The sequence below is a fragment of the Apteryx rowi genome, unplaced genomic scaffold (genome assembly GCF_003343035.1).
Source record: "Apteryx rowi isolate R43461 unplaced genomic scaffold, aptRow1 scaffold_442, whole genome shotgun sequence".
Lineage (NCBI taxonomy): Eukaryota > Metazoa > Chordata > Aves > Apterygiformes > Apterygidae > Apteryx > Apteryx rowi.
This window is the reverse complement of record NW_020450697.1, coordinates 3,622-75,710: the sequence shown is the minus strand read 5'-3', so window position 1 is coordinate 75,710 and position 72,089 is coordinate 3,622. Positions and strand designations below refer to the sequence as shown.

The window sequence follows — 72,089 nt, the reverse complement described above, 5'->3', positions numbered from 1 at the left end:
AGGCTATGTAAAGTGGCTCTCCCACTTGCCTCTCCCCCCACCCAAAAGCTGAGTCAATTAGTTGGATGGGAGTAGCCRGTATGATAACCATTGTGGTTTGTAAAGATATGTCTTGGGGTTAAGTGGCTTGTCTGCTCTTTTTGATGAAAATTRCTTTCTGCAGAGTACAGAGATGATATTCTCTTTATTGCTAGTTCATAGGCTATTCATTGTACAAATATAGCAAGAATGACTTCACACTCCCTTTCTCATCTCCTGTCCRCCTTGCAGTAACAGGGATATGCTAAACTACGGGACATTCTGTTGATGGAGGAACTACCCTGTCAGACTGCTAGCAAAGCTCTAAAAGAGGAATACCTACTTTTAAAATAAGAATTTAATCCGAGGCTGATGCTGTGAACAGAAAGCTTATTGCTTAATAAGCCTGAGCCCCTAGCCAATTTTTTTATTTCATTTTTATACAGATCATTAGAGAATATCTATCTAATTTCAATTATATGGAATTCCAGTAAGTTCAGCTTAGGAACTAAAGGTTTTTAAACAAGCATGTGCTCTCTGGTTCTTAACACATTCTATTTTATAAAGTTGTGTAGTCCAAATTATATAGTCTAAATACTGAGGATTTGAAGAGTGAGATTTAATTCACATTTCTAAGCCCAAGAACTTACTTATTCTAGTAAAAAAATATATATATATAAAAGAATATAGTAGGTATATAAGTAAATCCTAATGAAAAATTCTTTTGGCTTGATTCTTGGGACAGTCTAATATTGAAGTTCGTTGTGTAACTTTTGAACTATGATCTCACAGCCAATTATAAAACTTTCTTACAGGACCTGAAATATCACTTGATAGCTTACTTTTCTTCCTTTTGAACATGTAACTAAACTTCTAAAAAGCAAGAGCTTGGACAGTTCTCTTTGTCAAAATTGGGTATGGCTGTTAAATGTTTTGAAGTGCTTAGGACTGTCATGCAAAATAGAGAGCATACTTCTTAATATATGTTCATTGGGAAAATATGCGTCTGCCTAAACATGAGGATATTTGTTCTCATTGTCTCTCTTGTTGTGTGGATATAAGCACACGTGTCTTCTCAGTCACACCCTTGTATGCCCTGAAAAAGAAGCTGAGAGACCTTCAGTTGTTAGGAAAACAACAAAAGAAATGCAAGAGCRGAAGAGTTTGAAGGACGATGTCTTCGGGACTCTGAGGAGCTGGGATTGCAGGCAGAAAGCTGCAAGATGCTGTTGAGCTGTCACAGCACTTCAAAGTAGCAGTCTGCTTTTAGATGGAGTGACAGATTTACGATAGCTATCATGGTGTTTGGTATTGTATCTTTGTCTTTCCTCATCAGTCTTGGCGGCTATGGGAAAATTCTCTTCCCCCAGCTCAAATGCTTCTTTTTGGGCTCTTGCTCTTCAGAGGGATTCAGGCACTAGCAGTATCTCCAATTCAGGCTTACTTCAAACAACACGGGCCGGATCACTCGCGCTTGAATTTGTTCATTGGTAGTGAACATGAATGTTTCATTAAGCTCCAAAGCTTTGGGAGTGTTTTTGGTACCAGAAATATGATGCATTTTAATATGACCTTCCTGTTTCATTAAATATCAAACAAGATCACTTCTGAGGAAGCCAGTAGCAGTTTTGTCTGGGACTAGTGTCTTTGTGACACATTTTGCTAGCAATGAGTGGAGGAAGAAGCCTGAAAAGTCAGTGGAGTTAACTAATGGGAAATACCTTAAACTGGTCTAGAAATGTTTTTTCATTACTGAAACTCTAAAAATTGTTTGGTAAGCAYTTGGATTAATAAAGCTTGCCATTKTATGGGTTTGTGCTATGGGTATCTRTATTCCTTAATCTTACACTTCAATATCTCTGATTTCCTGTTTTAAAGCCCCAACTTCCCGGAAGGAAATGGCCTACAATGTGCTGGTCTGGAATTAAGTGTGTGCTGACTGTTGGCTGTCCACATAGAAAAATGGGGTTTGCTTTCCTTTCCCTCAGAGGGAATGCTTCCCTGCACTCTTCCTCTCCCTGCTCCCATCTCTACCTGAATACCAGCTTCCACAAAACTCATATAAAGAAATTTTCTCAAGACTTTTAAAAAAAATTTGGTTGTCGTTGGACACAAGTTCAAAAGCTACTCAAAGGCAAAACAAAAAAAAAAAAAGGCACACAGCAAACTTACCTGTAATTACATCTAATAAGGTTTACAAATAAATTACAATGAAAAGTTGTCCTGCTGTCTTCCAGATTAGAATAAATCTGGTGTTATGTTTTAGATTTACTTTTTCAACAAAGCAATTAGAGTAGCCTTTCTAATTTGAACTTGAGCAATAGTTTATGSTGACTATCTTCAAAAATCAGTCTATATAAAGATAATTTAGTTAAATGACTGTTGTCTCTGTTCTGTCCCCTTCTCTCACGCTGTGTTCGTGCATGTGTATCTATAATACATGCATATCTGTTCTTCTGTTGTTCCTCTGTGAATGTCAGATACCTTCCCCAACAGTTAATTAGAAAAATATGTAGTGGATTTTCTGTGATTTGAAGTTTGTTCAAGATTATATCTAYGCAGGGGAGCTGTGTACCAGTATATACTACTGGTTTGATGGTTTGAAGGGTTTTGTATGTGACAAGATATATTAGTTAAGTGTTATCTGCGATGGCTGAGAATCATCAGTTCACAAACCTAACTATCTAACTTTTCTAGCAGAATTTGTTAAAGTAGAATAGTTTTTGGTTTTTTTCTAGAATAAATTACTGCACTTAATTAAGAATCTTTTGATATAGGAGTCACTTAAGAATTTAATGACAAGAGTTATGTAGGAAGTTRCTGGCCTTTAAGACTTGGAACTCTGTAAATATAAACTGTTTGCTAAAGTATGTTTTCATGAAGCTTCAGAGATTCATTTTGCCACCTGATGGTGAAGCTGTCTCTTTTCAGAATGTAAGTCGCTTGCATAAGTAACATGTCTTTTACCAAAAGGAAAGGTGGACTTTCAAGCAGTCTGATTCTTCCAGAGAGTAATTRATGAAAGATGGTGGAAATATCTGGAGCAAGTTAAACATTACTTATTTTTTTTTCTTTAAAAAGTATGACCACAAAGGTTAGTTGGATATAGCATTTAAGGGAAATCTTTACTCCAAAAAAAGCTTCTTTTTTTTTGCAAATAAATAGAAGAGAGTGAATCCAACATTAATATATAGATATGTTTTTTTTGTGTATAACACTTGTTAATTCACTTTTTTTCTCTTAACAGGGAAAACCAGACTTAAATACAACTTTGCCAATCAGACAAACAGCATCGATTTTCAAACAACCAGTCACCAAAGTTACCAATCATCCTAGTAACAAAGTGAGATCTGACCCACAGCGAGTAACAGAGCAGCCACGGCAGGTAAGAATTACTGTACTTCCATTGTTACTGCTCAGAAAGTTGAAACAAGCTGAAAATCTGCTTGGTTTTGGCCGTGCTTCAATTACAAATGAAAATTTCTATCTTGAAGMTAACTTCTAGAAATGTGTTGTAATAAGTACATATTTTTTAAAAATACAGAAGTAACAGTCTGTTCATATGGAGATTATTTTTTTTTTAATCCRAAACTTCATTCAGATTTGATTATCACATTCCTACTGAAACACACCCATATGCTCTACTRTCACAATTGGACATCAAATATAAGATTTTTTTATGTGCAGCTTCTTCATAGAAGTTTCTGTAAAATACATAGTTCGCATCAAGAAATAATATATCTCTTTTAAATACTTACATAGAAGAGCTTTGTGTGAATACATTTTTTTTATTTTAAATCCCTCTTTTTTACTATACTACCACTATAAATACAAAACACAGTATTGTAAACTCATCTTATACAAGATCTCCTTTAGATGCTTCTCTTCCTATRTCAATGACAGATCACCTCTACACACTGTGCTTTTTGGTTTTGTTTTATATGAGGAGGAGGGAACAGAGAAGAAAAGGAAATTTAGTGAATGAAGGAATGCTATACTACATAATGTAGTGTATATTGGATTGAGGCATTGTTTTTAAGTCTAACTTGTATCTTTGAATCATTATAGTGTTACTACCATCACACTGAAATACCTTATTTTCCTAGGAATGCAGGAGTGAGAAGAAAATACAGAAGCATGTTCATAGTTTTATACACTCATATGTCACTAACTTTTAACAACATTTCCTTTGAAACCCAGGCTGTCTCTAATATTGCACTTTCAAACATCTTGAATGCTGTTCTTGTAAGAAATAACATAAGGAATTTAGACTCTGCATCCTCTAAATTCAGGTGAGAAAGAAAAAGAAGAAATATCGAGCCATATTGGATCATCTTGTTGAGATGTCTTTTAGCAAGATTTGAAGGCCTCAGCTAACCTCACTGTTGGTCCCATGAAGTTCAACAGGGGCCATGTAAGTGTATCACATTCAGATCTAAAAGATGCATAATTGCGTGTGTCTGTTGATTCTCTTCACATTCTTTTGGTTTTTCCTTTTAAACTACTACACTTTGTATGTCAGGGATTTCCTTTCAGTCATGTCTGCTGAACCAGTAATAATCACTAAACCATATGAAAGTTATGGCACCTTTGTGACAAGGGAAATGGATGTCTGGCAATTCATATCTTGATGGATTCCAAACCCTTTCTTGCTTGACTATTTCCTCCCCCTTGTCTTTCCTCTAGAATCTTTTCTTCAAATACCTAGTGAATAAAATCTTCTGGAATGCATCCCTTGTCTTTTGAGAATGGACTGTTCCAGTTGCATAAAGACTTGTAGAATAGGCAGTTTTCAAATCCACCTGAGTTAAGTCCTTTCCTCATTAAGATAGGTTCTAATAGATCAAGCTATAGCAAGTTCTTAAAGTAATCATCATCTGCTGATCRCTGCTTCAGCATTCTTTTTCGATCAAATTCCATTCTCCTCATTTGCATCAGCACATCTTTGGAAGAGGACACTTAAAACACTGATCTTATTCTGTGTTGACATACTTCATTTGGAAGAGAAGGTACCTCTGTTTGCTTTGAATGTAGAAAAATTCATTATATATCTAATAGCAAAGCAAACCTTGGTGTGTCTTATTCTGTTGCTTTCCTCCAGGTTAGAGTGCTGCTTTGAGCTGTTTGAGCAAGTCTATGATAGTTTTGAGTAGTGATGATCAGCTTGGTGGRAGACTTGGGGAAGGGGGTGAAGAGTTGGTTACAGCTGTTTTTATATAAACTTCTTGTGAATTTTCAGTAAAATTTCCATTAAAAACCTGTAACAGAGCAATTTAAGGTACATAGCATGCTCTCAGTTACTGCAGCAAATCTTAAGCATTGACAGATTTCTTAAATTGATAGATTTCTTAAACTACTTCAAATGATCTTGCATCTTTACACACAAATTTCCATTGTACAATTATAGATATTTCTTGTAAAAGTATGGAGGGAACTTAAATCATTAATCATGTGTGCAGCCTTTATACACATGCAAACACACATGTACATCTTGTTTGAGCATAGCATGAAGTTCATTCAGACATTTTTCTCACTATCTGGAATGTCTGAGTTATCAACATCTATGGTCTTTGCTTGCTTTTCAGAAAGTCAGGATTCTTTTCTTATTGTGATCTGCTGAGATAAAATAAAGCAGCAGGGGTGAGGACTGAAGGTGCTGGAAAACTCCTCTTTTTTCTTTATAAAGCCTGCATCACGTAAAACACTTACCACTTGAGGTACAATTGTCAGCCAATACAGCCTTGCAAATATATTTGAATTCTCTTCCCTTCCAGATAAAAACTATGTTTTCCTTACACACATAATCCCTATATRCATCACTGCTTCCTCCTTCTGTCCTATTCAGGTGCATGCCTTCCCTGTACAGACACTGTAAATGTAATATCAACACTGGCTGTTCAAATGAATACAGAAACACTGACTATAGAGCCTGTCTGTATATAGAGCTTATTCAGTTACTGCTTCCAGTTTCATTCCTTCCTGTTTCTTCGATCCTTGGCCCAAATCCCTGAAGGGATTCTTGCTTCTGGTTTTCTAGATACCCACCTCTAAAAGCTTTCTCCACTTTTATCTGTTGTATCTCCCTTTTCAAGAGACAGTCTAACCAGAATTCACTGAAAACTCTCTTTGGCCTGTCTCCTTTTACAGAGATCAAAATAAACCAATACTGTAATTCCCTTGGCAAATAAACCAAGACTGTAATTCCCATGGCAGTCAGTAACTTTTTCATGATCTGAGAGTGAGAAGACATGCTTATTGGTGCTGACAGGGAGACATTTGGCAGCAGCTCTTTTTTAAGCGGTAAATCCTGTGGTAGTTCTTGGAAAGATAAACTAATAACAGTTTGCTTATGATCTGAGTATAGGTGAATCTGGCAACTAGAGCAACAGATCTTTGTGGCAGCTGCTGGTTCCATATTTTCAGCATGAGGTTAGTTGCACACAAGAAGCATCATGAGGTTGCCTAAGCTTTTTTCAAACAACGGCTCTACAAGACAGAATCTTCAAAGCTTTCAGAGCCTTTCTTAAAGGTTTTGTAGATTACTGATTACCAGAGTGGAGATCTGCATCCAGGAAAGAATGAAAATGTTTTGGGGAATCCTGAAACTAGGTAGCGTCGGAGCTTGAGCGCTGTATGTGAGCACGCGTACTCTAAGGAGTCTTCTGGTACACACTAGATTTCTCTCCTCTTAATTATCAAACTTAATCTTCTTCCTCCAAGTAGCTTCTGTTTAATAAATCCACAGAGATTTGTCAAACTCTTTATATCTAAATCACATGATATGAATATCTGCAAGTTCCTAAATAGCAAATCTGTCTCAATTACAATGTTCCCTGAAGTACATTCATGTTCCCTTGGAAGTGTTACCCTGTTCAAAATATGCTGGCTCTCCATAAGCTCATTTATGACAGGTTTTCTTACTATTTCTGTGGTTTTGTCCTTTCTTTCCTTGCAGGTTCCACTAAAAAGCCATTATAAGAGAAGAAACCCTTCAATTGGGTTTTGTCTAATAGGGATTATTAATGGACCTTGGAAGGAAAAACAAAAAACAAACAAACAAAACCCCCCCAAACAAACGTCTTGCTTTAGCCCTCTCTCCACTATTAAACTTATTGCTTCCAAATAAGGTTTGATAAAGTATGATACATTTTTGATAAACTTAAGAGCAACATGGTTTGGCTTGAAAAAAAGTCAAATTAGCACTGCTGAAACTGGACTTAATGATGAATGCAGAAAACAGGCAGCTATATCTCTGGCATCCTCCTCATTGGGGATGGTGAGTACTGTCTTAAAATCACATTGTTCCCCCACCCCTCCTATTTAGCAAAGAGGATACTGGATGTAGCAGTGTTTAGGGGACAGTAACGCTCCACTTCCACATTTCGGTTTGAACATTCCGCCATGGGAAGAAGGAATGTAAGGCAGGGGAAGTCCTGTAACTATTTTAAGCAGTAAATGGTTATGTAATTGCTTAAATTTGTGTTACTTGCTTGTCAGATATTCTGTATCTAACTGGATCAAATGGAATGATGTTGCAAATCAAACTCCTTTCTTGTGGATCACTGCCCTTCGTGTATATGTACTCACTTTGTGTCTCCAAAAGGTCCAGGTCTGTGTCCTCTGTAGAATACTTATCCTCTTTTTTTGTGTGTTCAGGCTTCTTAGTTCAAACTGCACCATGCTCCTTGACCTTTTTCAGGGTAAACTACAAAGCTCACTCATTCTCCCCTTGTCCCCCCGCAACCCTATGGTACCTGAGAGCTCTGACTCCTGAGGACTTGATTAATCAMTAGTTAATTCTGTTGTATACTATTGATTATGGGGTTAGGGATCATCTGAAATCACACTGGTAAAAAAGATGTTTATGTAGGTGATAATCGTAATACTGAATTTACAAAAGGTTTAACTCAGTATCTCCCTGATGTATTTGGCTAAAAACATTCCCAGAAAATGCCTTCACTATTTAAAAGAAGGCCAACCTCCTCTTTGAAGCTCATTTTGAGGAAATCAGGTAATCAGTCATCAGTTATGTCACCTGGTTCTTCCAATTCTGTTTCAGACAACTTTTTTAACCACCTTAGGATAAACCTGAGCAACATCATCCATCTGCAGGCCAAAAGTACTCTTTAAAATTGGTTTAAAAGTCTGTTACAGTTACTGTCATATATGTTTGTAGTGGATTTGTATTGTAATTGATGATTAAATAGGAAGATACATCACAAACCAGAGCTGACCACAGTCGTTTTTGGCATAAGATATATGCAATCTAAAAAGCCTAATTTACAAGAAAAATTACAGGATGTCATTTTATGCATGTCTTCTTGTTAACAGTTCTTAACAAGGAAGAAGAATTTAGCTATCAGCACTTCATACTTTGTCAAATAGATGCAATTTTATTTCCTGTGGATCAAATTTTATGGGCCTGGAGTCTATGATTAGATTGGGTTGGAACACTTTAGAGAAAGCTCTTTGGTTAATATATATTAGAATTATCAAAAAGAGAAGTGGAAGGAACCTGATGAAATTATTAAGTTCCATCTCCCTCTCCCAGGCAAGTTCAGGAATAGTGGAATTTTTATTGGCAATTATGAATTCAGCAGAGCTGAGCAATTCATTGGATGTAAAAAGAGGAAAGAAATTTTCCAGTTTCACAGAGAAATTCTTGTTCACTTTAAAATCATCCATGGACACTTTGGAAAGACCTCTGTTTAATCATATTTCCTGATTTAACTGCCTGCAATATTGAACGCTTGAGTAGTTTCTCAAACGATAACTTCGGGCGTTCTGGTCTCACTTAGCCTTTATAGTAGATTTTAAAACATAACAAAATCCGAGGCTGCCTGTGTCTATAGTATAATCCAGATATGTTGACTGTATTTTGTGTAGACATGATTAAGTTTTAATCATCTTGCATACCAGGCTATAATGCATCTGCAAGCAGCATGGAAATCAATATGGTACCAGGGAGCTGGGAAGATACCAAGGCCGCTACCTGGAATTGTGACTGTGCTGTTAAACTTGCTATTTCTATCGTAATCTGAATTAGATAGTAGCCTTTTCTGACTACCAGTGTAAAATAAGAGTAGATATCTGTAACTCTTGAGTAGAAGGAGTTTGTGTCTAGTCAAGTACCTCATTGTGTTGACATTTAGAGTATTTTCAATATTCTGTAAATAGAATTTTGCAAATATCTGAGGTTCTTTATTGATTGATTTACATATAAATCAGTCACTTAACAAGAATGATTGAACGTTAAGAACATATGTGCATTTCTTTTAAAAATAGTAGAATTGGAATGTCCCTTTTCAGCAAAATTTTCCTGAAGGCTTCCATTGCTTGAGCAACTGCAAAATAGACTTTATTTCTCTGAAGAAAAGGTGCAGCACCTACTCTGCTTGTATTTGGTGTCTCTTGCAATAGAGAGGCTAATCTATCATTTCTTTGTTTTCTGAATGAAAAATAATAGTTGCTTAGGAGACTGTGTTTTTACAGAGATTACGGTTTCGATTATAGCTGACCATTTGTCAYGAATAGCTTTTCTTGGACAAAAAACAATTATGGAGGAAGCAATATTTTATAATTCTCCAAACAAAGAACTTCAGAAGTACAGCTGTAGTAGAGCTTTGCCATTATAGAATTTCAGAACAACAAGGAAGTGAAAATTCTGCTCCACCCTGCTGACCTTGACACTGCTTTCCCATGCTGCCTTTTCTGTCACAGGAAAAAAAAAAAAAACAGAGTTGCCCTAAAGTATTAGGTTTGAGTGATAAGGGATATATTTCTTGCTCCGCAAGAGATTATTGCATAACAGGTCACCTTTGGCATAAAGCATATTGATTAATTTCCTAGGATAATGGGGCACTTGGCTACTGAGTCTTTCTGAACCTAGAACGTTCAAGCATCAATAAATGAAGGATCGATGTTTTAGGCTGTTTTCAGTTTGCATTCCCTAACCGCTAGTCTTCAAACAAAGCTGAAATGGGGCTATTTTTCATTCTGCAATAGGATGAACACTCCTAATCTGCTGATGAATACTCAGAATGGTTATTCATTTTGCATTAGTAATGAAATATCACATCATAACAATGGTGAATCTTGAAATCTGGTTCCTCTCTCATTCCTTCCTATCCCAGTCCCGTCAGGATTCTCATTCCTGGGTAACAGGGTCATATTTGCTACCACTTCTTTCCTGGAGACGTGAACCTTGCTATTCTGGCTGTACTGGTACAGTCTCAGTGAGACTGGGCTGTATCAGCTGGCCCTRCACTTCAGGGGTTAAGGTACTCTCCAGGGAACTCAAGCTGAGATAGGTCCAGAATCTGGACGGCTCACTTCATTCTACAAGGAAATCTCTAGTTGTGAGATGATGTAAGGTTATTATGCAGAAGGTATCACACAGAATCAGAGAATGGTTGAGGTTGGAAGGGACCTCTGGAGATCATCTAGTCCAACCCCCCTGCTCAAGCAGGGTCACCCACAGCACATTGCACAGGATCGTGTCCAAGTGGGTTTTGAATATCGCCAAGGAAGGAGATTCCACAACCTCTCTGGGCAACCTGCTCCAGTGCTCAGTCACCTTCACAGGAAAGAAGTTTTTCCTCATGTTCAGACAGATCTTCCTGTGTTTCAGTTTGTGCCCATTGCATCTCGTCCTGTCACTGGGAACCACTGAAAAGAGTCTGGCCCTGTCCTCTTGACACCCTCCCTTCAGATACTTATACACATTGATAAGATCCCCTCTCAGCCTTCCCTTCTCTGGGCTGAACAGGCCCTGCTCTCTCAACCTTTCCTCATAGGAGAGAGGCTCCAGTCCCTTGATCATCTTCGTAGCCCTTTGCTGGACTCGCTTCAGTGGCTCCATGTCTCTCTTGTCCTGGGGAGCCCAGAACTGGACACTGCACTCCAGATGTGGCCTCACCAGGGCTGAATAGAGGGGGAGGATCACCTCCCTTGACCTGCTGGCAACACTCTTCCTGATGCACCCCAGSATACCATTGGCCTTCTTGGCCACAAGGGCACATTGCTGCCTCATGTTCAACATGTTTTCCACCAGCATTCCCAGGTCCTTCTCTGCAGAGCTGCTCTCCAGCAGGTTGACCCCCAACCTGTACTGGTGCATGGGGTTATTCCTCCCCATGTGCAGGACCCTGCACTTGCCTTTGTTGAACTTCATGAGGTTCCTCTCTGCCCACCTCTCCAGCCTGCCAGGTCCCTCTGAGTGGCAGCACAGCCTTCTGGTGTATCAGCCACTCCTCCCAGTTTTGGATCCTCTGCACTCTGTCCCATCTTCCAGGTCACTGATGAATAACTTGAACAGAATTGGACCCAGTACTGTCCCCTGGGGGACACTGCTAGCTACAGACCTGCAGCTAGACTTTGCACCACTGATCACAACCCTCCGAGCTCTGCCATTCGACCCACCTCACTGCCTGCTCATCTAGCCCACGCTTCCTGAGCTTGCCTACAAGGTGTTATGGGAGACAGTGTCAAAAGTCTTGCTGAAGTCAAGGGAGACAACATCCACTGCTGTCCCCTCATCTACCCAGCCAGTCATTCCATCAGAGAAGGCTATCAGGTTGGTTAAGCATGATTTCCCCTTGGTGGATCCATGCTGACTACTCCTGATCACCTTCTTATCCTTCATATGCTTGGAAAAGGTATCCAGGATGAGCTGATCCATCACTTTTTGAGGGACTGAGGTGAGGTTGACTGGACTATAGTTCCCTGGGTCCTCCTTCTTGCCCTTTTGGAAAGGCAGTTGCCCAGGTCAGGCAGCCTCTGCTGTTGGCAGTGGTTTCTTGAATAAGAGTGGTTGTGACTGCAGAAGCTTGCACTCTGTAAGGGACTGCTGCTTACTTTGTGAATTCCAGGTGGCTTTGGGCAGGAGATGAATGCCAAGGGCAGTCTGTGAGGGCCAYGATCTGTGGATACTGGTGCCTAACTGGTTAGCTAGCTGGGATTTTTGTGAATTGTTCTTAATATAGGTCTCTACTTTCCTGTTTAGTGTGCAAGTGAGCTTTGTTTTTGCTGTTTCTATTCTCTCTCTCAGTAACGCTGGGAGAGTTGCAAATAAAGTACTGTAAGCTAGTTTTAGGGCTGTAGCCACAGAGGCGGAGTGCGTTTGTCAAGACTTTCAGGACCCCTTTCAGTATGTTTAGCATGTATTTCCATTGGTGTAAAATGGTTGCATATTGGTCATATAAATGAAGTAATATAAAAGCTTTCTGAATTTGTATTAGCACCCTCTTTCCCTCTCTTATCCCTGAATAGCAATTCCTGGTGCAGCTGCCACAGAAATATTTGTCCAGATCTGATATTCAGCATCTTCAGTAAAATCCGGGAAAAGATACAGGGGTTCAGAGAAGACTCGTGAGAACCCCTGAAGGACTGGAGAACAAACTTTGTAATAAAACTCTAGGAATGTGATTCGTTTCTCACGAACAGCAGTGAAGTGTTAAGGATAACTTGTGCAGTCTTGGCAGAGATCTGGGGATAGGGAAATCTGGAGGAAAATCAGTGTAGTAAGATAATACTTAACAACGATGCTGGAAGCTGATGCTGGAAGCTTTGTGCTACGAATACACTATAAAATTAAAGGGGGAGCTATTAACCATTGAAATGGTTCACTTGAATTGGCTGTTGCATTTTGGGGTTTGGGTTTTTTTGCCTTACCAACTTTCCAGTTTGGGTTTTTTTGCCTTACCAACTTTCCACCTCTTTTTTTTTTTTTTTTTTAATTGAGTGGTGGCTTTATATTTAAAAATGTTCTGTAGTTCAAACTGAGAGCTTTTGAACTTGAACAGGGAGAGCTATAACCCATTTCAAGATTAGACCAGAAGCTTCTGGGCTTGGTAAGAATTTATAAAATCTTCGTTTGACACTCTCATCCATATCATTGCACAATAATTTTTCTCCATTAAAAAAAAAAAACAGGAAAGATCAGCCCACAAAAGAGCTATTTGAAAACTTGATGACAAGAATTATATTCCTGAATCTTTGTTTCTCTGGTCTCATATAGTTTATATATTTTTGCTTCAATCTTATTTAAGCATTTGTGACTAAATGCTAAGTGCTTTTCTATGTTGCATTGACCACAAAGTCAGTCAGAGTGCTGATAACTGAAGAGACTCTTTGGTGCATTGAAAATTAAGGCTTGAAGAGCTGAGTGAATACTGGTATTGGAAGAGCCCTCYGATCGGTATTGTGCTCCACTTTGCAAATCTTCTAGGCTTTCATATATCTGAGTTATCCTTCTTAAAGTACCCATCTCTCTCCCAAACGCATTTGCATTCCTGTGCACTCCCTAACCTTTCTCCTGATCCCTCATTCCCTCAGTGATGTGCGCAGTGATGGTTTGAGTAGGCAACCGAAGGATCAAAAACCAGTAATACCTGACTGTATTCAGTGATACCTTTGCTGCTGCTGCTGTAGATCAATTAATTTTACCCTAAGTATTCTTGTGTCCTGTAGCATATAAAAATAGAGCTATGATTTGGAGTTGGTGAGCCTTTTGTTTAGCTCTAAAAAACTATGAAATGAAGGGTAAAAGGGGAATGAAGGGTAAATTCTTTAAACACTTAAAAAAAAAAAAATTGGTAATGACTTTATCAAGGTGGGAAGTTAATCCAATGRTGAAATACTGAATTAATAGGATTTTACTTTAACTTCATTTTTGTGAGTCTTAATACTCCTTTTAGAGTTTAGCCGGTGAGTTGCTCTTCATGCTTTTGTAACCAAGGATTTCTTTAGAGGTCCAGACAGCCTAAAGGCACTGTCGCTTCGTCCATGGAGCAGTAATGACTTACAGTGCATCTAGAGTGCTGCCTGGGAATGGTATCTTAGTGATATTGGTAAAAAGTAGAAATGAATGACTGGAGGTACTAAATATTTAACATTTTAAAACAAGATGAAGGAGATGCCTGGATGTTCAACTAACAATGTAACCAAAACCTGGGTTGGAATGGTGAAAACGAATTCTAGCTATGAGTGAGGAATAAGTTTACAGAAAGTGTTTTAAGTTTAAGTGGTTCCAGTAAAATGAGACATGAGTGGCAACATCTATTTTCAGAAAGCTCTCAGAGTCATGGAGAAGTCAAGAATGTGTCAAACGATGTAGTCAGAGTTCTGCAAAAAGTTGAAGAGCTTGAATGATCTTATGTGGGTTTTCTAAGCCACATGGATTTAGACTTGGCTACAAATGTGTCCTACAAATGTGTCCAGATAAGAGCACTTAAATAAGTAGTTCTCTATAAAAAGACGTAGTAATCTATCAGCGAACACAACCATCATTCACCCTACTGATTTATTAAGCTGTACAGACGTGTTGTAGAGATTATTGCATTTTTCTTACCATAACTACCGGCCTTATTTCCGGTCAGTAGTACTCTTAATGCTGAAGTACACATTCTTTGTTGCTTTTTCCTGGCCTTTACTACCTCTGTCACTGAAAAGAAAGTTTTTTCCGAAAAAGAATCGTTGATGTGGAGTGGTTCAGTTTTAATGAGGTGTGACTGGTGATACAGGCCCCACAAAGGATGAAAGAGGAAACTCTAGTYGTCTCACTTCCAGTTTTAGAACAGAATGTGACATTTGGAAGCCCTGTCCTAAACTAAGTCTTTTGAGTTCCCAACTGCAACAAGGAATTTCCTAGGAATTAGTATAGCTGCTTGCCTAGGGTGGGTTGTTTTTTTATTTTTCAGGTTTTGGAAGCATGAAAAGAAAGAGTTTTTTTTTCCTCCCGCACATCCTGCAGAGAAGTCRAACTATTTCAGAATACCCTTTCCACAGGAAATTGCATAGCTACATTCTCGCTTCTCTCCTTACTAAGATTATTTCTTAAATGTAGCTTCCTGTGGAATGGGAATCAACTTTTTAACTAGCTTTCATTACTATCTTGCTAGCTGAAAAAGATCCATTTTAAAAAACAGGAGTTGCCAATCTGCAGCAGAACTTCAGGATGAATCTTTAGACCAGTGAAGAGGGAATTCTGCACTGTTAAAYAAAAATCTCTTAGGTCATGTTTCCAGCTACTAAATCAAGAAATAGAAAGTAAAGTGAATGTGAATTTAGTTCACACATCTTTTTGAAAGTGGCAAGATTTGATCTTATTTCCAGATAAGTTTAGAGATACCTACACAGCTTAGTAAGGGGCCAGATCGTTGAGCCCGGGTAGGTTTTGAAGTGGTTTAGCTCCTGACTAGCATTAGTGTTGGTGCAGCTGTACCACTGTAACATTCAGAGCTGGCTCCCGTATCTCAACATACACTGCACAGTGCCCACGCAAGCGTGTTCCCGACGACTGAAACGCCAGCAGCAGATAGCGTATTACCTTTTCGGTAGCGTGTATGACTGTTAGGTTGATTGTTTTGTAAGCAGCTGGGCACTGTCTGTCCACTTGATTATTCTGATGCTGCTTTGATCATGAATTTTGTTAACCACCATGAGCTGATTATTTTTCTCTTCCAATTAACCAACTTGKTTTTTATTTTTCAGCTTTTCTGGGAGAAGAGGCTACAAGGCCTCAGTGCATCTGATGTCAGTGAACAAATCATAAAATCCATGGAGCTACCTAAAGGTCTTCAAGGTATTGTATTCATTTACTGCARTTACCTCAGATCTACAAAGTAGTTTGTGCTTAAAAAGGACAGACTTTTTGATGCTTTTGAAAAGCTTTAAGTTTACAATCAGATTTGGTAAACTCCAAATTCTGAATGTGTTTGCTGACAGAATGCCTCAATTTCCAAAACCATTTATTTTTAATTCATTTATGTAGTTAACAGAAACCATACTTTGGAACTGTGCTCTTATTGGTGAAAGTTGATCTAAAATATCATCAAGTTGTAGYTGAGAATTAACAATTTTGTTCTGCTGCTTTGGAGATTGTCACGGGAATTTGAGTGTTGTAAAAACCTTCACTGTTTACTTTCCAGAATTAATTTAATACCTTTAAAGCATTAAARCAAAGACTATTGAAATATTGGTATAGATTAACATCATGAAGTTGCTAAGAAATTATTTCAATATGTGACTGATAAATTTATGATCTGGTCATCTTTATTAAAAAATTGAGGMTATTGTAATTGCTAGTGTAAGTTAAAGAAACTAGCCAGTTTTAGAAATAGGATGATTTGTGAAATGCTAATTTATACTGAAATGAGAACTATGCTATTACAAAGCCATTTTTCAAKARCTTGTTTTTAACTGTTTAGATTATATTGTCAYACATCCAGTGGCAATAATATCATCAATATATATAACTTTAGSTACTGGGAAGAGCTCTGACACTGCAAGTTGTGTGTGAAATGTGAATGTTAACTGTTCCGTTATCCTTATTTTAGGAGTTGGCCCAGGTAACAATGACGACACCCTGCTATCAGCTGTTGCTAGTGCTTTGCACACCAGTTCTGCACCTATCACGGGACAGCTCTCCGCAGCTGTAGAAAAGAACCCAGCTGTTTGGCTTAATACATCTCAACCCCTCTGCAAAGCTTTCATAGTCACAGATGATGACATTAGGTAAGTTTTATAGTCTTCAATAAAACGACAAGCAAGTTCAACTGAAGTATATTCCTTCCTGGCTCAGTGCAATCCTGGAGATAAGGGAAGAGAAGTGTGAACATGTTTCTTGAACATACTGATTGGTTCAGTAACTTGAAAAATGAAAATCTGGGTTTTCTCTTTTTGATAAATATATTAATATAAAATATTCCATAAGACATAAGTCATAACCCACATTTTCTTTCTCAAGGGAGTGCCCAACCAGTAAGCTAATGCTGTGATCAGTATTGGCTTTCTCCCTTCCCCCTTCTGTTTTTTGTCAGGTTAATTTGTTGATCCCAACTTTAAAGTAGAGTTTCAGCAAGGGAGAATAAGAGTATTCATCTATAGCATATAGATTTGTGGATAATTCACTCTCTTGAAATGGGAGATTGGGATATAATAGGAAGAGCACAGATAGCTCTGCCTATATGGACAATGTTTTTGTTTTTTGTTTCTTTGTTTTTCTAGCTGCACTGTTAATTTTCTTTTCAATGAAAGACTGGTCCTTTGTTTGGTTTCTGAAAGCAGAGGCTCCAGCGYTTCACTCGAGGATTAGGACTGAGTGAAGAGAGTTTTCCTGCTGCATTGACTAATTGCTGGAATGTGACAATACRTAGTACACAATCCTGTCTTCCAGTTTTTTTTTTTACTCTTGCTTGGCTTGAATAAACATGTGGGATGAACTTTTAGCACATTTTCAGTTAATTAATTCTAGGTTGCGTAGAGAATTTGAGGACCGAACTTGGATCTTGCCACTTAATGGAATTCACTAGGCACCAAAGTCAACTACTAATCCCATTCTTTTCTAAGCGTTAGATGACTTGCTGAATCTTTTGCAGAGTATAAGATTATCTGATTTCCAGTCCTGTGCTTAGGGATTTACTTTGCTTTATTTTCTTAAACATCAACTTGAACTGCTTTCAAAAGTTAAACTCTTCTGGCTTCATTTCTGAAAGTTATGGAGCAGGATGAAGAGTGTTCTTCTTGTGTTTGACAACATGTATTAATTATGGATAGCAGAATTCTTTTTTTGTCTTATAAGTCTTTGAGTCTCTGAACTTGATATCAGAGAGTTAGCACTGGCAGCTCAGGAAAGACACAGATTCTGAACTGAAACAGCTCTACCTCTATGAATAAACTGCAAGCTGGGTGTCTCTTCTGGCTCATGGCTGTATAGACAGCTTGCTATGAAAGGATTAAATATTCTTAAAAGATACCCTTACATACTGTTTGTGTGAACCTCTTTCGTTTTAAGGCCATCCAGAAAACACACTGCATGAAAAAGTAGAATCAGAATATGRCACCTGTTATCACTAAGGAAAGCAGTACAATTGCTTCCTGGACTTAGGTAATGGTAAGGAAAAGCTCACCGTTGGGCATATCTGGTCAGGTGCAAGCGTGTATTCTTTTGTGCTATAAATTCCTCAGGGGAGATTGTGGCAGCTAATAAAATAATAAAATAGCTCTCAGCTTGAGTCATGCTTAACTTAAAAGTATTCCTGGTCATGTAATGATAGTAAATCTCTTTCATAATCAGAATAAAATGGAAATTGTTCTCTTTTGGTTCAGCAAATTCCCTGAAAAAATATTAAATATCCTCCTATAAATGCATGATGAAAAAGAAACCACATTTCCTTATCACTAGGAACAACCACCTGGGKTTTTTTTTCAGTTCTGAGATGCATCTTCTCAGTAGTTTTGGGCTTCTTAATGCTAGTCCTGTGAAAGATAGGTATGTAAAATGGGTRTGGTGTGGTTCCCAGTGGTCTTTACATCCAAATCTTGGTCTCTTAGGAATGCTTTTGGAATTCCCTATTAACTGAATCTGTCAGATTATTTATCTTGAGACTGCTGCTTTGCAGCTTCTGTTTGTAGCTTCTTTTCTGACCAACCATCTAGTCATGTTCTTCTCTGGAACTGCCCTGCCGAGTTGCCTCTCCATTTCTGTAGAAGGCTACGTTTGACATCCTTTGTCTCTCTGCTGGATAAATGCTCTAATCCGTTTCTCTCATCTCTTTTGGGATGAACTGTGTAACGGTATCTTTTGAAAATGATGAATAGTGGATTTTATTTTTTCTGGTTGTGCTTAGGTGGATGAAGTTTTTCAATCCATTATGAAATTGATTTTTGACTCACAGCTCTGCTCTGCTTCATAGCCTAGTCTATTATTTGTTTTTAAATGTCTTCTCTTTAGTGGGATTTTCTAAAGCTTATAGTTTTCAGGGTGATTTCTTTTCCTAAAGCGTGTAAGTCCTTTCTGAAAATCATAGCTTTTAGTTTTCAACAGCTCTTTCTCTTGCTCAGTCTAGGTTCTTTGCTGACTCCTTAGTGTTACCCAGTGGGTTTTGTTCCTGAACTTTCTCATTTGTCTTGACAATTGCCCTTTTGAAATAGCTTGGTAATGGGACTTCTGGTTTTTCTTAGAAGCAGCTAAACCTATTAGATTTACTAAAGCATAACAATTAATGTAGTATGTCTGACAATGTCACACTGCACAAAAATGGATAAGAAAAATTATCTGTTAATCTGTCCAAAAGCCAAGTTGTATTTACCATGAGACAGGAATGGACAGTAATTCAAGTTTATAGCTCTGTGAGTTTGTTTGGCATGGGGTTAACAACGTCCTCTTCTTAAGCTATATGAACCTTGATCCAAACTAGTCAGCTGTAGCTTAGTCCCTCACAATATTCCTCAATACCCTATATAAATCTCACTTTCGGTATGACGGACCAAARCCATAAGAACTATAAAGTGCCAAAGGAAGAACATGAGAGATCAAGGATGTTGCTACAGTCTGAGCTCTCCTCAAGAATAAGAAACTTGTAAGGTAAAATGATCATACTGTGTTGCAGAGAGGAAAAAACCTAAATAATCCCTCCCAACCTTAGCTATGAGATAAACTTTCTGACCCTAGATCTAATGACCAGTTTAATACAGAGCATGTGAGGAAAGCACACTAACCAGACATGTGAGAATTTCTGTAACTACCATTTAGAGCATGGTGTCAGCACAGTGGTTAATGTCTGCTGAGAGGGAAGGAGGAGATGGGAAAAACCTATTTGAAATGATGCATCGGAGAGGTGGGGAGGGGGGGAGAAAGTAACAGAAGCCCAAAAAACGGAGTTTAATATACAGTCAACATACAAGTAATTAAATCTCCTTTCAGCAGTGCATCTCAGATCTGGTTAGCAGAAGACTTCTGGAATCTGTACCACAGAACGCTCGTCTGCTGAGACGCTCCAGAGTATGTTTTGTATAGAAACAGAGTAGATGTTACTGTAAGCACTTAAGGTGATGGTTCGTGATTTGACCGTCTACAAAAAATACTATATTCGAATTTGCTAGAAGAGCGGGGAGGAAGGCGTATTATCTCTATGCTTTCATGCAGGGAGGAAGAACTGGTTCACAAATGGGGACAAGGTGGTCCTGTGGATTTTTCCCTGCTATTCTGACACCCATCCTAAATGTCGAGATACCCTTGTGTTCCTGCTGCAGCTGAATGCTATTACTAGAACTATATGCAATTTTTTATTTTGATGACAGACTAGATAGAGCCGGTACATACAGAAGTAAATCAAATGGATCTTCAATATGTTTAACAGTATAGAAAAATAGATGGGGAAATCGGAGAGGAGGCTTGCACAATCTCATAGTTTGATTTCATACAGTTATGTGGAATCACACATGTCTTTAAAGCACACATACATCACTTAGTTGTGTGTGCTGAGAAGAATGCAAGTAGTGTGGACAAAGCAATCATTCTAAGTACCAAGGAAATAAGGAATGGAAAGCTATGCACAGTCCTGTTGCATAAAGCAGTTTCCCGCTTGAAGTATGATCAGAATTGGAAACAGGGGCTTGTGGATTTCTGTGCTAGGAGTAGCGTGTCTTTACTTTCAGCCTGCTTTCTAAGGCAATGGTCCTTGAACTACAGGATGAGGATTGTGTTTTGCAGGGAGGAAGGCTGAAAAGAACATGTGGCCAGGGAGCTGCTTATTAGCGGGTGATATAGCTGGGGAGATGAGATGGAGCAGCATAGGCCACAGCCAGGACRGTGCCAGGGAGCCATGGATCCAGGGAGCCGCAGGTCCCGCGGAGCCGCAAGGCCYGGGACCGTGGTGCCACCGGCTGAGCCACGCTGGCGGTGGTTCCAGCAGCAGCCAGCGGAGAGAAGGCACTCGCGAGCGGCCTGCCTGCCCTCCTCGGCAGCGCTGCTGGCGGCCAAGCTTGCTTTTCCTAACCGTCTCATTTTTGCAACAGGAAAGTATACACTGGCAAAGGTTGCTGTTGACCTAACGGCCTGAAGTAGTTTTACTTAATAATGTCATAGTGAATTAGCATAAGAAATCAAATTAATCAAACTGAACGGAGACACTTGAAGCCTTAGAGTTTTACTTAGCRTTAAAGATGAGCACTTTTTTATTAGCAGTGTGTTTTTGCTGTTGGTTCTTAAACATTTGCTCTTGGTAGTTCATGTGCTTTAAAAGTAATATTGCTTGTATAAACAGAGCTGTGTTTTTAATATTTACAAAAGCTGTTTTGCTAGCTGATCAGACACGTCAGGATTGGGAGTGCTTTGRGTTACTTTATGGTTATTGCTCCCTGAGAGATCAGCTGGCTGGTTGACAATTCAAAAATGAGATAACCAGGGAAACCCATGCGCTCTCCTGACTTTGTGAAGTGAGGACTGGGGCATGACCTTCTCTGGAGAAGACCCCATACACTGTAGATAGGAAACCTGGGCCCTTAATAGCAGAAGCTGGTCTGAGATAGAGGAAACTGCCTGTCACTCCTGTGTATTGCAAGAGTTAAATACCACCGTTGTCATGTTCAGTCTGCGATGGTAGGAAAGGGTTTGGTGCAAATTAGGATAACAATTCCCAACTCTAGGATAGGCTGAGCTTATGCTTCAGCGTATGTTTTTCTAAACTTCATCAACATAGTTAAGTATTATTTAAAAGAAGGTTTCACATAAAGTAGCCTAACGAGGTGGTGTAGCTTATGATTGTTTCGTGCCTGATTCCTCAAAGTTGATATGTAAGATATTTGCTGACATTTATGTTAGATTGCCTGTCTGGAGAGCAGCCTCCCTAAAGACCAAAGCAAGGAATATGTTGTAGCACCAACAAGACTTGTGTCTTGCCAAAAACGGGAGGGAATGAAATATACTTAAACTGTATTATTTCCATAATCTTGACCAGTTCGCAGTCTGTTCCACCAACTGAGACTGTGACAACTTTTTGTCATTTTTTTTTTCTTTAAATTCATCTTATCTGTGATCTYGGAATCATTTTCATTCAATAACAAACACTGAATTTGCTGCTCTAACTTTTATTTCTCCTTTGCCACACAGGTTCTGAAAAAGATAAGGCATCTTTGTATTGGTTGATTCTCTGCCCCAGGGTTCGAAAGATTACTCTCTAGCCCTTGAAAGTTAACAGCTCTGGGACAGACAGCTATGTATGATAGATAGAAAACAAGGATAGAAGACAGGTGGAAGATAGAAAACAAGTTCTGTATTGAACTAATAACGGTTTTTTTTTCTTCCTTCTGCTATCTCTGTAAGCAGGAATCCTTCTCTAAAGTACTTGTGGAGYGCTGGGGGCTCCCTTATACCCTTGCAGCACTCTAACAAATGTTTTCCTGTTCAGACTGTGCCTACTTTTGATAAGTTCTAGTCATTCTTAAGCATATACTTTGTTTAAAGGTTTTCTTTTTTGAAAAAACATAGCTTGACAGAACAAGTGGGTTTTTCACATTTTAAAAAAAATGATTCTCGTTCAAAATTTGCATTCTCTTGGGGAAACTTCAAGAGAAGACTCCTTGTTTTCTAGTAACATTTGAAAACTAGATTTTACCTTCCAAACCAAATATTGAGTGAAAATATCTTAATTGTATATTGACACCTGAATTAAGATTTTTCAATTAACTTTCCCGAGGAAAACAAACCTTTGTTTCATCAGAAGTGGCTGCTATCCAGAATGCATCACTGACCAGTGGATAAGACTGAATGGATAAGTAGGAGTAAATAAATAAATAGAAAGTGAAACTCCTCGAGGATCTTCCCTGATGCAAACAGTCTGTGGGACTTGTAGTTAGTTCTCTGCACACCTAGAAACCAGCTTAGCGTTCCAGCATTCTGTAAGGGGGCTCCTGGTGTGTAGCACTTCTGCTGGGAAAGAGTGAGATTTCCTCAGATGTGCTCTGCAGTGCTCAAAATGATGGGACTTTCCTATGATTTTCAGTGAGGTACCCTAAAACCTCTCTGCCCTCCACCCAAAAAAAAGAAGGAAAAAAAACACCCTTACAAAGATTATCCAGTGCAATACTGCTCTGTTAACTTTCTGTTTGGTCTTTTCAAGTGTCTAGGCTGAGAGGAGTTGACGATCATGTGTCGAGTTCAATCCTTCTGCCTCTCCTGAGGGAAAGTAAACCATACGTGCTAAAGCAGAAAGGTTCTTGGCTCAGCGTGCGCTCAGTGTGACTGCCAAGCACCATGTATGTGCATGCGTATGTGCGGAGGCAGTATATTAAAGAGCTAGTAAATAAAGGTTTTAGCTAAACGAAGGGTTGAGAAACCAGTCCTGAGTCATTGTTTATACGAGTATTATGGTCCTAGTCTGCTAATATATTTGGAGGACTGACATTTCTGTCCCTTATTGCCTTCCCTCCCTTYAGAAAACAAGAAGAGCGGGTGCAACAAGTGCGTAAAAAACTGGAGGAAGCGCTAATGGCAGACATTTTGTCACGAGCAGCTGATACGACAAAAGATATAGATGTAGAAATGGATAATGGCGATGAAGCATAAAAAGAAATCAGGTAAGTCGGATCTCTGGGGGCACTTCTCAGCTGCTGGCAGCCACTCAGCAGTCGCCAGGTGGACAGTAGTATCTCATTCAGAAGCAGTCCTGCTTTCTCCTAGTACGTTAGCTGACATGCAGTAAATCAGCAGAACACTGAGGCAGCTTTGCATATGTAGAAATGAACATCCTAACATGCTACACAGATCACCRGGGGGAAAAAAGTAGTGTTTTTCATCCTTTAGGATAAAGGCCCACTCTCTGGAAACCATTACCTAGCAGGTATATTTTCTGGTGCTTACTACTTGATGTGAACCTGGGGTAAAGCAATCTGGGGTTTACTGGGGTAAACCTTTTTCTGTTCCTCAAAATTTAATTTAATAAAATTACATAACAAGTTCCTGAAAAGTTTCAAATGGATRATACCTCTACAAATTTATTTTCCAAAGTATCTTCTTGTATTTCATCCCTGTTTRTGGTATTGATCTGTTGATCTGCCATGCACTTTTGTTAAAATCTTTTTTTTTTCTAGTTGTCTGCAGAAGGATGACAATTCATTCTCTTGTTTCCATTGAGCTAGTAGTGTTCATTTATGAAAGCTCACAGCTTTGAGATCTGACCTTTTCATAAGGAGTAAGCAGAAATTTTAACGACTAAGCATTCTGTCTGGAAATTGTTGTGTTGGCTCCAAGCCCTCCAATTTTAAAGGATTTCATTTCTTTTCTTTTGGTTCTGGAGTTGCTATCCGCAAGGGAAAAGAATATGTGTACTTCCTATTTGACAGATATGAAGAAGTTAACTTTTGTAGAACTGTAAAGTACTACGTTCTGGTAACTTTTGTCGGCAGAGGATGGAAGTTCCCAAGCYGTGCCCTGCTTCAGCAAGGCTGCTAAACAGATCAGTTCAGAGTGGTGACGTGCACTGCGGCTGCTCATTCCTTAGCCAGCTGTGCGCATGGAGTTGCTGGGACCTGTTTTGCTTACTCCGGACAGAAGTTACACTGCCTTTTCTGTGCGTGCGTGTAAGCCACACAGAACCGGGTACTCCTGCCGCTYGTGGCATGTGAGCCTCGGGGAACCCCTGGGTAGAACCTAGATATTGGGCTGCTGAGGGTGGAAGGAGGTTGTGTGTGAAGCCATGACCCTTCTCGGAGAACAACCACCGGACCTCAGAGGTGTCGCTAGAGCTATGGTCACATCTGACGGACAGATCTAGATGACCACATTGTGCTCTATTTAACTATAGTTCTACTACTTGCTAAAGAAAATAGAATTTGATGCAGAATCTATGACGAATTTTGCTTCACACTTGTACAAAGAGTGATAATTCCATAGCGCTTTGGCTTCTCCCTATAAAAAGAATATAAGCCTTGGCATGCCCAACAGCTAGGCGTTATTTCTGCACTCAGTATCTGGACTGTGCACTAGGTTAGTGTATATAAGGGTGTATTGTTTCTTACAGTTAGAAACAAAATCTATTTACAATGTACCCACCAGCTGCTTAATACTCATGTTTCTAATACAAGTAATTTGTATTACTTTTTGTATTGGTGCAACATAAATGGAAATCTGATCTTTATGTTGTAACTGAGAGCTATTTTCCAGTGTTGTTTAGTTCACTTAACAGACTAATAATCTTGATGTTTTCCAGGCTACCAGAATCTTTTAATTATTTTAAATTGCAGATATTTACTAATAAACTTTTAATCTTCGAGTATTTCTCCTATAAAAGTCTAATTATTGATATTTTTGAAGGAAGTCAGGCAAGAACCTTGACTTAAGACGTGAAATTTCAAATCCTTGCTATTTTAGGATCAGGTTGTCAATTTGAACTTTTTAATTTAACATGAAATAATTGTTTTGGAATGGAGTCATAAATCTATTTATAGAAGTGGTTATTTTTGCACTGCTACTGTAGTTCTCTCCAAAAATCAATTTGATTATCAGACCTTGAGTGTCATTAGCTTGTGAACTCGTTACCTATTTACATATATATAGCCAATATGTTGGTTTATTCTGTGAAACTCCCTTCCCCCCAATGGCTTTAATTATAGACTTGAATAAGATTTTTGAGTAAGTGGATTAGTTAATGTATAATAGCTTGGAAGCTGCAAATATTTCTCCTTCATACAGATTAATTTGCCAGTATGATCTATTTATATTAGGAAACTTTTTAACATACTGTATGCTATATATAAAAAATGAGTGTTCCAAAAATGATTTAAAACCATAATCAAATACTGCAGAAACACGGGTAACATGCACAAGGGCGCGTTGTGAAAGAGGTTAGATGTTTGTTATGTTTGTGCATGTTTGAGCATGTGATGTTTGTGGGTAGTGTTTAATAAACAAGTAACTAGGGATCTGTAGGACTCTTAACAATTGCATTGTATTAATTTTTTTATTAGCCACTTGCGGACTATTTATAATGTGCTCTTAATATGGAACTGAAGCACAGCTATACTTGTTTAAACAAAGTTATTCTAATTGACTCAAGCATCAGCCTTGACTTTTGCAAAAGGAGTAATTTCTTTCTCTTTTACAGGTACTTTTAACTGACTTGTCCCAGGAGGAAATTCCTAAAAGCCAGAGGCACTTTCTCCTTCGGTCTTTCGTTATAAGAAGAAACGGACCCATGCACATTTATATAGCTTTCTAATAGCATTAAAACCAATGCCTTTTTTAGACTCCTATTTTTGATGTATATATCTTATTTGAAAAGCAACTTTATTTTGTGTCCTATGACTTAAAGTCCTTTTTTTAAGTATTGAACATTACCCTTAATCTAAAGCTGAGCTTTTGATGCCAAGTTGCAAACCTACTGGAATTATATTGCCTGTACTAAATATTTGTTTTTCCTGTGGTTTTTGGTAAGGATGGATCAGGAGAACAGAACGATTTCCCAGTTAAAGATTATTGTGACTCAGTGTATATAAACAGATTTTTATACCTATGGGTGAAAACACCTGTACATTCTTCCGTCATCACTGTAAAGATAAATAAATGATTATATTCCAAGTTGAAAACTTGTTGTGTTGTGGATAGAGTAAGCAAAGAATGTCCCTGCCCCTATTTCAGTGTTCACTTAGCCAGAGATTGGATAGGCTGGAAAAGGCATATATCAAAATGTACTGTCTTTGCCCAGAGCACTGCCTCAGGAAATCTGTCTGAACTCAGGCACAGTTGTGGATTTTTCAGCTGAGATGAAATACAATCGCATATTTCCTCTGAGAAAGAAGAGTGCAAAAAATAAGCAGCCAGGACAGCTTTACAAAGTTTTGCTTTGAGGTCAAAGTGAAACCATGAAGAAAGCATCTTCAGCACAGAATGCAGCAGGTGCCAAAACTTCACTTTGTTTCCATCTAGGTAGACAAAACAGTTTGGATCTCAGGCTGGCCTATGGCACTGCCAAGGGTTTTGTGAAGTGAGGAGGCTCTTGCACAGTTCCTGAATAATCAGGTAACCGCACTGCTTTGCCTTACTTCCCTTGAGATTTGTAGACTAAATTGCCTGACAGGTCACGGTAGTTCCAGGGTTAGAGCAAAGTCTGCTGCTCCGTAACTACGAGCCTATACTGATCCGCAGCCCACGATGGGGGAGGTTTTCCATCACTTCCAGCGTCTCTCTTCAGTCTACGTAATACTGATTGCAAGAGGACAGGGAGAGAGACGCTGGATCTTGCTGCAGGTTTTCTTGGGATGGGTATGGTGGTAATGAAGACAAATTATAATTTTCCTAAGTTAGCTTCCTTCTGCTCTAGAACTGGGCAGAATAAAAATGAAGGAATGGATCTGGTCTTTCCCATTCTGGTCACAGACCAGGGAAAAGTCAGACTCTCTCCTTACAAAAAGAATGGAGCCTCTTACTAACAGGCTCCTATGGTATCAGAAAGAAACAACGTTCCCAGCAAATTGTTGTTATTTGGTGCATTTCTTTAAGATGTTTTTTGGGAATATACTTAGGCTGCACTACCTAATAACTTCAGAACACAAGGTGAGGATTTGACTGATAAATCCTGGGAGGTGGAATTTGAGTGAAGACCAGAGAATACACCTAATCATTGACAATTAGTTCAATTTAAAAGTAGTTTATACTCTTGTTCTGTTTCTCTTACTCTGTTTCTGTGTAGTTACTGATCGAAGAGTTCATGAACCCAGATGAGGATTTGAGTGACTTCTCATGTGTAGCTGTGCAATGCCGTCTCATTTTAGGGATGAAAACGCTAGATCATTACTCCTCACATGACTGCATGTTAGAGTGCAATAAAACTAGCACAGAAGTCGCTTTAAAAGATTCTTCCTGATTAAAATGTTTCATGCAAGCACAAAAAGCAGATACAGCTCTTTCAGAAGAAAGGCTGCTCTTAATAGTAGCTATTTGACTACGGTTTGTAGTTTTGTTAGTTTGTCACACCAGTGTTAACACTTAATGCCCCCGGGGGGAGGGTCTAATGTCTTGCATCCAAAATTTCCTGCTGAAAAGCAAGAGACTGAACGTACAGCTTCTTATAGTGCTCGTTCCTACAGCACCTCCTCAGCTGGTGCAGAAAGGCGACCAGCTGTTGTAGCTTTTATGAAATGTTGCTACTCTATTTAACGCACTGTTGTTTTATTTGTCGATGATGTCTTTTATTACTTCTTTTTTTAATGTTTTGGTGAGTAACCACTGTTACCAAAGAAGCTGAAAAGCCTTGGGGGGAAGAAAAACTTAGGAAGCTGTGTATTAAAAACCAAGAAGTTTCCAAAGTTTTGGCTCAAAAAATTTGAGGAAAGAATTTCCACTAATGCTTTCATCACCTTTCTGCCAAACTCTTGGTTCTGATGAAAGCCTTTCACCTGTTGGCAATAAGATCATAAAGAGATGGGTATAAATCTGCTGTAGTGGTGGCTTAATGGTTCTTAGAGCAGCTTGGAATGGAAGGATTTTCTGTTTTCAGTAATATTTTTCTCTCTGGAAATCTGTAAAACCAGCAAGAGGGAAAGGTATCACCTGCCTACAGCCTGCATATACATTCATACAGAGGATGTGGTTCTGTCTGCAAATCCTGGTGGATCCAGTGCACCTCGCCTGGGCAATCACTGCTTTTAAAGGAAGATTAAATGGCCTCTCTGTATCCTGGTGGTTGGAATGTTGGTGGTTACAGATTTTTTTTTTAATCTATAAAATATATTTAACTGTTTTCACAGCAAAAAGCATTTTATCTTTTCTCATTTTCCTTTACTCTGACAGAATTTCTCCTCAAGCGTCATCTCTCATCTCCGCATCCTTGCAGGTGTCAGTGTACCTGGTTTGTCCATCTTGATGGCTTTAATGGCTAAGTTTTGTAACATTTCAGGCCAGGTCCAAAGAAGGTGTAGAGACAGCGATGCTAAGTACTGCATTATCTAATTGTCAGGTATGCAATCCACTTAGTGAAATCTACGGCTGAGTGAAGCCCTTGAGCTACTTGTATCCTTTCCACCAAGAAAGGCCTCAGATTAGGATGCATAAGCAACCAGCAAGCAACGCCTTGTCTTGCCTAGGTCACGGGCGCTCTGGATTTTGGTTCTTAGTGCTCTGGCTCTTGGTGCTTAGGTGCTTTTTGCACTTCCAGCGCAACACTTAATGTTCAGGAAACCTTTAAGCTCTTGCATGCTTTTATTCTTATAAACCCTTTTATTTGTATTTGCATATGGAAAAAATGCTACCAGGAGTCCCTTTCTTTTTAAGACTATGGTAGTGTCTCACTTTTTATTTTACTTTGCCTTGGACATGGAAGAGCTGAGTTTAATTCTGTAATGTCTCTGGGCTGATTTAAAGTGTGGGATTCCACATCTTGACCCCTCTCCACCCCTCAGAATCCTCCTGTTGTACGCTACCTAGAGGAGTCCCTTATGCTCCAAATAAAGCCTTTCCGCTTTTAAGGAAATAATTCAAAATTCAATAGACTAGAGAGAAAATGTAGCATGCTATGGCTTAGTGTTAGGACTCTCACCTGTGACTGGAGGGTCTTGGGATTCAGGACCTTCCTTCAAACTGCTGTTATGTTTTGGGAAGGAAGTAGACATTTTTGATTTGCTCCTTCACCAGCTATATAACAACAACTGTGTTTTTTTCCTTCTTTTTCCTGGAAGAGAGAAATAACTCTAGAAAAAGCAAAGCCCCAGACTGAGCTGCTGGTTTGAAGTCAAATGACTTTAAACCAGCAGCTCAGTCTGGGGCTTTTACCTCTGGGCAAGAAAAAGTAGTGAGTTTATCTATTCTATCAGTGCTTTGGGTCATTGCAGGAGTTAGACCTGGAAAAGGCTTTTTACGTTACTTGTCCATCTCACTCCGGCTGTGAGCTCGTTTCCTGCAGCCCTTTGGTACTGGAGCGCGTAGCTCTTGCAGGTTTAGTGCCTTGCCATAGTTCGACTGAATTTTAATGCATCGTCAACAACCTTCATCATTCTTTTATACCTTTCTTTAAAAAATATATTACTAATAGTTTTGAGTAATGTTTTAGGACTCATGCTTTCTCTATTTTAGCTCTATACTGTGACAAATAAGTTTGACAAATGATATAAGCTGCAGTTATGTAAAATTCTGAATGCACTTCGTCATATAAAAGCAGGTGTCAAAATAAGAAAATACAAATGATTCAGTGTCTCTTTAAAGGGCTCATTCGAAGAATTCGAAAGTTGCCACCAGCGAGGGCTCTGAGACCTAGTCTCTTACAGAAGCCTGGGCAAATTGCTAAGTTTTGCAGGCACTTTCAAGAACAAATTTACAATAGTTCAAAACCACAGGTTTTGATTAGTTATTTATCAGTCTATTTTCTTTTTGGAGTCACTGTATTCACTGGAACAAGAACTCACAAAGCAACTCTTAAATCCAAAGATTTGTTGTTCTCATCTGCAGTGCGGATGATTGAAACGATAACTCGGCATCTAGTTTTTTTGAAGTCGGGTGGGGAAAGATAGCATTTTTTTTCTCTTGACAAGCCGCTGCCATTAAGTCAGCATCACTTCTTGCTTAACTGAGTTCTTTAACCTAGCCGTCACAAGTGTGTTGTATTATAAGGAGCAAAATGATGTCTCTGAGCATTAAGGTAACTCTAGAATCGTGTTAAATGGGATAAAGCACATCTCCAGAGTGCAGACAGCTCTTTGGTAATTCCGTTGCTTGAACCGCAATTCCCTTTGCGGATTACAAGGAGTAAATGCCTGGCAAAAACTGCATTTGCTTCATGAACGTTTTCTGTCCCTGCCCTGAGTTATCAGTGTAAAACTCTCTACCTCTCCGCTACTGAATACATGCAGGAAGGAAGGATATGATTAAGGTTGCCCACAAACTTCTCCCACCTATTGGCACAGGGGTGATTTTATCTCTCTATGAAAGCAAATATTTTCGGTTTTCATTGTTGACAATCCAATTTTTTTTTCTTCCAGACCATTAAATATGCCTGATGTAAACAAACGATTACAATATGCATTGCTGATTTTTCATTCCAGCACGGACGTGTTCACATGCTGTTTTGTACTGACTTTTTGGTAAAAAAAAAAATATGATTTTTAACATGTGCATGATATTTAGTTGCTATGATCCTTTAAAAGATGGGTCAGAGATTCATCAACCACTTGGGTTCTTTCTTCTGTCTCTTCCCCAGTGCTGGTGAAGGGTTCTTTGCAAAGTAAACCTTTAAAAGTACTTTTATGAAAACATATAATGTGACATCAGCAGTTTAGGTCAGGTTCCTTACATGAAGCAGGATCTAAACAGTTGCCTCTGAACAGTTTGTAGCTATTCCGTGAAGAAACTGTAGATCGTTAACCAGAGTATTGCTTGTGACCACGACTAACCCAGGAACTCCCCGAGTCGTTATCTGGATATTGTTTACATTACATTTAGTCCTTGGAAGAAGTCAAATAAGGTCTAATTTGGTCAATCACTGCCGTCTTATATGTCTTGGATAAAATGTTTATAGCGTATTTTATACATAGAAATGGCTTGCATGCTCATATATAGAGGCAGCTGCAGACTCGCTGTGTATGTACATATCCTGTTTGCCAGGAGCAGACCACAGTGATTCACTGGGCACATTTAGAGAGAAATTAAGATGACCTTTAAGTCTGAAGCAGCCTCTTTAATGCAACCAAAACAAAATCAGATACTGTGTATAACTAGTTCTCCCTTTGTGTTCTCAAAGAAGCAGCATTATTCCTTAGATAGCAAAATGCTCAACTCTTCCTTCTCCTTCCTTCATGGGCTGGCTGGTGACTAAGCTAAAAAGGCAACTTGAGAACAGTCGTGGCACAGAATATGTCACCACCGGGGGAAAAAAAGTGAACATCACTTACACTGTGGGCACCGCTCGAGAACCCTCAAAACAGCATCAATGATGTTTATGAAGGGATCAGTGCTGCGGCTGGAGGAGACTTTTTTGGTGCACAAGTAAGCATTTTCTTTTGTATCATGCATTTCTGGGGCAGATGCTTAAAACATAATGCAGTAGTCCTTTAGGGTGTTAAAATGCTAAGTATGCTAAAATTCACTTCAATAAAATGAACAGATGCTTTTTCCATTGACTTTAGAGAAACCTAGGTGTAAGCTTTCATTTTTATATCTGCAATGGAAAGACTGGCTTTTCACCAGGTCTTAATGTCAAAAGCGTGACCATTTCTTCAGTAAAGCTAACGTCACTTCATTGATGCATCACTGATTGCACCTTTAATCCATTTCCTGTGCTAGTAGCATCAGTCAGCTGCTTCATGCCAGTTTAAATAAGAGGTTCACATTCACTGTTAACATTTGCATTCGTGTGTCGGTCCTGAAACCAATTAAATTGCATCCAGCTATGCTAATGATGAAGTAGGCTAAACCAACATCTACTTAAAAATGGGTTGTAAGGCAATGCGTTGGGTGGGACTGTGCAAGGCTTTTACCCTCACTGCTACTGCTCTCCCCAAAGGGTACAAATAAATTGGCCAGCTAAGATATCCAGCCCCTTGCAAAGTTTTAGGCAGGTGATTCTCCCTAGGTTCCCCCGAGGGAATGTTACAGATTTCCCATTTTGTGCAGCAAAAGTAGCTCCTGCCATGGTGTTTCACACTATCCCATACTCCCTCTGCCGCTGGCTGAAGTCTCCATGGGGAATAAGGCTGGACGGTAGGTGAAAGTGTGTGCAGGGGAGAGTAGGATAGGGAGTTTCTCCACCTCCGTCCAGTGCGATTCTTTCCCTCGGTCAGGAAAAGCCTGCGGGGTCAGGCAGCAGGCGGTGCAAAGGGGGCACAGACCCAGGAGGAAACCTGACTGCGGTCAGGGTTTCTCTGGCTAATTTTCCAAGAATAGAACAACACTCCCAGCCCAATGAAAAGTCGTGAACTTTCATTCACTCGGAGAAGGATTTTTTTACAAATATTTCTTTGAAGGAATAATACTATTATGACTAATCTCTTTTCTACTGCCTAGTTTTAACCTTTGAACAGAATACAAGAAACTTTCAGAGTACCTTTCCCAGCCCTCTCGGCTGGATCTCAGCCACCTCGGCTCTGCTCCCACCCACCATTAACGTTCTTCTAACGCCGACCAAACGTCGGGGCTTTCCTGGAGCTCTGCTGGGCCCCCACAGACACCGTCTTTTAGACAAACGGTGGAACCTGTTTCCTTAAAAGAGATGAAATTGCTGTTAATGACGTGCCCTGTTGGTTTGCAGCGGGACTGTCGGTGGGGGTCCAGCACGGCTTGCTTCTGTTTGCTCATGTTTTCTGACTGCTGTGGGTTTACCTCTCGCATTTTACCCTCTCACCCTAGCAAGTGAATACTGCAAATGCAAGCTTGCAAATGCAAACTTGCTGTCACGGCCCGGGAAAGGGAGACGATTCAGGACAAAGCCTCTGGAGGTCAGTGTAGCTCAAGCGATGGGCGCTGCCGTGATGCTGGGGCTGAGGCCTGTTGGCGCTTCAGCCATGGCCTTCCCGCTCTGGTCCGCAGGAGAAGACAACCCCACCGCCCCCGCTCCGGCCGGTAGCGGCGTGCCCCTGGACAGTGGCTGCCTCCCGCAGAAATGGTGAGCATTCGGATCCAGAAGCGGATCTCACTTGCAATTTAGGACCAAAAGCATTTACATGAGTCCTGCTGCCTGCCGCCTTTGCCGTTGGGCGCGTTTGGCTTGCGGCTCACGGCCGGGCCGCCACCGTCGCCACTCCCCCAGCTCCAGCCGTCGGAGCTCCCCGCGGCCACGTGAAACACTCAACTTCATCAAGGTGCTGCTCACCTGAAGCAGCCTGTGAGCAGCAGACTAAGGGAACCACAACACCAAAACCTGGCACGGAGGCTCCTCCTGCCTGCAGAGCACCCGCGCGCTAGCCGGAGAAAAGGGAGAAAACGAAGCAAAAATCCCAGCGGCTGGAATGCCCCACCAACTGTTCAGAGGGTCCCAACAGACACCTGGGTTGGGACCATTTCTACTGGCTGGTCCACTGAGAAGCACTGAGCACTGGACAAGGGCAGACAGCTAAGGACAGGTGTGTTAAACACATGTCATCTCTCTTCTGTTCAGTATTTTCCAGAATTATCTTATGATTGTCTTATTTTTGTGATTGATGTGCCAACTGTTTTCTTGCTGTGTTAGTATACTAGTACCTTTTTAGACAATACTCTGAGAAAATATATCAGTATGCTCCCCCAAAGGACAGGCCGAAAAGTGTCTCATTGGAGACTTCCGTTTTGGCTTAGAGGCATAACATGCTCCACACTTCACGATCCTGAGACACGCTGTCCACGTCCAGCTGTGCAAACTAAGCCAGATGAGCTGTGATCCCCCTTTAGCATCACTCTGTGGTGCACGTTCTTGATTTTGTGGCGGAAAAGTGACCAGTGAGCCACCTTGTCCAGCTGACTCCATCTCTATCACGTTTGTCTCCCCTCTCACCTAAGGTATCCGCAGAAGGTGCACCAGGAAGGAGGCAGCTTCGTGCTCAGATGTGCCATAGGCTTCAGCTCTTCACTTAGATGTCTACATTCTGCTGAGATTCCTTTGAAGGACCTTTGGTAAGTTTGATCCAGAGTACATTGATCTCTAAAAATAGAAATCTTTAGGGAAATACAAGGCTTTGCTATTCCAATTATACTTACTGTGGTATGCAGAGAGTTTGATTCACAGCCCTTTGAAATCAAGTAAAAAAAGTCCCGTTGACCCTAATGGGCTTCAGCTCAGGCTATTATAAAGTACTTGGGATGCAAAGCAGTTCTAGCTTTAACTCAGCCCAGACCCATCTCCGAAGAGCCGCATCCCGAACCGGGCGCTGTGATCTGAATTCTCTGCACCCTTTCCCTCACCCCTTGCTGCCTCCCTGCCGGCAAGGAGCAGAGCACACGCTTCGTATTTCCTCGGCATCTGCTGAAGAAGCAAGGCACCAGAGGCCAACGGAAAAAGCTGTAAGCATGTAATTATTTGCACATTAAGTCCAAAGTATAATACTGATAAAAAATAACAACACTCAAAAAAAGGGACTGATCTTACAACTGCCCGGTGACTTATACTGTGAATATGTAACAGGACTGATGGCCAAGATTTACGCAGATGTTGATTGTTTCGTTGGCGCATCCAGTTGGAAGGAACCTCTGCAAGACATCTGTGCATCTGCAGGAGTTAATCTGAGCTTGGCTTTGCAGAGAACTGCAGAGCGCTCGGGCATCTCGGCAGCCGTTTCTTGGTTATCTCCGAGGTGTTTAGGGGTTCGGCTGCACCTGAGCCAACAACGCAGAAGCAACTGATGCGGTGTTTTACAGCTGCTGTGTTTTGCAAAGTGGGTGCTTAACATTTTCTGACGCTCAGGTCTTCACTGAGCCTCTGCAAATAGATTTAACTGTTCTGTAAACTGAAATGTTGGGAAAAAGTCATTTGCAGTAGACCTGCAATGAAAACACATTTTACTGGCTAGAGAAATAAGCATCCTGATCAAAAGCAATTTGTTTCCAAGTGGTTTTGCTTTTTGCAAAGTTTAACCAAGTTAAATTTAAAGATGAAAACTCTTTCTGAGTGAACGCTTGAAATATTTTGCTTAAAAATAGCAAAATGAAACATTCAGTATTTCCAAATTTTTCATCTTTTTCTTTTACCCGATGATATTTATCAAGTTCTTTCCAAATTCATGAAGAAATTCATGCACCCTAAACCTGCATTTTGCAGTGAAAGACTCTTCCAGTCTTTTTATCTGTACCCACAAGGCTTTCTGTTTGTCATACGGTAATAGTTTGTCATAAACAAAATACTTCTGAAGACTTTTTCTCTACAAATCTTGTGGGGGTTTTTTTCAGTTTAAATGTACTCTTTTCAGTTCCGTAGAGAATATTCTTCTCTAATTTTATGGTACTTACCCAGAACTTTCAGCAACGACAGCACCATCTTTTAGAAATGTTATCAACTAAAGGCACTAAAAGCTTATTCATAGGTGTTATCCATTACCCAGCCGGCTGCCAGGGCATGTGGCTTGGCCAGGGCTGCGTTCCTTGTCCTGCGTCCCTGCGCCAGCGTCGTCCATCCGTCCATCCATCTGCCCCTGCTTTCTTGCTTTCCTTCGGCAGACCTCATGGCCCTGTGCAGAAGTGCTTCGCTTCCCTTGGGTCCAGCTAAAACCATCCTGGCAGTATTTAAGAAAAGGCTTTCGACAGGTCCTTGATATCCTTCTGTGCAAAAATGTCATTTCGCTCTAGTCAAATGCTCTTTTTGAAAATATGACTGAGCTAAGCAGAAATAATGCCAGAAAATTCCTCAGGTATAGAGAAGACTGTTAAAAAAAAATGCAAACTCAATCCGTTTGGGATTAGGAAGCAATATGCATTTGCCTGGATGACTGCAACACTAGATTATTTGAAGTAAAAAAAAAAAAAAAGGCAACAACATAAAAAGCCATCAGCACCGAGGTAATATCTGTTGACTTACCCAGTTCCAGCGGGGAGATGCTGCTGATCTGTTGCACAGGTTTCGAAGCCTCTAAAACGGTGCATGTGCTGAAAAGGACTTAACAGGACATTTATTAAGTCCAGCCTGGCCAGAAATGTTGGCTTTTACAATGACGTGAGAGTCAACGAATTGTTTCCATGACTTACAAATACTAGTGAAAAATGAATCATTAAGAAGCAACCTCGAAGCGTTTATTGATCAGAGATGTTGGCTGTAGCGAGCGTGTGAAACGCGGCGAGGTGGTGCCTTGGTCGGGTGTCGCCGTTCAGGGGCTTCAGCCCCGACTCACGAGTTCCCTCCGTCAGAGGCTGCTCTCTCTGCATCTGCAGTCCTAACTTCAGCTGAAACCGGTGATGATTTTCTTCTAAAGCGCCGAATAGTGGACTACAAAATGCATAAGCCACCGCTTAGAGCTGCATCTGAATTTGGAACGTAACAAGAAAGGAAATTGCATTAGCATGAGGCTGAATGATGAGCGATTTCCATTTTGTTTCCCCTGTCACTTCCCCGACTGCGTAAGGAGACGCAGCCAGACGAGTTTCGCACTGAGGGCTGAAGGACGCGCTCAGTCCAGGCTGCATTGTGTCCTCAGGACAGAATAATGCTTACTACGGGGTAAAAGGATATAAAATAGATTTCTGAGTGCCTGTCCAGCACAGCGATAGCTCAGCAAATGACCTGTATCAATTAACTTTAGTACTGGGCTTGCTAAGAAATCTCCGCAGAGCAGAGCCTAGAACCCCAGAGCTGTAGGGAATATTATTTCCAAGCACCCATTAAAACGAGAGAACTGTAAACACCTAATTAGGGGAGGGTAAGGAAGAAGAGAACTGGCCTGTCATTTTTAGGTAGTAAGCAAGTTATGTGCTTTCCTGGTTGATTCTAAAACAGAGCATTATTTATAAAACTTGGGGTCAGAGGCTGAGGAAATGAAATAACCGCTCTGAGATGCACTGACTGCTGCTGGTTTAAATGATGTGAAGGTAAGACGGTAAGGCGTGAGCATTCATTTGGGAATTTACAGCTAAGGCAATGCTTTGGATGGCCAAAGGGAAAGTTGAATTTACCAGATATAGTCACAGCTCACAGGTTTTACAGCGCACGCTAGAAGGGCTGGGCGGGTTGCCTTCCCATAAAGCTGGTAAAGTTTGGCGTAGTATTTACATGATTGGAATCCACAGGATTCCTTTATCTGCTCTGCAAGTTAAAAAATAACCTCTTCTAATATATGTGCAGTGAACAACTATCTCGTACATATCTCGGTATGGGGTGTGAGAAAAATATTTCTGAAATATTTTGCTGCTCAACTAGCTGATAGACGATAAACTGCTACTACCCACTCCTTCATGGGCTGCCTTGGACATGCAATCACTCTCCGTGAATGAGGCTTAAAACAGAAGTATTGATTCTTGTCTCAGGACAGATTTTAGGCTCTGAATGATTATACTGACATCAACCTCTGGGGAAAAATTGTAGTAAAATAATAAGCATTTGTCTCTCCCTGTCAACAATGACCTCACCCCAAAAGTTTCCAAAAAGACAGCGTGCAGGAAAGCTCTCCAAATCTGCCTCCTCCAATGCAGAGAGAAGCAGTCCAGGGGATAATTTAGCATCATTCCATTTTCATCAAAGATTCCAAATCTCTGGGAGTTTTATGGCCACCAGTCCCATTCATTGGAGTCCGGAAACTCTGGCAGCTTCTGCTAAAGGACAAGAGTTGCCAGCTTAGCAAGTCTTACGGTGCCTCCCTGCTTCCTCGTACCTGGTACCTAGTCTCATGTTATTGCAGTGGCCCGTAATTGTCTTTCCTGGGTATTTAGCTGTTCTGTAGGGAGAAGGCTTGCGGCGACGTCGGCTCCCAGCCAAGCCACGTGGTCTGAGGTTGCACAAGGTGAGTGCGGTGGGATGGCCAAGTACCGACGGCTCCGGAGGTACCTGCACGAGTGACCGGGGCCACGTCATGCTTCCTCCGTACCCGCAGCTCTGAACAAGCAGCAGTTATTGCAACACATCTATTTGGGGAAATTTCCAAGTGCAAAAAGGCACTGAGACGGCGGGAGTGCCATCTGGGGCAGCGCAAAATGCAGCCTCCCTGCCGTCACAGGGCTCCCGAGAGAAACCTGCTCTGCATCGCGTTGCAGAGGACGGGGCCCTACGGGCCACACCACATGCAGATAGAGGATTTATTGCTCTTAATAGGAGAACGGAGTTAAAATGATCAGATTGTGTAAAGATCAAAATCAGAAGGTGAAAAAGATATGCAAAAAGGAGGAAGGAAACAGAACGGGTGTTTTGGGGACAGAAGGAATTTATCACCACACTCAAAATTGGTCAATATTGTCAATGTTTTATATTTCCAAGAAAAATAACTTTTTCCAATATCTCTCCTTCTATGAGTTTCAAGCAAGCTGTAATTACTGTAATAAATTATCTTTGGTTTGAACCTGAGGTTGGTTCAGTACTTACAGCTATGCTCATGTAATTGGAAACTATTTGTTCCCAGCACGTAGTAATGTGAAATATTCATTTGTATGGGAAAATCCTATAGAATTTTTATAATCATTACAGTTGGTTAATCAATGAAGGTGAATGCAATTTTTTGTAAAATTATGATGTAAAATACAACTTTTAAAATGACACAAAAATATTTCCATGTTACAGGGTTTGACACTGACCACAGCTTTCCGCCCCACTAGCTGTCATGAACTTTTAGTGTAAGAGACGTGTTCAGTTTATCAAACTCTTATTGGTTATGAAATTTTTTGGCTTTTCCATAGAGATTGTTTCTGATGCATGTATGTACTTCCTCAAAATTAAAACAATCAGGCAAATGGCTTGGAAGAAATAAGAACACTGGTAAGCAGCTGAGGCAAAAATATATATATATGGAAGGCAAAAATAGATACATACGGAAAAAAAAACTTATGTATAAATCTGTATGAAAAAATCCTCAACTTATATATTGGGGGATTTTGCTTTTTTGAGGGGGGAAGCAGATGTAATTTCGATAGTTTATAGCTTTCCCCTCCATTGCCCCAAATTTACCTAGATATTCATATAACTCTATTCTTGTCTTCTGAACTTGAGCCTAAACCTGCACTGCTTTAGTTCTTCCTGACTTTTGGCTCAGAACTTTTGTGACGATCTGGAGAATATTAAAGGTCATGTTAATAATTTGGAACTGTTTTGCTATTAATTATGATATTCTCTTGTTGAATGAGACAAAAGGCCATTTTTTCAGCTATGGAGAGTTTTAGACTACAGATGGACTAAAAATAGAAAAATGCATAAATATAGATCAGAAAAATAGAAATTAAAACCAGGATATCTCATAGAGTAACTTATATAGAAGGCAGATAAACAGGTGATTACATGGAGTATATGAAAGCCTGGAGTGAAACAGTTTGTGAATTAATCACTCTGCTATAGCAGGGTTGTATATTTAGAGGAAGGACACAGTGGGTTAAATTTTGCCTGAAGGATTTACCTGACTGCTGCCAGTCCTGGGAGAGGTCACTGCTGCTGAGAAGGGACGGAGGGGACACGAGTCAGACCGTTAGAAGTCCACGGAGCTCCGTCCTGCAGCTCGTGGATTATCAATACCAACCGGAGCCACACGACAGCAGCGGCCAGCATATGTCATCCTGCCACAGGGTTGCTGCAAATTGTAACGCCGAGCAAACAACACGCAGCCTTTACCAGGGGAAAATGCAAAGCTTTGTAAGCTGTACTGAAAAGCAGGATACATCTGGCAGGTTATGGTTGCATAAATAAATGTACCTTGTGCAGCCTGAGGCTGAGAAATATCTTAGTGCCAAGGAGTCTGCCCCAGGCTGGCTGATGCAACTCAGGACTTTCAGGAAATCCACAGCCTTCTTGAGCTGCAGCTGGACACCAAGAGGTATCTCACAGCATCTTTTAGGTGGGCAACCAGATCCTTCTCTTTGGGCCTTGTATTTATTTTTTTTCTTCCATTTATATATGTCTTTCACCTATACAGTTCTCAGAATGACCCCATTTAGTTAAAAATTCCAGTATAAGGCACACGAGTTACAACTGTAAACAAACGCATCTAGTATACTACTTTTTTTGCCACATAAGCTCATCAGAAATAAAACCCAAGGTCCCCAGCCCCAAGAGGTAGGCCTAATTTTGTTTAAACTATGATAAGGTGTCAGGTTTTTGTGATAAGCACCCACGGGAGAGTGAAGAAACCCCATCCTTGAGCCTGAGGAACCCCAAAACTGTCTGGGATGAAGCTGGGCCAGAGGGAGGCAAGGAAATAGACCCTCTCTGCAGTGTGTGTGGCCGTGCCCACCAGCACCTACATTAAGCGTCATCCCAGTCCAGCCACTGGTCAGCTGTAGGGTGGTCACTATGTCCTAACTGCCTGCTGGTGGGATGCTGCTCCAGCTCCAGGCTGACCACCCTGTGGGATCTTACACGGCTTACCTTGATCTCTTCGGTCCCAAGGATATCTTGGTGGAAAAAATATTTCAGAATCATTTTTGGAACCCTCTAAAATTCCTCTTCTTCATTAATGTCCATGGTGTGCCTGGAAGAAGCCTTCCAAAGGCCCCAAAACACGGACAATCAATCCTTTTTCCTTCCCCTTCCTCGCACCCTGGCACCCCGGGTCCTCATGCAGTTGGTTTGCATCCATCCAGGACATCACTATTCTGAGGTATCAACTCGTCAGGCACCGAAAAATCACAGCGGAGTCCCTGCAACTGTTTTCGCCCCATGCTTTGGTAAAGACTGTTATTTTGCATGAACATTTGAGTTAAGACACTGGATCATCTGGACTTGTTTCTGTATTCAAAGCTACACAAAGTGCTCTTTTTTCCAACAGTGACAGTCTTATACCTTCAGCGCTCACAGCCTGATTTTACTCTTTGATACGCTTTCCAGAACGAGCCTTTGTGTGTGCGTGATGCATCTACTATCTTACTTCCTATTAAAAAACAAAGTGGAGAGAACACACTTTTCCACAGTTACCCCTTACCTTGAGTTTTCTGAGGTCAAATTCGGCTGCTGTGCTCATAGTGCCATTTGCTGATAGGATCTGTTCACATACATCAAAGGGAAGAATCTGTCCCTAAATTAGTGCCTGTGAAAAAAACTGTGTGAGAGCATTTTATTAATGAGTCTTTAGATTTCTTGTTCTTTTCAATTTTATATCTGGAGTTCATGACCACGAAAGTTATGGGGCAATAACTACAGAATTATTAAAAATGAAACCAGCTTGTGCAATGGACTTGCTTTACAGTATAGCTTAGGGACAGGAGAACCTTATAACTTTATAAGGTTATAGGCTTTAAAATGCTTTAGAACTTTTCTGAAAGTTTTAATGTTTCATAAGAGGAAAGAAGGGTAATGGAAAAAGGATCTTTCCAGAAACGTGAGTATCTAACTGAAGGGCTGGGCACGTCCCAGCTGTTTAGAAACAAAGAAAAAAAGGAAGAAATTAAAAAAAAAAAAGTAACCTTATCTGTAATAGGAGCAAGATTAGTCCCTTTCTCACCTCATTTGATTACAAATATTCTGCAGTTCCTACACCAGTAGCTTTTGTGTATTATCCGGCTGGATGCTAAACTCTTTTGTAAGGAAAAGCCCTTAAGAGATGACAACCTCTCAGGTCACCCATCTGATATTTCAGGATTTCAGGATTGAGTCCTATATAACGTTTTTAGAGCTATGTCCAGCCTCGATAGAAGACGCCAGGTTATATCTACCGCTCTTAATGCAACTATTCAAAATCGTGCTGATCCCTGAGAAGCTTTGCCCTCCAGGTGTAGCCTAAATTTCTGTTTTCTTACCTCACTCGCATCTGTAACACGTAAATGCTTTAGATGTTTTTCATCATCACTGTCTTCTCTCCCAGCGACTGTGTTCCCCTCGAGTCCTCCCTTTCTTATATCCTCAGACCACGTTACCCAATTTGTCCCTTTTGATTTCCATACTAATACTGGCCCACTTTCTTTCTTTTGCTTGTGATCTGTACTTTTGATTCATCCTTGAAATGATACCATTCACCGTGGGGAAGGGAGTCATTCAGTTCTTATCACTATCAAAAGGGACTTTGGGAAAAGTGACCGTTTTGGTGCCAGATTCTGCTCTGATACCTTGCTGGCTTCCAAGGGGATTCTGCTGGTGTTGATGGGAACAGAGTTTGTCTGTGCTCGTGGGTGACACTTACATTCACCATAGCTATAGCGAAAATATAAAGGGTTGAACAACTGAGTTTCCTGGAGAAATGTCAGTGTTCAGTGTTTTTTTTCCAATTGTCTCTCTGGATTTGTGTTTACACAATCCACCACTAGGAGGGAGATCAGGGCTATCCATATCTTAATGGAAAGGGAACAGAGATGCAGGGGTTTAACAACTACTTTTTCCAAGTGCAGACTCTAACTTTTGTTCCTCCTGCTTTTCTGAGATGCTCAGCACTTTGCTTGGAGCGTGTACGCATGAGGCTCAACAAGTCTGAAAGCGTCTGAAACACCCTTCACCGGACGCTTAAAACTGTTGGTTGTTCTTGAAAAATGTGACCCAGGTCAGTCGCTGGAGCTCCTACGGGAAGGCTGTAGATCTGAAAGTTTTGACTTATGCTGATGATTTCTTGATAAAAGCATATTTTCCCTTCTTTTGTGGTAGCTGAGAGACATTCAGTGGCTAAAACATATCCCATTCTCGATCTGTTAACATTCCCTACCACCAGCAATGGAAGAAAACCTTGCTTTGAAAGATTGATTTTTGTGCATTTGTTCTTGTTATTTTGTGTGACTGGGTTTGAAATATTCCTCCTTCCAGCCAGAGCAGGTTGTGCTGCGGCTTCCAGACTCAGATGATATTTTGACGGACAGCTGAGCTGCTCTTTTTGAAAGACAGTCTGAATCGGGTGTTGTAAAAGGATGAGGATCACGATTGCAGTTAGAAGAAGACAGAAAGATGCATTTTCTTCCTCAGAAGAAGGAAGATTTGAGCTAAATTAGAATAAGCGAATTTTTTTCCAAATGCGAAGCCTGTCCAAAAGGAAAAGAAAAGGGCCCAGAAAAGCAACAAGAGCACAGGAAACCAAAGCAGAGGCGAGTGTGCAAGGAGCAGAAGCAGTTTTGGGGCAGAAAAGGAGCAGCTGTGGGCAGCCAGCGGCAGGGAAGCGCAAAGGACCCTGGTGGTCACTGGGTGGCTTTTGAAGTGGCGAAGAGGAAAGAGATGGTAAATTTGAAAAAAAAAAGGACGGGGGCTGCTAGTGCCGAGAGGTGTCAGAGCCCCCGGTCTGGTTTGCAGCCGTCTCGCGCTGCGTGAGTGGGTGCCGTTGGCTGATAAGACAGCGGGCAAGAAGCTATTTTCTGATTTAAAGATTGTTTATCTCCCCTGACAGTTTTCATGGCAGCTTTAAAAGTTTTAACGAGATGTGTGGCATAACCATGAGGCTTGGGATTGCACGGGGCGGATAAAGGGGGGGCCAAGCGCTGCCGATCCGCAATAGCTGCCTGCGGTTCTGAGCTCTCTGCAGCACCCGCTGCCCGGTGTCTATTCAGAATAAATGAGTTTATTCTGGAAAAGCTGTGAGAACAAGTGAGGAGGGAATGGCAGGGTGGGGAATCACACCCAGACTGCATCTGTGTGTCCCTCCAGCACAAACAGCCCAAGCCCAAGCTAAGAACGGATAACGCTGTCTAAAAATGGCCAAGGTGCATTAACTGAAGCTCATGGTTCACCTCTTCTGTTCTGTGTGTGTCAAAAAAATATCAACGCGAGAAAATAGCTGCAAAATTACTATTAATTTGGGTATGATGACAGGGATCTGACCCTTGCGGCTAAGTCTGTGCGTTGATGGAGAAATGGCAATTGGGCAAGGTGTGGCGCGAACAAGAGGTAACAACGGTTCCCGGTGCCAACGCACGCGCCGACAGCAGAGCACCGCGGACTAACTGTACGAGATGCATCAACGCCTTGCAGAGAGCAGCAGGTCTGGCTGAACGACCGAGGTGACTCGGGAAATTAGCAGCTGTCGCTTCTGCGGCAAATAAATGTGTTTACGAACAGAATTGGGAAAAATTCCGCGGACCACAGCGAAGACTCTCCACCGGGACTCTTCGGGGGCAGGAGTCACCCTGTGGTGCGTCGGTGTGCGTTTATCCATCAGAAACATGTTCAGCCCCTATTTTCCCTGCCACTCAGGTCCCTTAGACCACAATGGCCCCTTATACGTTATTTTCTGTATGGGCAAGGACATTCATTATCCCCTTTGGCAGAAATACCTTTCCCTGCTGCGCGCTTTATTATACTGAAAGTCCAGTCTCCCAGAGGGAATTATTTTTATGCTAGTGGACAGTAGTTAGAGCAAATGTTGTGCATCACGGCTCCAAACTAAGAGCCTGTAATGGGAAGCCTGCCTAGTACATTGTTTATACAGCCTGCGGACTTAAGACTGCTCCATTAACTTATTATAACACTGGATGCTTGGTGCCAAAAGCCATTACTAGCACTTTCCTACTGAGGTACTGTGTTCACATTTTCATAATTAGGATGCTCTATCCGAGGTAATCAGTCTATCCGTGGTGTTTACAGGACAGCCAGTATCACAGTGTGAAGGCTACGTCCTGTGTCTTGAGCCTTTGCAATGCTATCGAGTGTCCCCCAGCTACGTGACTGGCGCACATTCACCCCTGCCAGAGCATCTACTCCTTACCTGCGTTATTCCCCAGGATTTTGCATCCTCTCTAACCGTTCGTTCTGCTTTACTGCATTTTTGTAATCAAAGGCACCTAGTAAAGGAGTTGGGCCGTTGCCCATGCGGCATTCGTTTCGCTCTCTGCTTTGTTTGTGAGTGGCTTTTTTATTCCCTAGTAGTCCCGCAAAGCAAAAAGCAGATTTAAATGCCAAAGGTGAAAACTAGCGATTGACTTAAATACAGGTCAAGCCTCCCTGGTAATTATTTGCTGTTTCAAGTAGAGGTTTGGAGGTATTAAACAAAAGCGTAGACTGTAGTTGAAAGATAAATTAGGTATGCTTGGCAGTTGTGTAGTTTATTATAACATGCTTTTTAAATAAAAATTCTTTATTTTTCTCTCAGTTTCCAAGTTGGACAACATCACATCTTCATATTGCTCTCACTTGATTCTTGTACTTAAGCACACAGTTGCCTTCAGTGGAGTTACATCAGCGTGAGGGGAGAAATTCTTCCCTAAAATCAAGAGCCAGTTCATAAAACTTAAAATCTGCTGTGGGTAGCTCACATATGTGTATTTGTTTTAATGTTGTTCCCTAGCTGTATCAAGGTAGTCCTTGATAATTTCCTTTCCCTGTGCTGAACTGCAGTGTTTAGGTACAGGCTATTCCAGAAAAGGACAATGCAAGGAGGAAACTCTGGGAGATGTTGAAGTCTCAGAGAAGGATCTGATATGCTTAATGAACACCTAAATTACACCAGTGAGGACGGGCATTCACTCTACCTGATTTTTAGCCAGCTAAAGCTGAAATAGCTCATTGTCTTGGTTGCGTCTATATTCCAGGAGGACGGTGAGGCTCCTCCAGTAGATAACACGCTTATCCTAAGGCAGCTATGCAGTTCCCTGAGGAAGACGAAATCTGCTCTCCTGGAATCGCTGAAGGTCTGTATGCTGCTGCTCTCCTTCTTCGCTGCCCTCAGGATCATGAACACCACTATTTTATGGATGTTATGCCCAAGGTTACCACCAATTATCATGTCCCTAATGCGTTCTTCCTTGCTTTTAGTGGCTGATCCAGAAGAGTGTCACCCCTAGAACTCGTATTAGAAGTTATTCCCAACAAGCTACCGCAGTCTCCTGAATTGCCTGCATAGTGCCAAGTTGTCCTTCCAAGAGATGTTCAGGAAGCTACAGTCCCCCATAAAAATGAGGGTCTCTGATATGGAAAATTCCTCAAGATCATGGTTTTACCTTCTGTATTTTCCTGCCAGGGTCAGTATGATTAGTTGCAGGACTGAATGATACATATATTTAAAATATTTATTATTTGCTTTCATTACAGTAGGACCATGGCTCACTTAGATATAAATAATTTCTTGATATTGTTATTCTTAAACCTGTAAATTAATTTGACAGTGATAAGCACATCCTGACTGAAAGATGAAGACTGGCAGAAGAACATGGTTTATCTGAAGGAGAAACTCATTTGTTTTTATGTTCCTCTTCAACAGAGTGACTCGGAAACCATTTAACAGTAGCCTTGAATTGGCTTCATATGCATCTGATTTTATCCATTGTGAGTGAACACAGTTTTTTTCAGATGGATTACGTGTTGAGCTGGTGAAAGAAGAATCAGTAATGGTCACAGGGGGGGCATTTGAGAGGTTTGGGAGGAGATATGAAATATTCAGTTCAATTACATTTGCTCAATCCCACAAAGACAGTAGAGCTTAGCACGTCTGTTAAACACTTCAGAAATTTTCCTTCATTAAGGCATGTAACTTCGTAAGGGTGCTCTGGGATTACAGAACTAGAATGCAAGTAAGAACTGGGGCTGGCATCATTAATAGAAGATGTTTTCAATAAATTTTACTTAAAGAAAACCCTAAACAATAAATTAAAGTCGTGAGACATAGCCACAGTAATTTACTTTGTATCCCACGTGTTTTGTGGCTTCCTCAAGGCTTCTTAATTGTTCTGGTATTGAATAGCAATGATTAGTAAAGTCTCTTTAGCACAGAGGAGCACAGTATTTCACAACGGGCAAGTTCCGCAAATTAGTGCTTTTAGTGTATGTTAGAATTCCACCACCAGGGTCGGACTGCGGGAAAGGGTGAGCAAAGAGCAGCAGAAATATCGGCACAAAGAATTTTGCTATAATCAAGTTGGCCTGAATTATTGATGGGGAATAATAATGTCAGCATTAGCTGTACTAGGGCAAGAGATTTGGCTGTGGAGGGGAATGAAGATGTGGATTTTCTTTAATGCATCAGAAAGCATACATTATTAACAAATGTATGAACATATAAAAGTCCGTTAATAATGACAGTAACATAGTTCTGGCATCGTCTAATTCTTAGACCCTTGACTTGGTAACCCCTGTGATCTTATAATTCAGCTTCCTCCAATTTTATCCGAGTTCAGGGCACACGCTGCAAGGTGAGTAGGAACACGAAGCAGATGAAGAACTGACAGGCTCCGTGCATGCATCGCACCTAGTGCCTGGACGCTTAAAAGCTCAGTGGGCGAAGTAGGCTGTTCTCAAGGAAAAATATAAGCAAGCAGATTTTTACAATAAACGCAGAGATAACAGGAAAACACCTTGAGGTCTTTAAGGTACACAGTGAACAGTATGAGTGAAAAATCCAACTTTTTACAATACGTAACATGAGAGTCGGCATAGCCAGTCTGAGCCCTCCCTCTGCAGCGGATGGAAAGAGCTGGGTGGCTTCAGAGGTAGGTTCAGACCATCCTGAAACAGCAGCTGAGAGAGGTGGGATGAGCCACCTTAGGATGCTGGAGGTGGCATGGTGGCATGTTAGCTTCTTGGGATTATTGCTTGTGGCCTAACAACCGCAGTGAATCGTTTAGCTAGAGATACAGATTGGAGAGATGAATAGGTTTCTATGCCAGCGTACCAGTAATTGTTTAATACAGAGGCATGAAGAAGACCTGGTTCTTCTTGGTGTGACCACGGAGAAGCTCAAGGTGGGATGAGTGCAACGCAGGCGACTTGAAATGTATGTCGGGAGCTGCTGGGGTTCTTCATGATTTGCGAATGAGTTGCTTTTATTTCTGGCTTTTACCTGACAGGCTGCTAATCGGTTGCGTAGCTATCAAAAAAAAAAGAGGATAAATAAGTAATGAAATCCTTGCATGTAGAACATCRGGTTGGAAACGCGTTTACAAAACCTTATCGTGCGCGGTGAGATGTGGGCAGCCTGCAGCCCGTCTCGTTGCAGGGAGGGTTGCTGTAGGCTTGATGCCGACCGGACTCCATCTACACTATGTTTTAATCATCCGCTTGCTAAATTTATGTTACTACAGTACACTTGTAAATCCTCGCTGGTCACAACACGAGTTATTTATGCTGCTCTCCTCAAGGATTTCCCTGCATACAGCCGTGTCTTTTGTGTTTGCAGTACAGGAGCTGTAGTAGCGGAGCTTTGGGGGGTTGAAATATTGTTTCTGAAATAAGTGTCGATCTATTCTTATTTTACCCCTTGCAATAAGCTTTTCATAATTGGAAATGCTGCCCCGAGCCACCCGGGAGCACCGTGGCCGCTGGTGGGTGTCATCGCGTGCCTCTTCCCCGGGAGCGCTTCCCCCCTCAGTGCTGCCCCTTTCCCCACTGCGGGGGCCCTTGGACATGCCCTAACCTTAAGCCTCCCAAAGCAGGTCTGGATCGAGGCCGGGGCGCGCGGCTCAGGCCATAGTCACCATAACCAGCATTAATAACGGGTCTTCTAAACTGTGACCTCTGCGAACCATCCCCGCTCAAAAAGCCAGGCTTGCTTTAATTACAAGCAAAATGAGCTAAGCCAGGGAGAACCAAAAAAAAAAAAAAAAGGGAATTTTATAGTCTTAATTTCCTGTATTTTGTGGGATGAGGTGAAATCTATAATATTGTTTGAGTGTAGATTTTATGGCTTAATTCCTTATTGCTTTTGTACTAGGGAAGAAAAAAAAGCTTGTGTGCATGAAAATCGACATAATAAACCGTTATTGCTGCACAAGAGACATTATGGTCTCTCTTGGAATAGCAGAAATACATTAAAAATGTATTTAGATGCATTTAAACATGCATATTATTTTGCAGATGAGTGTAATGGTTCCTTAGGAGCTATTAGGTTTTACTATGCAAAAAACATATTTATTTGTGTGACTTTAAAAGAAAATTATTTAACAAAAATGACAGTAAGAGGCCCCTTAAGGTTTCATTATATAAATCTTAATTCAGGCATTTGGTTTATTAATCCAAGAAAGTGCCATGGACCTAAATGAGTCATTAGACGCATACTTCATATCACTTTATTAATAAACTCATAAATAGCCCATTATTATTAATCGGATTTTCTTAAAGCGTCCAAATTTGCAATGTAAACATTGCAAGGTGCCTCAAAAAGGCTTTTCTGTGAGCACCCGTGCCACCGGCAAGTTCAGGAAATAGGAAGAGAGATGCTCCAGTGACCACAGAGCATCCAGCAGTCGTTGAAGTCCGTGTCCTTACGCTCAGCTATACCCAAGGCATTTTTAGTTATGATTAGCATAGCTTAATGTCCAGATGTGAGAAAGTTAAAAAAAAGACATTTTATAAAATGAAAATGCCACATTTGCATCGAGACAGAACTTGCTTCCAAACAGCTCGCTGCATGGACCAGGCAAAGCCGGGGGTGGTCGACCTCCTTTGTACTGGGGGAAGAGGGAGTTTTATTTTGTCTTTAGCAAAAATACAGTCAAGCCCATATCCGAAGGGAGTCAGTGGGCTGAAGTTTTGGACAAAGAATAAGGTAACCAAAGGTACAGAGGAGAAAGGCCCAACTTCTTCACAGGTGAGACATGGAATCTGAGGCAATGAGGCAGGATGTAGCAGAACCCAGATGAGAACCATCAACCAACCATGAGTCAACAATGCGACCACCAGTCTTTCATACTGCAAGAAACCACGTGCTTTTGGAGAGATTAAAAAAACTTATATAGATACAAGCAAGAGCTAAAATATCTGGATACTAGAGTTTTCTGCCGGTCAAGACAGCTCAGAGTGGGTTGCCTCGTTTTCAGTGAAATGCCTATTATCAGGGGTTGTTCAAAGGGAGACTCTGTCCATCAGCAAGAGACATGGAATCTGCAAGGAAAGTGCAGCGTATTGGGGCTTTTGTTGTCTTTGGTAAGGTGAAAAAACGCTAAGCTGCCCGACCCAAGTGCAACATACTCCTCTTGAAGCACAGAGGCGAAGTGTAGAGCCACGCAACTGAACTGAGAACAAGAATTTGACACTGATGCGAAAAGGCTTTTTGCAGGTGGAGCTGAGGGAAGTTCTGCTCCATCCAGTCTCATGCTGTGGGCTGCTCAGGAGGGCGAATCCTGCTGGCTGTGGAAGCAGCTGCTTGACTAACAAAACTACAAAATACTGATACAAATTCAGAGGATGCAAGATAAGGTCTTGAAGCTAGACCCAGAGGAAAGGGTTTAGGTGTTTAAGGTGGGACTAAGGTGGAGTGTAGACGCTTGAGTCCACAGCAACACTGAAGCTCTCAGCCCAGCTGCTACCTACTCCTAGAGGAAATTTTCACTGGGGGCACGAGGAGGTTTTACCTCTTAACGGAGCCGCTGCTGCACACTCTGCTGCTGATGCAGATGCACCCGGGGCAGGAAAACATTTTTGCTCTAAGACCTGTTTAAAATCGCCTCTAGTGAACCCAACACTGCAGACTCATTGCTGTCCCGTGAAAGCCTAGGAAGAATAGCTCTCCAGGCACTTTACGTGACAATCTTGGTCCAAAGAAAATGTCTTGATTCTAGTTTCACCTGGTGCCACCGTGACCCTGGTGTAACTCGGCTGAAGGTGCACATGCCTCCTGCCCGCCTGGGATGGAAGCAGCAGCAAGCTCGTCCCTTTTTTGCATTGCTGAACTGTTGAATGTGTGCTGACCGTCCTTACGGGAGGGGGTTAAAATTACCGATAGACTCATACGTGAGCTGCAGTATATGTGCGAAGGGCATAAAATACTTTAGTAGCGATGCTAAGAACTGATAAAGAGAAAAGTTTATGGTGCTTGATGCACTACTGCTTTTTGAAAAAGAAGAAAAATTTTCTTTTTCTTTGCTCTTCCTTAGCTGGTGACCGATCTGCTTATGTTCCTTTTCTCCTTGCAGTGTAACTGTTGAGTCAGTTTTATAAAATTTAATAAAAAAGAAACAGGAACAAATTCCTGCCTGGAATTTTTATTGCTGAGCTGTAAACTTCTCACAACAGAAGTGTATCATGTGGCGTTCTTCCCGTAAAACTGGCCAGGCTGGCTCTGGCGTAAAACAGAATAAAAAGGTAAGGCTTTGAGGACTGACTAGCAGAACAGGACACGGAGAGATAAGAGATGTGTCTTATTGCTCTGCATTTCTACGCTAGTGGAGAAAGGAGACATCACAAGCCTGTGTGTTAGTAGGAGGGAATAAAGGTGACTGCTTTTATTAAAAAATAAATAAAAAACAGAGAGAGGAAAGAAAAGTGAAGGTTTCGCAAACTGGGAAAGTTTGATTTCTCTTTGAGTTGCTGCATTTTGACAGCTCGCACCTCGCCATCCACACACACATGGAAAGATGCCAGCTGCAAGAGTCTGTCACATAAAGAAACTTTAAATAAATAACAAGGCTGATGCTGCCCACGTCACGTCCAGAGGTAGATTTGGATCTTCTTTACTTTTTCTTCAGAAACACCCATGCCCTTTCAGGGTTATCTCCAACACGTATGGTGTGAGAGTGCTGCATTCATCTGTGGTTTCAGGCAGTCAGAGCTCTTTCCTGGGAGGGACGTGGCTAAGAGCGGAGGAGCAGGGTGCCGCAGCTGGGTTGCATGATGGAAGGGGCTGTAATTAGGAGCAGGAATAAAACCTCCTCTCAGCGTGCTTGGGAGCTTGGTGGCAATTCAGGTGGTTTGTGTTAGGGGATGTTGCAAAGGCCACTGCTGCTGGTGGTCCCTGGACCTGGTGCTTGGAGACCTGGGGGTCTCCTTGTTCCTGACTGCGGGACCTGACTGCTGCTCTCCTGCTTGCAGGTCACCTGGTGGCAAGGCTGAGCATGTAGCATGGATGGATACACGGACACGGCTGGCTACACGGACCCTCACAGATGAGGTGCTGCCTTCAACAACGCTATCAGAACTCACAGAAAATGTAAGTCGAGGTGGAGTCCCCTTCCTCCCCTCTGGCAGCTCGGGACAGAAGTTCACTAGCCAAAGCATGTGCCCTTGCTCTCTAGTTCACAAGCTCCTGCTGAGCAGCTGGGCCAGCTTGGACTTTGCTTGGGGGGCCTCAGCATGTCCCCTTGCAGGCACCATGCACCTAAGGTCTGGCTGCAGCTGCTGGCCCCAGTCCACCCTCGTCTCTCCTGTTGTGTCCTTACAGCCCTGACCTACAGAGTGGAGAGCGAACTTGCATGGGAAGGTAGTTAAAAAAAGATTGAATAAGGAGATAGGGTAGACTGCAACGATGGGCACAGTCAGACAAGCGTAGTGACTGGCAGCTGCTTATGTGCACCAGCCCCTTCTACACCCCTCCTCTCCATTCCTCCCCACCTTGTTCTTCCCCGATCCCCTTCTCCTAACCATTCCTTAAGTTTTGCACAGTCCCACAGGCCCCCCTCAAGTATCCAAAATACTCATGTTTGTCTTGTTTCCCCCTTCCTACCAGCTGCAAAGCCCAGGTTGGCTCTCTGAAAAGCTTTGCCTAGAGTGTCCTAATGGCCCATCAGTTAGTGACTGGAGACTCCTGGTCTTTGTCGTTATCCCGTTAGCCCTTGCCTATCAGGTTTGTGTCTCTGTGTGTCTTGTTTATTGCTTTCACTATTGCTGATGACTCCCTTTTACTGAAAAGGTCCTTGATCTGATGCCCTTAAGGAAGCGGATGCTCTCACATTCCACATACCCTTACAGTCTGCACAGAATTACAATAAAACAAATCATGAGCCCTTTGGCCAGGGAATGAGCTAACTGCAAGGTTTAAAATTATGCTTAATTCTGCTTTATTTCCCGGGCCCAAATAAAAACATCTAAATCCTACATAAACCAAACCCCAAGGGGATCAGAGTTTCTTATCTGCCTGTTTTAGCCATTTGCCTCAGGCAGCAAGCTGATTTTTGTGGCTGTTTTTTTTACGTGGCTCAAAGCAGAGCTGTGCAGGAATACAGGCACGAACTCAGTCAACAGAACCGCTGCAGACATGTTACCATGGTGCTGCATAACTTATTAGCCATCCTGTTAAATTTTTCCCAGAGTGCTGCCTTGTAAGCTGCCTTTTAAGTTGTTTGAGAGCAACAGCTCCAGCCCTGACAAGATCCTGTTTCAGCTGTGTGATTGTAAAGAGCTTGGTGAGAGGGGGAAGTGTTGCTTCCAGTGCCTGGAAAGGGACAGAAGTTCTGCCATATCTACAGCCAAGCATATTCTTTTAGTTGGGGTGGCAAAAGGCTTGTGCTTCTGCTGCTGAAGTTTCCATGTTCAAAATTGCTTAAAGACCTTGTCTTTAAGTTCATAATAGCATTTGAGTCCTCTTAGACTCAAGACTTTTCCCATTTCTGTTGCTGAGTAGATCATACAAAAGCTAGAATCATAAAATAATTTAGGTTGGAAGTGACCTCTGGAAGTCATCTTGTTCAACCACATGCTCAGAGAGTCAAGCTAGATCAGAGCCTTGGCCAGCCAAGTTTTAAGCTCCTCCAAAGAAGGAGTCCACAACCACTCTGGTCCAGGCTTCAATCTTTGACCACCTTCATGGTGAAGTTTTTTTCCTTACATATAATTGGAATTTTCTGTATTGTAATTTGTGTCCATTGCCTCACCTCCTATGACTGCGCGCCTTTGAGAAGAGCCTGGTTCTGTCTTCTCTAATGCCTCTCATTAGGTAGCTGAAGACAGCAAGGAAGTCTCTTCATAACCTTTCTTCTAAGGCTGAACAAACACAGCTCTCAGCCTCTCATACACCATGTCCTCTGGCCCTTGACCATCTTTGTGGCCTCCATGGGACTCCTGAATGTCAAAGTCCATCTCGTAGTGAGGATCCCAGAACTGACACAGATGTGTTCGCTCAAGTGCAAACAGAGGATAAAATCCTTTCCCTTGACCTGGTGGCAGCACTCTAGCTAATGCAACCCAGAATGTGTTGGCCTCCTTTGCTGTGAGGGCACACTACTGACTCCTGTTCATCTTGCTCTCAAGCAGGACCCCAGGTCATGTCTGCAAAGCTGATTTCCAGCCAGTCAGTGCCGAGACTGAACTGTTGCATGGGGTTATTCCAGCGGGATCCAGTCCCGATGCAGGACTTTGCTTTTGCCTTTGTAGAAATTCATGAAGTTCCAGTCAGCCGGTATCTCAGCAGCTGCATTGCAGGTTTGGTGATGCGCACAGATCTTAAATAGTGGAAATACTAGCATGGTGTAGCTAGGACATGGTCTAGTGAAGATCATATATGAACCTATACATTGCAGAACAGTTTACCTCACAGAAGGTGTCTGTAGGACACAGACTTGCAGGCAAGTCTGACTGTGTTGCAGCCTGCTAACTGCAAAGTGGACATTCTCAAGTTAGTTCCTAGTGGAGTGGCTGAGTTGCAGTGCTGTCACCAGACTGCTATTTATATCCAGGCAAGCTAATTTAAATCTGGTTTAGGGATGTCAGAATTATACAGCAGCTCTGTCTACCATGTAGATTAAACTCAGTGAGAAGAATTTCTGCTTGTTATTGTCTGGAGAAAATAGAGAAGATAAAGATTTATGATGATCAATTGTTGGTGACTGCTCTGACAGCTCTAACAGTGAAACTTTGTGTTTTCGGTGCTGTAGTTCGTGGGTTTGAATCCAGATGAAAATCAGTCATTACATGGTGTTTCCTTGCCTTGGTTTGTGGAGATGACCTCACTGTCCCTTCACTGGTCCTTTCAGAACTTCTGTCCCGTATATCCAGGGACACAAATACAAGTCTTTAAGTAGCAATGGCCTCAGCCTCATTCCTGGAGGCAAGCATCCATGCACAAAAGCCAGCACAGCGTAAGCCAGTATGTGCAGCTGGGAAGCTTCTAGGCCACGTGCTGCATAGACAGCCTTATCCTCATTCCTTGAGTAGGTCTCTGCAGATCAGGACTGCCACACACACATTAGTGTTCCAGCATGGAAGAGTTTTCCAGATGTAGACTCTCCCAACCATGGATAATTGAGAAGTTCAGTCTCTAGGCCTTTTGGGTTGGCATCTTTCACCAGCACTAAAAGTTAATTCACTTTTCGGTTTTCTTCCATAAAGTCTTTATCGCTCAGCTCTCAAAAGGGAAAGTTTTTTTTTAATTTTATTCCTCTGACGTGCCACCTTTTCAGTGTCAATTAAATAACATCCAGCATCCAGGCAGTAGTATATTGCCTGCAGTAAAAAAACAGCAGCAATGAAAAACTAAATGCAGAATTGCTAGCGGAATAGTGAACTAGTCTGGAGTGAGCCGCAATTGAGTGCCATCAGTGATATTTATGTGCCAACAGTAGGCTCTCTTAGACTCATTTCTTTGAGGCTGACAGAAAGCGTTAATTGCAATACTTTAAAACAAAACCAGCACCTTTTGAGCTGGAGAAAACACAAGTTAGTGGACCTGATAGCATCAAGAGACTTCTTTTCCCAGCTCAGTCACTTTCTTTCTTAGTTAAATCCTTCCAGTTGTCTGAAGATCTGTCTTCCTCTTTGTCTTTTGACATGCCAGTTTTATTGGTGAGGTCTCTGGAGAAGGCAGTGCCTCTCACCCTGGTTTTACTAATACGATGGTGGCTGGATGGTGCCTGTGGGATCTCAACAACACTTTACAGCACTCTGTAGTGACTTGGACTCCGGGTTATCCATTTAAATGTGTACACAGGGGATTTGTGCAACTTGTGCCGGTCTGGCACCTTCGACTTCACATGATCCTGCCTTTTATATCAAGCTGTGTTTGCTGTTGTACGCAATGTAGACATGGACTTTGGACTTCCAGTATTATTATGGGCATGCCCTAAATTCCTGGCAGTTACAGTTTTTGCTCTGATTCAGTGAAAAGCTGCAAATGGCTATATTCAAAATTGCAGCATCGTCTATTTCTGGAAGTACCTTAATGCTGTCCTCCTCTCAATGACAGAGGGATCCCTGCCTCAAGGTTGTCTTCTGCACTTCCTAGGAGCATGCCCTAGACATGAAATGTAGTTTGTGTGGAAGCAGGATCATGGTCTTGTTCAATGTGTGATTTTTTTGAGAATCAATACTGGCACCAAGAAACAAAAATAAAGAAAGTGTCATCATAACGCTAATTACCCAAAGTACTCTAAAGGTACTGATACCTTTGGAGCAGGTGCAAGTTGGGCCTGGAGGGGCTGAGGAAGGTCTCTTTCTTCCTTAACTCCTTGCCCCTTAAATTTACTGATCTTTCTGTGGATTTATTCCTCTGTGGATTAAACCTCAGTGGTTCCCATCACCTGTGGAGATTTTAGTAGGGGCAGTGGGGGCTCTGCCCCTTTTGCATACTGTGAGGTATAGACTCCCTTGTGCTGTTGCACAGAGGGTGTTAGGACAGATTCATGTGAACAAAGATTTATTTGCAGGGTCAATAGCCGATGGCTTCTATCAACAATAATGATGCAAGTTACTTCTGGGCGAAAATTGAAACAATACGAGTGAAAGAAAGAGAAGGAAAAGAAAAAACTCTCTTCAGCAGAGGCCAGCGAGTGCAGCTACAGGTCCCAGATGAGCATCCTCTGGTTGTTCTCTGCTAGGGGCTCTTGCCAGTGCAGCAGGTGGCGATGATGATTATTTTTGCCATGCTTTGCCCCTAGTACTATATGCTTTTCATAGGGACCTGCTCACCCTGTTGGTTGCTCCCTTTTATGATGGTATTAGCTCTGATTGGAGTATGCTGATCAGGTGCAAGCGTTGCACAGGGTTTGCTCTTGAAATTTCTGTGCACATATTATTGGACAACATTTATCAAGTATTTAAATGACAGCTATCTATTTTGCTGTGCACTATGTTTTGGTGTTCTCTAACACACACTAAAATCTATCAAATAAGGGTTAGAGAAAGAAAGGGAAAGAAGGAAACTGCTCACCCCAGTCGCAGTTGCTTCCCATTAGAACATGCCATAATGACGCTATTGAGTTTTGTGGGTGCAAAGCCGTGAGAATAACAGCATGAGAACAGCAGTACAAGACTGGTCAGGGAAAATGCTGCTGCAAAGGCCCTGGAAAACACTGTCTCAATGGCTCAGGAGAAGGGAGGCAGAGCTTAGCATTACTAAGGATGAGGCGCTAAGGTCACCAAGGCCCTGTGCAACACTGCGGTATCATAATGCCCAACACATCTGCCCCCCTTCTCGTATGGAAGCTGTAATACCCCTTAAGAGAAAAAAATCGAGCTTCCTTCAAATTGTGCTGTCTCCTGCACTCACTGAATACTGAATTCGCATCTTCAGAGTACCTGCTTCTAGCTGGGTCTTGGGGGCACAATTCCCCAGGCAAAATAACCTCCACTCCTGACATGAGGCTTCTTCAGGAAAGCAGGAGGTAGTTCAAGCCTGCTCTGGCAGAGGCAGGCACTGAAAACAGTGCTTAGCATCCTAGGTACATGCTGTAACAGTGAGGTCTATATAACCTACATGACCAGCACAAACATGCTGCTGCATTTGAAAGATATAAAATGTGTAGGCTCCAACTGAAATTCAGGAGAGGTTTCTGGGCTCTGTGGCTCCCAAGAGGATGACTGTGGTTCCCAATCTGAATCAGGCGCTTGTGTGGTGGGATTTAAAATTTATGCCTCATCCTATTCCTACTAGCCAACTCTGAGAAGCTGCACACTCAAGGGTCAGCTGCTCCATGAAGCTGGTTTGCATCTTGTTTTGATCTGTGATCCTTGTCCCTACTTTCTCCCCTGTGCCAAGGAGATGCATGGTCAAGATGCAAAGGGTTATGGGAATGCTGCACTTAGACCCAATCCATATGTGACATGTTGTTTCAAAGGACATTGAGACTCAGACAGCATAAAGTAATCCAGCCCACCTAGTCTGAGGACCACAGGTCCCTCTTCTATCTGGGGTCTATCAAGGACAAAATAGATGAAGACAAATGCTGATTTCTGGCAGATGTCTACTTAGAGCTGATGATTTTGGATTCCATCCCAAGTTATTGGATTTTGCTCATGTAGAGGGATCCCTTATCTTATTTGCCTACAGCCTGTTTTAGACCAGGTCATAAACGCTGTTAAAAAACCAAAACATAAAAACAGTAACTCCCTGCCTCTTGCTCCTGTCCGGAGTAAAAGTATTTCACAGCAGTTCTTTCATGAAATGGATTGTCTGTAATGTTGTCCTCATGTTGCACTTTGTTACTGTCACATATTAATGTTTAATGCTAGTGCTTTGAAAACAAAATGATATAATGTTTATGCAACATCCAGTCTGCACACTTTATTATACAATATATTGCTCTGATCATTTATATTTTGACTACAATATTTTCTTTAGATTTACAACTTCAGAAAACTCTATTTTTGTAAAAAATGATACAGTTCCAAGCTTCTCCATAGTAGGAAAAGCTTATAATTGTCTAGTCTATATTCAGCACTCAGGCTAGCAATTAAAAAAAATGTTATCCATTTCAGTTTGGGTTTTCTAAGCCAGACATCACTTCACAAATCATATTCATACACAACAAAAATGCAATGCAGCTATTACTTGTCAGCCTGCCAGTACATCATGTTCTTCGCTTGCACCTCTTATTTTATCCTTCTTTGTGCTACACTGGATACTGTGCTCTGATCTGGAAGAATTGATGCCCCCGTCAACAAATCAATATGTTGGCTTTCACGTTTCCTTGTGCACCTTCAGCAAGCTCTTCTGCAAATTAGAGCTCTAGCTCAAGCTTTTCACTTGGATGCCTGGTATTTTTCCCCTGAATGACATCTGTCCCTATGGTGCATGCTCCTCTTGCAGCTATCTTCAATTCCCTTTCTCTGCAGAATGTAAGGTAACAGGCAAGGAGGAAGTTACAAAGTGTAGGGTTGCCAGTGTGAGAACAAAAATCCCAGAGCTTTTTGTCCTGTTCAGCTTTTCAGAGTTCTCTCTAATACTCTTTGCTGTATATTAATGTAGTTCAATTCTGAATCTCTCTTTCAGTCTGTTCCAGAAAAAATAAAAATGACTTCTCTCTTTTCTAAATCAAAATGCTCTTTTCCACATGTTTCCCTTCACAGAGAATTTTCATCATCCAGGTATGCTCTATCTCACTTTCCCTGGTTCAGCTAGATTAGATCATACTGCTTCTAGCTGGGACTTTATTTACTTTCACAAGTGAGTTTTAGGAGGTCTGGTGGTAGTTAGGTGAATGGTTTCAGGGAGGTATTCAAAATCCTGCTGCTTTCTTCTTTAAAAAAAAAAAAAAGTAAAATCTTTGACTCTGTGCTTATTCTTTTCCCAAATGCCTCTTCCTGCATTGCTGTGAGATGTTTTCCATCCCTATCTGCAGCACTCCGTAAAAGGGAAGCTATGAAAACCACCTACCCTACCTACTGCTCCCTCTCCCTAATGGATCGTCTCCCATGGCTCACTTTGACCTTCCCTATTGACTTTAACTTTCTTCCATTTTAATAAGGTTCGGTAAAAAGAAATCCTTTCCTTTCCCCTTCTCCTGCACAGCAGGAACTTCCCTGCTGTAATTTACATTTCAAAATACGTCAGCATTTTTGTCTGCTGGAGATACCTATCCATCTGGCCACCCAGCCGCCGCTGCAGGAGACAGCTAGTCCGGCCTCCGGATGCCTCAGGACTGGTTCCCAGCCCCAGGCTTAAATGGGATGGAAAAGGAAAAAAGGAAGGGCTGGTGGAGGAGGTTGCTGGTGTTTCGTAGCAGGTCCGGCTTGGAGGCCAGGCACAAACGACTGATCAGGAGCTGGGGGACACGCGCCTTGCTGCTGCACAGCGCGCTTGTCCCTGCTGGATTTTGCATTATGTCTCTAAACAAGTCAGGTCACAGACTTGAGCCATCCTGTATTACAGCTAAGCATTTTGGCTGCCCAGTTTTCAGATATTTGGTGAAGGAGGGTTTTTGCATGCTTTCCTGTTAAAGCTATTACACTTATGTGAATGATAGCGTATTCACCGAGAAAAAACAGTGCGGCTCCGCTCTGCGGCTCCTGGGCGGTGTTTTGCTGCACCAGTTTTGCTTGTGGGTCAGAGGAATTAAAAAATATATATATTTAAAGTGAAGATGGCTGCTGCTACCATCCAATTTTGTTTTATACCACATGCTTATTATTAGCTGCTGCTAGCTTTGGTTCAGGGACAGTTGTGGTACCTCTACATGGAGCAAAGCAGCTATTTGCACTGAACTCTCTCTGAATGCATTTTTGTCCAGCGCCAGCAGCAGTACGGTGCAGGAAGGGTTTGTGACTTGGCTTGTTAGGCTGGATGAAATGCTGCACTAACCTGCCTATATTGCTCTGAGTCCAAGCCAGCGTCTTTGCACGGCCCCGTGCTGTGACGCGTGGTTGAGCCTGCACGTTCAGACTAGGAATACTTGGGTATCTCTGCAAAGCGTCGGATACCACGTTAGAGGTGAAAATTGCATTTTTGTAATCATATTTTACGGTCTGAAAATAAAGCCTTATAGTTCGCTTTCTAGAGACGGCGTTCCCGTAGGTAAATGGGAAGAGCGTGTGACGTTGGCCCGGTGGCATTGCCTGCCCAGCGTTTCCCTCTGCGGGCCAGCCCAGGCAGGTTTCTCCAGGCAGGCTGTTCCAGTTGTGTGAAGCGCTTGCTGTATTTGCTCCTCCATTTGCAAAGTGAATTGATTTCCATCTGTAGATGCAAAAAAGTGTCATCTTTCTTTTAAATAAAGATACCAATGGCCATATATAAACAGAAAAGAATGAACCAAGGAAAGGAGGAGTTTGAGGGTCTACTTGCTTCATTTCTCTTTTGACAGCTGTAAAACACACAGGCTAAAATCCTGACCCACTGAAGTAAAAGAAAATTTAAAAAAATGCCTTATTTCATTTAAGGTGAGTTCTTGACCATGGAATTCAGTCCGTAGGTCTTTGGCAGTTGCATGGCACATTAATGCTTGACCTTTGATACCCTGTAATGGGAGTGAATATAATGGAAAGTACTGGATCCAGCACCATGCCCAAGTTATTCCTTGTCTCCCTGTAAATCCTCGTTAGCAATTCAAATCCTAGCGTTGCGTTGTACCTTTATTTATGCGTGCTTGGTTTAAAGAAGCTTGGCACAGAACCTGCATTTTGATATCTATATAATTGGAGACATTTTAAATGTAATAACCATTTATCATTTTGTAAGTAGAACCAAGTGAATAATTTTAAATGAGCATGCAGTTGATAAATCTAGCTTCCTTTGCCATATATGGAAAATATGCCAAATAGAGCATGTCCTCAGTTTTATACATTCATCAAATTCTTTTCCTTACATGTTTTTAATATTGCTTTTACTTCCCTCGCCAAAGGGTTGGCTACAAACAGGTCATCGCAGCTATTCAGCCTTAAGATTTGAGCTGGATCAGCCGGATGATTTTTAGGGACTATGGTAATTCATCATCAACAAAAGGGAAGAGTACCAGATGAGCTTGGCTCTTCCTTCTGGGTTAGTCAAACCTTGCTTGGTACACCTTAGGAAACTCGGGGTATCTGCGTCCTGGGGTCTCAAAAAAGCTGGCAAGTTTTTCTCTTAGTGACTCCTCTTCAGCTGGCCTGAGAAGATATCTGGGGAGTCATGTTCTCCAGCTGCCAGCGTGCGCTGAGTGAAGCCTTTCCACCGAATGGGCCCTTGATTTGGTCAGAGCTGGGTTTTATCCACTGTCTGGCAGGCCTGGTTGGCTGGGCATGACATCGTTACTGAGAGGTCCACTTTGCTGTCAGGTGGCCACAACTTGGTCAGAGGTTTATGGACCAGTCTGTCCATAATGCCAGGCAGTTTCACATCCCACATAAAATCTGCAAGCACATGAGATGAAAATTCATTTTTCTAGGCATTTGTGAGGATAAAACTTAATTGTATATGTGTCATGGAGCACATGCAGTACCAGCACAGCTGAACTCCATTCATTTCTAATTGCAAAAGAAAGGAAAAATTTCCATGTTCTTTACACTTCTGTTAATTTAAATATGTAAATATGAAAACAAAATCTGAGTCAGAAGTCACAATCAACCCTAACTTGTACTTGTAAACCAGTGAGAGATTTGTGGTGTCTTTAAATATGCATACAATGTGTTGATAACTGGACTTCAGCAAATTAAGCTCTCAAAATAGGATAGTTCACGTTCCCTAAATGTCTGTTTTCATTTTTCTTGTTTTTATTCTTGGATCTCACATAAGTAAAAAATGAAATGCAACAGCAATGCACAATTCAGCAAAGACACTTCTAGCTCGTGAGCTTTCCTTAGGGTATATGAATGATATAATTTATAAATAGTTTTTTGTAGAGACAAGATAAAAATAACCAAGGAAAAAGAAAAAAGAGATAAAAAATGCCCACCAAATGCTTGCTTGACCAAGAAGTTCTGATTCAAGCATATTCTATCTCTAAAAAAATCCTAGGTACCACCTCAAAAATTGTTTTAAAACTTTTCTGTTTGTAAGATAGGGCTGCAATGACTTTCTCCTTCTCCCAGCTTTCTCTTAACCTGCGTTACAGTTTTTATTTTCTGACTGCTTTTATCTGCAGCTGACATCCGTCCTCCAATGACCTGCAGTGAATTCATGGATTGCTTGATGGAAAAGTGCTGAAGCTAAGGTAGTTTTCCGTTGTAAAGATTTCTTTCTCCACTGGCCACCGAGGTGCCGCTCGGGAAAGTGTCACCTTCCCAACAGCGGGCCCAGCGGCTGCTTCTGCCCCTGGTCGTCGCTCTCAAGGCAGCCGGTGCGGCACCAGGGCACCCCTGCACGCTCTCAGCTGACAGCAGAGCAGCCCCAGCAGCCTAAAACTGTCTCTGGCCCCCAAAAATACAAACTGCAGAAACTCGAAGAAGACGGTTTCCATTGAGCCAGGCCGTGTGAATACTTCTCCGTTTCCTTCAAAACATTGACGTCACACTGAGAGCCTCAAAGAACAATGTAAAACTCTCCCTATTAATGTTTTATACTGTCCTGATTCCCATCGATCTGACACAAGTCACCATTTTTCACCATTTACATATGAAACCTTATTTCTAATTTGGAATAATGTAACTTTCAAGTCCATTTATTTTGTATGATTTATTAAGAAAGTACATCAGTATCACCAAACTAATTATCATAGGCAAATGACTTGTCATAAAATTAATGTACCTAGTGAAAAAGTTAATAGTTATTATTTAAATTCATTGATTTCTCTTCTTTGTCTGTAATTACTTCCAGATATGTGAATGAATACAATTAATATGGAAAAGTGAAAATGAAAATGAATTTGTTTCAGACTTTTTCCTGCACAACATCCCTTTATCTTGCAACCTCTATTCTAAGAGAATGGACTGTACGAGATCCAATTTCTGTAATTAAATATTTCTTTTTCTTCTTTAGAAGAAGGAACTTACTTGGAGGAATCCCATGGGTTTGGGCTCTAGAAGGAAGGGGGGTCCAGGAGAGCTGATTAATATTCAAACAACACTTCCTCCAAGCCCAGGAGTGCTTCAGCAAGGCTTTCGACACTGTCTCCCATAACTTCATCATAGGCAAGCTCAGGAAGTGTGGGTTAGATGAGTGGACAGTGAGTTGGATTGAGACCTGGCTGAATGGCAGAGCTCAGAGGGTTGTGATCAGCGGCGCAGAGCCTAGCTGCTGGGAAAAGAGTTCTTTTAACAAGGAACTTTAAAGGAGGAGGGGAAATCTTTCAAATACTGCGGTGAGCTTAAATTTTGGGGGGTYTATCAGCTTTCTGGTAGGAGCTGCTCTCCATTTCCCCAGTATAAAACTACTGCCTCAGCCCAGGTAACTCTGATTCATCTCTGACGCTGGATTCAGCCCTGTCCTCRTGCAGCCGGGTTACAGAACGAGGCTCTGTGGCACACAGTGTCCAGTCAGACCAGCGCTGACATTTTTTAGAGACTTCCATGCAAACTGGTGTTACAGAACCTCAAGAGCAGAGGGTCAGTACCAGTCCTGCGGATCCGATTTGCRGAAAGGCTGCATATAGCTTATTTGCAACATGAATGGCATATTGGACTTGATTTTCCATCAGACTGAGTGTGAGGATAAACCTCCACAGCAAGCACGTTAGAGAGAATTGCCACGTCCTCGCACGCAGTGTGCAAACAGAAAAAAAGCTGTTCTCCTTAAGGAAGTTCTTTGTCAGAAATGATTTACTCGGCTGCACAATGCAGAAGCCAGATCGCCAATAGGATGATATACTAGTTCCTATCAGGTTAAGATGTGATCCACGATGTAGCTGGATCATAAATGTATGTAAAATATTAATACAGTAGCAGTTCTGAATGTATAGTGGCACTTTTGGAGAATTGTCCAAACACAGGTCAAATACTAGATACCTTCCTAAATAAATCTCACTGARGGAATCTGACTCCGCACAGTCACTCATATACAATAAACCTGGAAACATGCTTCGGAATCTAAGCRCAAAATTCTCAGCAAAGGTAGTAATAAAGTATGCCTTGTTTGCGTAGCTGACTGAATCTTCCTGAGTTACTGTCCTCCACACATTACAATATTTACAGCATCATCRTTATCTGCAACCTGTAACTAAGAAACAAATCACTTTAAAATATTATTCCATGGAAAAAAACCTCAGCCCAGCATTACTGCAAAGTTGTGCTCAAGAATTTAAGGGCACAAAAGCCAATGTGTTTACTCAAGTGGACAAGCTCATATACATGATCTACAGAGTTATACCTACTCTTAAAATAAATGCATGATGGCTGCAATGGATTGATGGCCACTTATGCCAGCTGGCRAATTTGGGTGAATAATCATCTGCAAGAACAGAATTGGGGCACCCCCCAGCGCTGGGAGCAAAGGCTTTTGAGCTGATGTTACATACCCTGCAGATGCTACAACTGATTTTTTTTTCAAAAGGAGCTGAAGTTTTCAAATTCTCAACAGAAGAAATAGGATAGGGAACTTTCTGATCTGTACTGTATGAATCTCAAATGCTTTATGATGCCACAAAGAGGTGGCCAAATACAGGTTTTATTCTCTATAATCATTTACCTCCGTAAATGACTCATGATCTGGCACCCAAGAGAATCAGTAACATCTTTTCCAGTTCTGGCAAGCATTAAATTCTGATCCCAGCACATAATGACAACAAATGAACAAATCTGTTAATGGTTTCCAAGTGTAAAAGATAAGGACACTGGTTATTAAAATGAATGACTAAGAGAGGTAGAATGGCTTAATTAGTCATCACGCTTTGTTGCTTTGAAAACTTGTGTTTGATTTAATTTAGGACCTACGTCAGTAAGAATCACTTGCACTAGCAAACGAGAAGCTTGCAATGGTGGAAAGTGACTGTAATCTCTCCCCARTTTTGGTATGTCCAGGAGAGACCACAGTGTGAGCAATACCTGTTGGATAGATGGCATGACCTACACCAGRGACAGCCGGGGTGTCTTTCCAGCTTGAATGCTCACAGGACTGCTTCCACCTGGCTCTACTGGACCTTCTTCCTCGTAAACACATTTCTAAGTTTGGGGCCAGGTTGGTGGGGCAGGATCCTCTCCTAACTCTCCCTTTGCTAACATGAGGAAACCTAGATGGAGTCAGTAGTGCTAAAGTTATAGGTATAATTAACAGCAGAACATCCTCGAAAAAGAATTTAAAGGATGCATTCAAAACCTTTCCGATATTAATAGTTCATCCTAGCTAGAAGAGGAAACATGTTTTTGTGCAGATGGGGAATTTGTTTAATTGTAGTCAAATAAGACACCTAATTATCGTACTGTTAGCAATGCTATGATTTGCAATTTGTTTTCATTCTTGGGTGGGTAAACATTTTATAGAGAAACCAGTAACACTCAGACACTGCCAAGGTACAATATGGGGAGTTGGCGGGATTGTTCTCTTATCCCATGGCTGCTCATGCCAATATATCCATAATCCAGGGTGCCAGCAGGTCGCTGCCTCAAAACTGGGGGTTCCCCCCCTGCTTCCTAGACGGTGAGCAAGCCTCATGCCCCCGCTCCACCTACACACAGGCTGCAGTCAATAAGAACAGCGCTAATGTTCCCCACACTTACTATGGCCTACATATAAAACCGAGTCTCCCCTTCGGGTTATCTTACTTGTTCACATAGCTACATGTGCAGACCAGGTGTGGAGGAAGGCATCTGAAAAACGGAAACGGTGGGCATGAAGGGCACAGAAGCCCTTGTGTTATTCAGCTGCTTGGTGCAATACCTTGTAAAGGTTACGCTTCGTGAATGTTTCTTGTTACCATTATTACAGGTAAATTTCCAACAAAAGAAGTGACAAATAATCCAAAGATGGTTCCAGTTTATAGATTTTACATACATCTGAATGGATGTGTCTACATATGTAGAAGTTAGCTATCTAAACTCTCATTATCCTCAGTGGAGGTCTAGTCGATGAATTCAGTGGACCTAGGGACGTAGGGCTAGAAGACATGGGAGCTTGAAATGGATAGAAGAGGAACACATGCTCAGGACACAGGAGACATACGACTGTTATACTGGTTAGAATGTATTAGGGAAGACTAGGTCTGAATTAATTTCTGAAAAACTTCTTTGTGGATTTCAGTTGATGCTGTGAAGAATCTCTAACTTTTGTGTGGCATATTTGAATGAGTAATGAATATGCGTATCTMCKTCAAGRCTATTGGCATACTATTTCACTTCAGAGCCTGAACTTKGAGGATATTTTTGCTCTCTATGAGAAGAGCCGACAGGTATATTTTGCAGCCTGGGCTGCAAGGATACAAGGAGGCAAGGCTGAAGGGTAAGTGAGTCCCCTTATTTTTTTTTATATTGTGTTTGTGCTTCTCCACTGTATATTGGATTCCTCCAAATAATTCAGATCAAAACATGTGGCCTGGGGCAAAATGGAATAAAAAGCTGCTTGTGCTAGAAGAACTGTGTCAGATTCAGATCAGGTCTCCTGGCTGAGTTCTTGGTAAGCAGTACCTATAACTCTTCCTATTACAATATATGTCTTTCAAATGTTAGATCATTCTAGTGCACTCATTCTTCCGAACTCCTCCAGATTTATTAGCGTTTTTTTTAAACTATTGAAATTGAAACTGAATTTGAGTATTCATCTCATAAACAGTTTTTACAACATTGAATATAATATATACTTTAAAGGTCCCTTTATCTGAACAGGGTCATGTAGAAGGAGGGGGTCTTATAGTAAATGGGAGAGGCCTTATAGCATAGAAAATTTAAGCTCCTAATTCATTGTTCCAATCCTCTGGTAAAGTGTTCTAAACTTTTTCTTTATGCAAAACTAAACTARAAGATGAAATGACTATTGAAAATAGAGGGTGTTTAAAAACCAAAATAACATATTGCATTAATCATTTTCTGGTCTTAGTGTAAAAATTGACAATCTAATCTGCATAAGGTATCAATTAGTCTGAGAAAACTACCAAGYGTCTGTTATTTCAGAACCTTTTAGCTGTAAACATGTTAAAATACAGATGGTGTTATTCAGGTTTTGCACAATTTGATCGGATGAAATACACTACATTTTGAGCTCAKCATCAGTATTTGCAAAGTTGTTTGTGGGAACTAATGAATATAGATGGTATAGATTGTATTGCTTGGCGTGCATGACGCGTGCCTGCAGCACAGAGCCAGGAGCTCAGGTGGCATTTTGGGATTCGTTGGCTATAGAAGGAAGCCAGCTCCAGTCTGCTCCAGTTCAGCCTGTGTGCAGAAATATTATGGTTCATCATTAAAAAATAATAAAGCTTTGAAAGTGACCATAAATGCGGATAACCCTCAGGGAACCTGTGACTGATCAAGCAGAAACACACGGTAAAATCATTTACTAACAACGAGCCCAATTCTGCTTCCTGCAGAAGTCAAAGACAATCCCGTTGCTGTTGTCAGAGGCAGGGCGGCTGGGCTCATCAGTTAGCAGGGCACCATCAATAGTGACGAAGAATAAATGCAGAAATAGATAAATCAGCATACGAAGGTCTGATTTACTGTTGGCTGAGTCTGTAAAGAGACTGTGAGAGTGAAAATGTACTTCTGATCTTCTGCAGAGCTACCTTATTCTTTTGAGACAGCAGCTACAAGCAACGTCGATGTGCTTGGGGACTGCCGTTTAGACGTGTAGGAGGTGGGTGCGCTGACTTCGGACAAAGGCTGTATGTAACTCCAGGGTCAGACCGACACATGTGATGCTGACAGTGAGGCTAATGCCAAACGCGAACGTGCTGGTGTGGCTTCGGCTGGGGTCGGTGGAGATAGTGAAATGATTACCGATCGCTGCACTTGCAAATGAATTTACACTTCCTGAAACTCAAAACCACACGTTTCACTTGGCAGCCTCGCCAAGATATACATTTTGAGCGGGTACAGAGGAGCGCAGGATGTAAGAAAAGCATTAATTCAGATCTATTAATAGATCAGAGGAAAAGCACTCAACTGAAGAAACTACGGTTGTGTTCCCTAAACTGCGTCACGTGGGTTAGGGTCCCGCAGGGCTCGTGGAGCTGCTTCAGTCCCGACTGTGAGGCATACATCTTTCACGCAGGCATGTTCCCTGCTGATGATTTTTCCCACTGGAAAAATCTCTCTGCCTTAGAGGTCTCCGGTGGGAAATGAACTGTGTTGGAACGTGCTGACCACGCAGGTGTTAGGTTTGGGGACTCTGAGAGTACAGTGCGTTGGCTTTGTATTGCTTTTGCTAGAGTCGTTAAAAAYGCTCTTCTCTCCTGAAGTGTGGTTTGAAAAGTGTGTGCGATGCAGCTGGTATCAGATGATCTATCTTCTCTGATGATCTTTCTTTATCTAAAGTGCTACAGCTGGTATCAGATGGTCTTTCTTCATAAACAGGCAATCAAAGCTAGAAGGAGATATTTCATGTCGGAACAGAAGAGTGATCTATACATAAACCATCTTGCAGGAAGCTTTACCAGCCCACTCAGGCTTTGGCTCCCCTCAGGTTTCCTCAGCTCTCCTGCAAACACACAATTCAGCTGATAATTTTGTGTTCCAGTTCCTTGCTTTCCTCAGGGCTTTAAAACTTTACCTAGTTTTCTCTTTTCCTTTTATTTACTTACTTCTCTTCTACACATGATAGTGCAGTAAATGAGTTAGAAGAACTGGACCACTAAATGAGTTTATTTTTAAGCTCCATATTAGCATACATTTTTTGTGTGCAGTTGGACATACACTGAACAAAAAGGCTGGGTCCTATGTATTTCTCCCTTTCAAAATCCTAGTGCGGCCCTCCTTTTTTCATATGGTATTAAATCCGTATATTGCTGTCCAACAGAATGTGTTTTCAATTTAAATGAATATTTCCATAAAAGCTTGKTTTTTTTGCTGCTTGTTCCTAACACATGCACCTCYGTCCTACCTGGTGTGAGCAYCCTGGGAAGCTTCTTTTGTCAAAACAGGTTTGGCTAGAAGATGACTCCTGATCAAAAAATGCTTTTTGGAGGAATGTATTGGTTTAGAAAAAAAGGTGCATTGAAAAAAAGACGCTGGATAGGATTCCTTGAACGCAAGAACACGTCCCCACCACTTACAGTGGTAACCAGCCAGGTCACTGATCCGGAGCGGTTTGTTTTCATGCAGAAAAGCTTAGAAGTGGTAAGATACTCTCTCCCATAACCATGAACTTATTCTGGATATTCAGTTACTTACTATTATTGCTGCTAACTAGAAAACCTAACCGCAGATATTCACACATGTAAAATAGCTCTTAATACTTTTCTATTTACTTTCTGTTTTCTGGAATGCTGTAAGGAGCCRCAGAAGAACATAATGATTGTGCATACTAAATAGTGAGTAACACATGCCATATKCTAGGTTTTAGCTTCTTGAATAAATCTTAATCAGTTAAATATAACCAAACTAACTATTTTATTCYGAAATTGGTAGCAAATTGAATGTGACTGTTGTATGGTCCTACATGCTAACAAGAATAAAGAGCTCTTTAGCAAGCTCGCGGAAGCAACGTACTTGTAATTGCTTCTGTTATTAGCCAGGTGCTTTAATGCGGTGGTAATGAAGGTAATGATTTTCCTGGTCACAGCGTAATTCCTCTCCATATCTCTTCGCGWGTCTCAGCGCAGCAGGTGCTTGGAGGGAGCCAAGCACCGGGGGTGGCTCCCGCGCGGCGAAGCCCGCTCTGCCCTCCACGGCAGCCGCAGCCTGCGCCTGAGCCGCGGTTCTGCTTCCCATCACGCGGCCTCCRACTCTTTAGGCCTATGTCCGAGTTCCCCACGTTCGGGAATAATGGAACCAGAAAACCAAAGAAGTGTGAACAGCAAATGCAGAAACGTGGCTGGGAGAAAAGTGCAGGGAAGAGTTTAAGGCTGGGCTGTTGCAGGTAGTGACAGTGCATCTAACTCCTCCATAAACCCATCAAATGCTGTTTTAGAAATAGCTGAAGTTTTTTTTGATCGTTGTTGCTTGTGTTTTTGCCCTTCTGAAAATGGCTGTTGCTTATAGGAGGTATCTAATCCTTAGGTRATTAAAGCAATATACTTTTGCTTTACTCATATTAAAACCATTTTAGGATGAAATGATAGGGGGAGAGTGAAGGACAGTTAAGGAAGGTAAGGAAAAGCACCCGGATCTGTGACTCACGGTTTCACACGCTGCCTAACCTCTCTTTCCAGAGGGCTGCTCAGCCTGGAAAACTGGCTCTGGATGTGCAGCAGTTGAGTGGGATGGCAGAGTCACTGCGTCTGTTTAACACCACGAATCTTTGTCCACAGTCTTGCTAGCTACTCACTTTCTAATGAAATCCAGGAAACTACCTGACCTGTGTGATCAGCAGTTGATAAAAATGTGGTTTATTTTTCTGTGGAAAGAAATAACTCAAGAATGGTGTCTGGCTGAGTTTCTGCCCTTTAGTTCCAAAGTGAAACAAAGAAATATCAAATGTGGTACTTCGCCCAAAGAAAAAYGACAGTATATAGGAAAGCCAAAGAATCTAGAGAAGGRTAAGAACATATTTAAACCAGTCCTTTGTAGTGTCCCTATGCTAAATAAAATATGGGCTTTGAGCTGTTTAGTGTTTGCATTTAAAAGAGCAAGTATGTGTTTTGGTGAAGATAATACAGGAGGTACCTGGCAGAGGAGACAACTGAACCAGTGTCCCCAAGCTCTGGGCTAAGCAGCTGAACCATCTTTCCTGGCAGCAGATGGCAGATAATGTTYGAGTCACACRGTGGTAYAGRTGTTGCTAGTATACATTTTTAGTGACACTTAAGGCAAATGTAACTTGCTTATCGGTATAAATATAGTTATGAAGGAACTGACTCAGCTGGAAAACTTGTTTAAARTACATGAAATATTTAGAACATATTTTTTTTTCTGCTGAAAATAATATCATTTTCAGCCTCAAATAAAAATGTAAGYAAATGAGAAGCTTAACTTCCAAAGAGGATGCAACAGTCCGAAAATACTTTGCACCTTTTGGTTTTTATTTGAGTTAGGAGTTCAGAGGAATACAAAACTGAAAGGGAAAAAGGAAGTGGGATTTTCACCTTGCTTGGAGTAGAGGCATGAAATATAAATATTTTTGATGCATGATGTTCAAGTCCACTCCCTTAACAGAAGGTGGTGAGATCCTCTGTGATAGCCAAGGCAGTATAAGGTGGTATCAGGCCAGCAGTTTGGTCTGAGCTCTGTGATTCTGGCCTTGGCTGATCCTTGGGCTTGAGCTGATCCCTGTTAAAAATTTAAGCAAATTTCTGTGCCCTAAATTGTTACGTTTGCCTATCGTCTTAAGGAGCTGTGCAACTGCACTGGTCAGACGAGTGGCTCTCTGAAGAAAAGGTGTCTGATTTAGGAGCCTGGAGGGGTGAAATTCTCCAGGCGCCGGATAAGAAGAGAAAAGCTGAATTTTCCCATGGGAGAATCTACCCAGCAGACTTTCAGATGTAYGGCAGTTGCTCACACTTTTTTCCTTTGTTCATTTTTAATTTGTTTACATAT

The 72,089-nt window shown here is 41.5% G+C and overlaps 1 protein-coding gene and 1 long non-coding RNA gene across 2 annotated transcripts in view; both read left to right on the top strand.

Moving 5' to 3' along the window:
- Positions 1 to 26,382, top strand: part of MBD2 (methyl-CpG binding domain protein 2) — a 44,941-nt gene extending 18,559 nt beyond the window's left edge. Inside the window, exons 3-7 of the mRNA XM_026076898.1 lie at positions 3,266 to 3,403; positions 15,511 to 15,601; positions 16,356 to 16,533; positions 23,236 to 23,376; positions 25,902 to 26,382. Coding sequence (XP_025932683.1) covers positions 3,266 to 3,403; positions 15,511 to 15,601; positions 16,356 to 16,533; positions 23,236 to 23,365 — 537 coding nt within the window. The 3' untranslated portion in view covers positions 23,366 to 23,376; positions 25,902 to 26,382. The remainder of the gene's footprint in view (positions 1 to 3,265; positions 3,404 to 15,510; positions 15,602 to 16,355; positions 16,534 to 23,235; positions 23,377 to 25,901) is intronic.
- Positions 26,383 to 51,775: 25,393 nt separating this feature from the next.
- LOC112971462 lies at positions 51,776 to 63,380 on the top strand. Its single transcript, XR_003255357.1, has 3 exons — positions 51,776 to 51,882; positions 52,008 to 52,125; positions 62,678 to 63,380. It is a non-coding gene; the product is annotated as an uncharacterized LOC112971462 (long non-coding RNA).
- The last annotated feature ends 8,709 nt before the right edge of the window (positions 63,381 to 72,089 follow it).